We start from the raw sequence: 50,889 nt of genomic DNA on the forward strand, positions 1-50,889 counted from the left end.
TACTACTACTACTACTACCACTGCTAGTAGTAACATCACTACAAAAGTACTCTGAACAGATAGGCAGACGGTTAGACATATAGATAATCAGTCAAAAAAGATAGGGGCAACCCACTGCGGTAGCGACAACAACAGTGAAAATAAAAGCACTGCTAGCAAACCTTCCAACTGGCTACAAGTTTCGAGTCTACTAGCGAATGTCCCTCAGCGCACATACAAATGAAAACTGTCTCTCCAGAGCCGGATCGACAGCAGCCGGAACAGCAGCTGTTGACTTCGAAGGCTGAGCAGACCAGACAGGTACCATCTACATTGAGTCAGCCATAGTAAACGCGCGCGGAGCAACGTACCAAAACGTCTGTGAGCACCCACGGCTCACCTTGATGTTAGCTAACGAGTTGCAGATCAAAATGCAGCAATAAAATTGATAAATTAAAGAAGATTACAGCAAAAATGTCCCCTGTTGTTGTTAACGTAAGAATAACAACAAAAGTAGGCAAACGAAGAAGCTCTATTCTCCGCTGAAAGCAACACTTACTGCTAGGCACTACACATACAGTAGTGTGATGCGCTGTGTAACAGCGGCTCATCATTTTATATAAATTTCCGGAAGTTCTTCCAGAAGCTAGGTAAGCAGGAATACTTGCAAGAACAGCAATGCTATTCTTAATAACAACGATAGCAGCCATCGTAGTGACTTGTTGGTCAGTGGTTAGCGGGAAACGGGCGAGTATTGAGTGACCTCTGTCGTAAATCGATGGTAGCTGTTGTTGGCAGCTTGAATCAGGCGTCCGTTGCCGCTGTAACATTAATGTTTCTTAGGTACAATGCGCTAATAGAGGCGCCGCGAAGTTGTGTAGCTTAAAGCACAAAAATATTGTGCGTACTCTAGCATCCTGACGGTACGTTCTAGTTTTTGCGGCAGGTCTCGGGGCATTGAGCCTGTGTTGCCGAACGAACGCAAGAACGAGGCCGTGATGACGATCGACGCGGCTTATGAAATTATCCGCAATCACAAAAGACGATCAGGCAATATCAACCTAATAACAATGATAAAGGCATCTAACTGCTATGATGCCTTTTTCCTAATAAGACTGTGACCGCTTTAATTATATTGGGGGATTATTACACCGGATCTGTGGCACAAAATTGTGTACGCAAACAGAGCATTATATAGACGTCAGGCATAAAGTATTGGAGAACAGCGACAAGGCTAAAAAAATATTGCCGGCATGAGGCAAATGGCTGGAAGCGGCGAGATGGATTTTTAGCTATAATCTAAGGAGGCAAGTTCGATACAACAAAAGCCGCAAGAGACGACAAAAATTCAAGAGGAAAACTTGCTCAAAAAAAGTTATACGTAACATAAATTTAGGACAATATAAGTAAAAATCTAACAACGATACTATTTTATGTGCCCACGCACTGTGTTTACGGTAATTTACATTTAGGAAAGTGTAACTGCTTACGTAGTTTGTTCGTTCATTTTTACATTTTCGCTATTGGACATATTTTTTAATAGAATCCGGTTTGTTTACAGTGTAGAAATGTGCCACCAGTCAATCCTGTATCAGAGCTGTTGATTCGATAAATTGCCCAAAGATCGAAGAATCAATCGGTGCATGAAACGGATATGTTGCAAAATATTGTTTCCACTAATAGAAAGCCGTAACTTCAATCGATCGGCTTCTTAGTCTGACCTAGTGGCCTTTAGTTCTTCTTGGCACCGTCAAAAGCGGGAACTGGTCATGCATGGTATCGATAGAAAAAGAAGCGGGTGCACATGCTATAAGGCAGTTCGACCAAATTGATATTTCACATGCATCTTCGAATGTAAATACTGAAAATAGTTTCATTATCATGTCTAGTATTGACAGTAAGCTTATGCACAGCTTCAGCAGCGCCTATGTATGGCTTGGGAAACGAGATTGATTTATAGTAATTTTTAGAGCAAAATTTATAGTAAATGGGGAAGTTTAAGTGGTCCTAGGTACGGTAGACAAAACTGCTATAATCTCTATTTTATTTTCCGAGCCAACTATGTAGATCGTAATTGTAGAGGGCAGAACTGCGAGCGTGTTTGTAATTATTCCATGAAAAGAGAAGGCAATGTTTCAAAATTAGCTATCATGATAGGATATACACCAAAATAATATATGCAAACCCCAGGTATTTGCACCCACTAGCGTGCACATCAGACTACTTAACCTCTGCCTGATTGATTCCAGGGATAGTCGGTGTTGCTGCTTTAGCTGTCGCCAACAGCGCATGAGTACCGCACACTTCTTCCCTTCCGGAACTCGCTAGTGGGGAAAATGCTTTGTGCACATTCTATAATCCTTCTGCTGAATTCACGCATCATGTAGCATTTCTCCCCAGACCCCAGCAATTTTGGAACCTGTTTACCCACCTTGCTAGTACTGAAGGTTACCGTTTACAACTGGAAACCAGTGCTTCACCACATGCTTCACGTGTCGGCTGGCAGATATTGTTTATTAGCTGTCATTGCTTTCGTTAGCCAGTCATATCCGGAAGAGTCGAGGTTTAACGTAGCAGTTGACCATATAGATGTGTTCGCTGATTGGTACACAACTCTTTTCGAGCCTTCGTTATGTGCATATATCAAAGATTCGACAGCGAGCTTACGTATATGTTATTTCATCACTTTTATAGAAAGACAGAGTTTTAGATTCGACTTTTTTTCCACACAATTTTATTTATTACTGCTTTAATTATATACTGTTTTTTATACTTTATGCACACGTTTTCTGTTTTATTTCATATCAACGAGGGGTAACGTACAGTTCTGGCTTTACTTTCGTTTACTGATATACAACGCTAGGTAATGTCAAGCAATCTTCGATTTGGCGGCGGCGGCGGCAGGTAAAGTGATGCGTAAGTGGCGTGGCGTGGCGCGCGCCCGGTGCGTGATGCGCATTTTGCAATGGAATCACAAATGTGGCTTTCCAGGCCTATACGACAATAACAAAAAGAACCAGCACTATTGTCATCATTTTATTAGGATTAGGTTGCGAGGGAGCTGGATTTTAAAATCTTCGCTTTGGTCCCAAATTAATGAAAACACAGTGTAATGCTGGTGGCAAAGGCCCTGAATGGGTACTCTTGACGTGCGTTTTTCTGGCGGCAGTTTATTGCGACAACTATAACGGTCAGAGAAATTTGGAAAATGCTACAGAAAAGCGAGGGAATTTTCCAGAGAATCGATTTTTTTGGCTATTTAAGTGGCTATTTGAAAAAAATGCCTTCATATACTTCAGCTTTTAGCATAGTTGCTTACTCTGTTAATGTTAAAAACATGTGTAGGAATGAAATTTAATCTGCTTGTATGATTTGTGATGTTTTTCCCTTCCATAACTATTCCTTCAGAGTTGTATCCGAGGCAGCTTCAGAGCTCCATCCATGGTACTTTTGGAAAGCAACCTGAAAATGAACGACAGGTGTTAATTTGTTTAATTCATTTCACATGGTTGGTATAAATACATAATATGTGCAGGAAGTTGATGATCACGTTTAGTTGGCTAGGTGTCAAGGTTTGCATGTTGGTTACAGTTGGTAAATTGGCCGGAATAGGATCGGGAATGGATAAGTTACCAGATACAACCCTTATTGTGATTTACGTTTTGTAATTGCTAGTGCATTGTGCGTCGCGTTATAATATGACGGTCACTTCTCGTTTGTTTTCAGCTGCCATCAGGCTTACCTAGGACCGAGAAAAATGGAAAGTATGTTTCGACTAATTTGACTTTTTATTCTATTTGCTTCGGCTTGAAGAACACCAAACATCTTTGGCCTATATTCGATAAATGTCGAAGTGTTGATTAATAGGTATCCTAGGCGAAGGCCAGTTGTCACGTGCAAGCCTAGTACTAGTTTCAAGAGTGGCGGCTTTATTTTGTGCGCATATGGTAGACCTCCGGCGTTTGAATTTTCCCGGACACTTGGGATCCTGTATGTAGCAGTCGGTATAATCTTCAGCCCAATTAATTTTACTGCTATTTCGACAAGTACTTTTTGCAGCCGATGGATTGTGACAACTGCTATCAACCAGCTGCTCCCGAACCTTTTTCTTTATGTGATCAGAGAAAGATCTCCTCGTTGCCATTAACGTGGTACGTAAATGGCTTAACAGTATTCAAGGTCGTTCCGTTTTGACAAAACTAATCCCTGTTAGCAAAGTTTGCCGTTCTTCTAAACTTCATGGTGCCCTTGTCTTGCTTTTGTTAATTTTCAGACCAAGCTCGGCAGTGCAGTTGATGTCCTTTAATAGACCTTCACCTATGGAAAGCCCCCAGTTGTGCTCACATTTTGAGCGTCTCACGCGCGAACATTGCTATCAGAAAAGGATGTACCCGTCGTAGGAAGATACTTGTAGCCAGACGTTTACTTCGCGATTCCTCTTGAAGACTTCGGGTCCGTGCGGTCTGCTTTCCTTTTAGGAGAAACCACCATGGTACAATATATTTTATTGTAACATTATTGGATATTAATGAAGTACCTAAAGTAATTATTGACCCCGTCAGCTAATTAGCTGTTAGAGTTAAGCTCGGTAAGCCCTCCTATTAGCTAATTTTTGGACTGGTCGATTTCGCCTTAGAACAACGGCGGTTGTAATAGACAAAACAAAACAGTGTTTCATGTATTTAGAAGAACAATACTCTAGTGATGCGCTATACAGTAAAAGTAATACTACTGTGATAGGCGAAAACAATAAATTGAAAGATCAAAAGAGATGGCTGGAAAAAGAGATGACGCAAACCTAAAACATCTTCTTTTTCTAGCCTACAGTGGCGGCCCCCGTGTATATTTCCAATTTTCTAAAACAGCCCGAACCGTTCTCCATACAGAAGGTATATCGAAAACCTTGCTGCTACTGCTTTTGTTAGACGCTTTAATTCTCTCGGGAATGGTGCTTTTAAGTTCTACGTGTTCTTGCGCATTTTGTCCCAGCCTCATTTTCCTTCGGCCGGCCATAGGATAGGTATCGCCATCAACTAATCTGACCAAACTTACTTTGTGTGCGTTACAGAGGACCTCTGCCGAAGCCATTTCAACGGTAGTGTGTGTGTGGTAACGGCTAAATTGAGGATGAAGAGGGTGGCTTGTTTCCTGCCAACTGGCGCCGTACGATGAAATAACGCGGTAAATATGAGTTATATAATTATGTATGAGTTATATAATATTTCAATATGAATTAAGTCTATTGTATCACCTTAGGTGAACGCATCACGAGCCAGTTTTCCGAATTCAAGAAGCATTGGACGCTGCCTTTTCATCCACCATGGAGACGTTATACATCCGATCTGTTGCTAATGAGCTCATCGAATTTTGTATCTTCTAACCAGACACTCGATGGTAAGCTGCAAGTTGTTCGGGCTTCTAAGTTGTTCCACTGCGTAGCCTGACCCGCTGTACCGCCGAGCATGAAGCATGCCTAACGGTGAAAACTACCTTCAGCATTCAACGTTAGGGCTTTCAAAAGGAAATGTTGGGCTTTTCTGTATGTATATGTTGTAACAGGATTCTCCGCAATCTGAGCTCCTGTTGCCATTGTTGCTACTGTCTGACAAACCTGTAAATCCAACTCCGTACTATGCGTCTGCAGTAGTAAATTATAGCCTTTCTTATTGTTGAAAGAGCAGCCTTCGTGCTAGCTGTTTGTTGCTGACCGTACCTACAAATCGTCGTTTATGAAACAAATAAATAAAGCTGTGTTCAAGCGTAGAGTTATCAGGTATTTAATCAGGTACTGCTGACCAACACATTAAATTTTCGTATATAATCTTCATATAGGTAATTTCGTATATAATTTTCGCATAGGTAAAACAATTAAATTAGTGTTGATGTTGTTTTGTCGCTAATGTTAGGACAATCTGGGTCAATCGACGGTTATCCTAGTCTGCGGCAGGCATCTATAGAACCTTAGATAGCATCCCTAAATCTATTTTTCCCACTAATATTACTATTATTTAGTCAAACAAGTAAACGAATGTGCTTTAGATCATCATGGCACAATATTATGAATGATTCAATTCCGACAGACGTTTCAAATGATGTATTAAATGAAAGTAATAAGAGCCCTCGTTCTGGCGGTAGCTTCCATTTCTCATAAGGGCGTAATTTGCGAGCGCATGCGTGCAATAAGCGTAGCAATTATAAAAGCACAGATCAACATAAAAGCGCACAACATAAAAGACGAAAAAAAGGACAACAACGAGGAGCAGGTGGTTGCTGCCGAAGAGAAAATGAACCTTTTAGTCAAGTCGTCAGGAAGATGCCCGTCATGCGGCTTTGCCGATACTCTATGTAGGAATAACAATATAAAGGCACCAAAATAATGATTAATATGCGCTGCAACTAGGTGGCCACCCGTAGTCATTTCTAAGGTAGCTAGAAAAGTACCTGTTCACCGAATGTTGCACCTACCAGCATTTCAAGCGTCTTGTCTTACAATCATCAATATGCGCCTTTTGTATCACTTTTTATACGATATTGATGTTTTTCTTTACCTTACTGTTAAGATAAGCAGAGAGCTACGTTTTCATAGATTACAGAAACAACTGCTTGTCGTTGTAGAAAGACCGGGAAATGAATGTGGAAAATCTAGTATTAAGTGAAAGGCGATCTCATATTATAAGATCTGAAGAACTTGCTCCATAGCCTGAAGTATGTAGGCTTAGACTTAGATCTAGGCCTGCTCTTTTTTCTTTTTATTGAAAATCATAATACGTCGTAATAGGTGAAAATGAATTTCTACTGTTGAACTGTCTGTCTGGCACTACAAGGACGAAGCTTACGGCTCAAATGCTTTTTAGGCTATATATCGTTGCCTATATTGAGTAGCATAACTAAGTTAAATTTGACTTGCCAAGTAGAAAGTTCGCTTTTTCTTGGACTTGATTCGCTGTCCTATTTGAAAAAAACGCAATCGCACTTATATATATATATATATATATATATATGCACTTATATAATATCGTGCTATAAATGATGAGAAAGTTAATGTTGAAAAATGACGACAAATACTGTTGAGCACCGTTGTAATACTATGAAATTCCATTACGTCTAGTTGTCCTTGTTCTTACCATTGTTCTTAATAATACCATTCAGTCGAATTTAGGCCTAAATAAATAAGTAAACGCTTCGAATTTAAAGTGTGGTTCTTCAGACTTGGGTCTGATTTAATTCGCTATTGGATAATACTATAGAATTATAATAATATGTAGATTATAATGTACTAAAGTTTAGCGTTTTTTTTCTGTTTTACGTCTATGTTTAGGAATACGCTTAGGACAGTACCACGAGATTTGTCACTATTGCAAAAAAGTACGCATGATACAAGAAAATGATAGGCTTTTTGCAAAAGCCATTTAAATTTGGCTTAGTTGATACCCATCGACAGGTATGGCCACGAGTCGATGCTGATCTGATCTGACGTCCTTTAAATAGCGAGAATGATGTCAATCGGGTAAGGCCATTGAAACATTGCTAAATTGACTAGCGCTGAGTCAAATAGAGACCTACCGGACTAAATACATTAGCCATAATTAGGGGATCACATCCTGAGGCCTGTGCTACATGTTGCCCTGTAATGTTTACATTGTGAACGGTATAATAAGTTGTTTTCTGAGATTTTTTTTATGACGTTGATTTTGATACGTATTTTTTAATGTTGTTTAGAGAGTATCTAATGTTAACGTACTGTTGATTATCAATATAGGTAATTTTCATTGATTGATAGACAATCAATTTAATCCACAGTATGTATTTACGATAAATGTTCGTAAATATTCATCCTGTGTTATCACCTTATTAGTTCGGCACTTATTGGAAAATTGGCTCCTCCATAATAGTTTTACTAGCGATTTGTGATGCATTAAGAGCGAATAAGATTTTGAACAATGTTTTTTTCCCTAATGAATAGTTTTAGAACATAGCTAGAACGGACGCGGATGACGTTAGCATCTCAGATAAAACCAGATGACGTTTTTAGCATGACTACTCCGGTGGATTGCATCCGCCTTTATGCAAGATTCTGTTCCAGACGATACGTTACCACAGTTCTTAGCTTTAAGAGGTTTCATCTTGAACGTCATCAAGGATTATATGTGAGTTATAAGGGGGTAGCACGAAAAGATGTAATACCAATCTTACGTGGATATTTACCTTTCCACAATTGCATTGCATGCATATTAATATGTCAACGCGTGAGATCTAGAGTCCGGAAATATCAGCTCGAGTCGGAAAATTTGCTGAACCTATAATCGAACTCCCCGCGCTAATTTCAAAATAATGGCCAGAACACGTTGTGTTGTTATTGATTTATCCTTGGCAAATGCATGTTGATCAGTATCCGAAAGTTGTCTGGCTACTACTACTACTAAATAAACCACTATACGGACGTCTACGTTTTTCCTGAATTAAGCAAGTTATTTATGTACCATTGATGTATTGGACGATATATAATTACTTAGAATTTCAGGCCCTTCTTTTGGGCTAGTGTAACGGGCAAAACTTTAAAAGATCAGAAAGAGATTTATTCTCGTAGGATCGGGCCATTATTATGCGGAAAAGCTTAGTAGGAGAGTGTACTAAGGCTATTGTAAAGGACGAGGGATCTCTTTAGAAGCAGACCTATATTTGACAGGGAGCTCTTGAAATTTATTAATGATGAATGTGGTGGAAATGGTTAAAGACGCACATTCAGAGCCCTTCAGAATTGAAATACTCTCCCCCCATGATGCTCCACGTGAAACGAAAATGCGCCTGTCTCTAAGTGCATTTTTCCGTATTAAATTATTAAATCCGCATTTATTATTTATATATATATATATATATATATATATATATATAGGAATTATCATTCAAATTTAGAGATACTGTTACCTACTTAGCTATTATTTCCCGTTTTTTCGCTTCAGTTTTCAGAGCGAAGCAACGACTTCCTAACAGTTGAAAGTAAGTGGAGGATTTCATGCGATTTAGACCCGGTACGAGGTAATGGAGCCACAATCAAACATATTTTGAGAGTATTCATGTTCTGGCTTATGTGCGTCAAGTTCTATTTGTGCGAGCATACCTAAAAACTAAGGCTAGATACGGCAAATAATCAATTAGATGACTATACATATTATCAAAGGATTTAGCCCAAATAGCAAGAAGCAGTGTAGCAATCACACTTATAGAAATCTACGTATTGACTGGCAGTATCAAACTATTTTAGGCTGATAATTAGTTGGAACGAAATGGTGTTTTGAGGTAGGCGAATAGGTGTGTCGATCATAGGTGTAAATGAGAGTAGGGATCGACTTTGGTATAATATCAAGAACTGCTTTGTCCACCCTGCTGCTGGTGTTTTCAGACTCAACCGTGGCCGGCTGTGTTGTATCCTGAACAACTATGCAGAAGTTAATAAATATGGCTTTGTTAATCAATCGTTGCACCAGTAGTTAGATGATTCGGAAAACTTCTAGTTCTATCGGTGCGCAATAGATCAACACCCGCATTCGACACGTAAGCAGGATACAAAGTACACAACGCCATCACCATGGAAAACATCTATGGCAATAGCATCAATATTATATATGATCTACACTGTGCAGCGTGTTAAAGGCTTCGTAATACGTACGAGGAGTCCACCTTCTTTCAAGCCGCGATCTCATAGAAAGGTTCGGTATCGCTTATCAAGCAATGGTAATGTTTGAAACGGTATCGTCTAATCAGATTCTTATGCCTATAATAGTATCGAGACCGTAAAGAGGGTTGTAACTATGTAGGCTGTCACATGTTTGGAGTCTGGCAAATGACAACGCAATAAAACACATTTAACAATAATTTGTTATTCGACAAGTGCTCGGTGCTCCCCCAAAGGGCGTTTATGGGAGATCACAAACGGCCCTGACGATCTAAATGTCTACAACTGTAACTGATTATTAACTTTGTTTGTAAATACCAAGAGCAGTAATCGTCCACGAGTTGGATGAGCCTCTCTAATTTTGATGTCGTTAATGGTCTGCGCTGTGATTTTTTGATATGCGATGAGCAAGAAATCGGAGATCGCTCTTCTTCTGAAACCTCGTGCGAGAACAAGTGATGGAGTCTGCGAGAAATTGCCTTTGATATTGGATGCAAGACGTGTAGTTCCGTGTAGGTACAATCGGACCTTTCAAATTTATCGCGCTATTAATCTGCTATTCCGTAGTTGTTTAAGTGAATGGATCAGTCACCCACAGCAATGTTAAATCTGGAATCGTAACTGCAAAACTCGGTTACCATGTTGTCACGGTCTCGTACAAAGCTGCTTTGAAACACATTTTCGACGGTCGAAAGAGGGCAGACATTCAAGTGAGCCTCAGCACGCAGAGGGAAGATGTCTAGTCACTGAGATTGTTATCGAGAGATTTATTCTGATGAGAAAACATATTGAGTATAAGTCTTACGTGAAGTATAACTTTATGATCTATGTCCGTTGTCGACTGTACGTGACCATAGATTAGTTTTGTTACAATGAAAGCTTGCAAACCGCCTCTGATAAATACAACGGGATCTCTAAGGAGACTTGTTGCAGATACGAAGACATCCTATGAAACTTCAAGTCACCGCAAGTCATGTTTGCCTTATCGTGAGCTGCTTAAGACAGAGACATTACTTCCGACGCGGAGTGATTATCGGAGGCCATTCGATATGAAGTAGCTTCATTATCGAAATACTCGCCAATGTAGTTAAGGACTGGAGGTGGGGAAGGGCGCAGGCAAAAGTAAAACCGAGCAAATCGTAAAAACGAAGTCGGTCGAAGGGATCAGCTATGATCTAGGAGTCAGCCCGCATCTCAGTGGCAGGTTGACATTTCGGTGGCAGCTACTGACATTGTCACTGTGGAAAGTACCACTTTTAGGTCGAATGTTGCCTTGGCCTGGCCGGGCGTTTTTGACAAAGCTACCTTTCTAGCAGAAAGCTCGATTCTGCAATACAGTAAGGACAACTTGGTGCAACTGTTATCCATCGCGCTTTTATTATAGCAGAAGCCTGCAAGTGTCAGGCAGCAACGATCTTTTATGCAATGCTTTTTATTGATTGCATTCATTCATTGGCCAAATGAAATCTCACGATGCAATAGGAGAGACTGATACTCCATTGACCTATTGATATTATTACTGTAAAGACGTCGGACTCTCTGACAATAGGTCAGGCAACTGTGCGGCTACGAATAATCCGATTACTAAGATGATTTCCTGTAGCCGCTTTTATTAATTGTTTTGCTTGTTATATATGACATATCGAATTCAAACAGTATGCCATTGATATCCGGCAGGGTTGATTAAGTTTATCACTAAATTCCATGCTCGAAGACCAATGTTAGTTTTTGTTCTGCTCTATAAACCAATATTGATGATTGGATAACTGCTAAATGGAACCCTAACGGCTTTATTAAAATATAACAGTTTATATGCTCTCACGACGGTGCAGTGGCAGTGTACTTGCCGATTGACCGGAGGGGTATAGTCTTCGTATGAACGTAGACGAAAACGGAACCAGTCGCTTCAACAAACGCTTAACAGTAATACCGGATTTAAAACTGAAAATATTTTTTATAGTGCAGCTTGAATGCGCGTCGTTTTCCATCGTTTCGTCTTTCGTATGTCGATTTTCTGGCTTGAAGAAAAAAATCCTCAAAAAACTTTACTTTTCAAAGTACCGCGCAACGTTTTTCTACGTGAGGGCGTAGAAATGGATACTTCTTTTTTATAGCAAATCAACACAGCGGCGCCGAAGAATCGTGTCATATATATATGTTCACGGGTTTATTATTCGCTAGGATTTGTTGACGGTTTCGGACATTTGTTACTTTAGGCGATACATACAAGTCGCCGAGGAACAAAGAATGTGGTTATTTAGAGAGAAAAATGTTAGTTTTCTAGTTATTTTATAAATTATTTTTTTGAACAGCCTGGCCTTAATCACTCTTTCAGTAACGCGCGGCTTTGTGCTTAATGTGGCGGGGCAATTGTGAGCGGCCATGCTGAAAATCCGACGGCAGATTAGTTTGTTCGATATTTTTTTTATTGAACAGATTTTCTGTGGACACACAATTTTATGTTTCACCGTAAAACTCGAAACTTATTAGAAAATTCGCCAACCGGGGTAGGGCTTGCAGCTGGAATGAGCGCCTCATGGTATGAATTTCATACAAGAGAGTTGTCTGATCATGGTTGAATTTATGAGAGATAAAGAGAAAGTAGGAGCGTTGCTTACGTTATATGGGTATACCTTTGCAGCGCTCAAAAACGCGACAAAGGTCTCGGGGTTTCTTAATAGAGACACATAGAGTTATTATAGACAACAATTACTGAGCTGATCCGCTGAACGAACCCGTGACTGGCGTATCCAGTCTGATTCACATACCGAAATTATTAACAATTATAATTTGCAATCCAATAGAGGAATACGTGATGCTATTGTGACTATTGTGCCGGATGGTATTTTTTTTTAATAAAAATAAGACGAGTTTTTCGGCAGAGCAGCAAATGTTAACTACGTGTACGTGTATGACAAATCTTAATTTGAAAAACGGTAACTTTATTAGTTGCATAGAGGCCTTTTCAAGCCGAGCAATATATCTGTAACCGTTCATATAAATGGGGGCAATGCTATATATATGCACAATTTTAAGAAGTGATCTCAAGTCTTTGTTTGCTTTTGAAAGGCAAGAAAAATCGAGACTTATCCATTGGGTGTTGATTTTCCAAGTATTTTGGCCTCCAAACTCACTAGTCTCTGAGGGCATTCAATCAGGTTATAGCAGTAGATAGGCAATACTTAACGTTCTGCTAGTGACGCGTTGTTTCAAAATTATTTGAATTTTTCTTGCCTCAGGGCAAGCTCTCATTGATACAGTGAAGGGGAACGATGATGTATTGGTACTTGCGTGAGTGAGACAACGAAGTGGTCATTTTTAGCAGCAATATAGCGCACAATAAGTAAGCTCAACCTGTTTAGATCTGTGGAGTTCAACAGGCCACTCTTAGGTACATAGCAAGCGCCGATATTTGACAAATACCATAAAACTATGATATAAGTTGTGGTGTACGTACGTATGTTTGTTACAATGTTACCTAATTGAAAACTTTAATACCAGTAATATTACTTCTTTACCTTTTCATTTTAGATCCATGGAGCTGTACGTACATGAGACTACTATTTCACTCAATTTTCGCCTAAACCAAGACCTCTTGTCTGGAGAAATAAACGTTTTTAGTCGTATCAAAGAAAAAAAAGATAAAACAATTATGAGAATTTGGTAATTTCACTATAGTGGGTCCAAATTATTCTACTACAGAATGTACAGTTCAGTATGTCGCATCAACTGTGGGCTGTGAGAGGGGTGTTAGTGGCTAAAAAAGATATTTTCCAAGCGTTCTCTGAATGCTGACACGTTGAATTTACTATGTAACATTTTACATAGGTTCATACAGTCTTCGTTTCTTATAGGAATTGCTATGGTCCGCAGGCGCGGGTGATTTTCCAGGATCTTCCTTTTAACTTTTTTTAAGGCTCCTTTTAACCCGCGAATTTGAATAGCATTTACGTATTCGTGCTATGCCCCTACTAGCAGCTATTCACAGTCCTCAAGAGCTCTGTCCACAACAAACTTTACCACAAACACCCTGTATACTGAGCCGTTCTGATCTATTGTTAGATCTACAGAGCGGGGAATCTAAGTTGGAGCTTCTTCATATCATCCAAATGAGAAGTTACAATACAACGAATTTTTCTGCATATGGTAGAAATATAATTTCCGATAGATATATTTATTCAATAACCGCGACTACAGCGCTGATTCAGGATCTAACTATTTACGAGTCAGTTTTTAAGTATTCCTTCTATAGACCGCTACCAGTTTTCACTACGCTACTGGTGGGTAAAAACTCGTAATGTGCCGCTCAGGAATAAGCGATAGTTCAGCAGTTGAGTTGGATTTTGAACTTCATGTAGGATATTATTCCAAAAACGCAGGCACTCGAAACGGCCAGAACCTTTAAAACGTGTAGAAGTCTCAGGGGGTTTATCTGAATGACCCAATTGGCAATATATATTCTGCTTTCCAAAATATCGGTAAATTTCGGTCTCAAAAATGCTTTTTTGAGCCATCTTGATGAATTTTTAACACCTCAAAACCTAAATTCGATCTAGGCTCTTACGTTTGTCTTAAGGAAATTATGAGTAGATTTTTCAAAAGACGCATGGAAATTGTTAATAACGTAGATGGTCAATTTTGGGCAAAAAAGTAAGAATTTTAATTTTGATCGGGGCTTGTCCCAAGTGAAAATATTAGATGTTTAATTGAATTGCGAAAAGAACAAAACTTTTTTCCAATATGGCGAGTTTGTTGTTTTGTTTTGAAAAAAACTGGCTACCAAAAATAGAGGATGGACGTATGCCGGTTGCGACAAACAGAAAACTGAAATTCAATCGCATCTTCTCTCTTTCACCACGGTTCGCCATTACGACCGCTAGGTTATTGATGGTGACCAACAACAGTTCGTCCCGCTTATTTCCAGGATTCGTGTTATAATCTGGGAGCCCCGATGTGGGTTCGCCATCTGCACTTGCTGTTCATCTTTGCCATGAATGGTGCATCTAGAGGGCAACTGGCCGATGCTATGACTCGTTCGTTTAAACTGTCAGACAGTCACAGAGTCGCACGACAGCGATGACGTGCGTTTGCATACTAATGGATAAAGGTAGGTTGCCCAAAAAGAAGACTCGGGAAGGCACAGACACTTACATACAAGCATACGCTTTTGCGTATACATATAACAGCTTGATATATCATGGTGAAAAGTTTCTCTTGTGTTTTGCGTTACATGAACAAAAGTTTGCGCGTAACCGTCAATAGGCGTATTTCGCTTATGTAGCAGACGGACCGCGACGGTTGTTGTTGCGGCGACCCCCGCCACTGCCGACGCTATTGACACTATGCGAGTGACCAAGCTAGCTAGTAACAGCCAAATCAGGGCGAGGTTTATCTGGACACACGTTAACTAACTGGGTTGCTCGATCATCTTTTCGTTTCGGGACAGCCAGACGTCTTAAGGAAGAACCGAAAGCCACGAAATGTGAGTTTTCCTCTTGTAATACTGCGTCCGCGGACGGCGGTGGCGGAAGCAGCAGCAGCAGCTCTCGATCGTTGGTCGCGCTCCGTTACTGCTTGCTGGGTACTCTTTTCTGCTCGAGTCAAGGAGCTTGGAGAAGCGTTAGGATTGGATAACACACGCTATGTACCGTTAAGATTTGAAATAATAAATTAGCTCCATCTAATAAGGATGAGACACGCATTGCTAACGTAGTGAAGCTTTCAAAGGATTGTGATATATCAGGGACATCCATTTGTATAGCTAAATATCTGTCAGTAATGGTGAAACATTACTAATCGAGTAAACGCTCTAATGTACGTACATAAACAGGCGCTATATTTGTGCTTACTTCTTGCAGTGCTTGCCCCTTGGAAGTGGGCGCCTCAGCTGCTTGTTTTCAAGCATTGACCCGTCACATTTTTGCTCGTGTTTTCCTTCTAATCACATACAAGGTAACATTAGGACAACAAGAAACTAGTTAAAATAATGAAGCTTGCAGTGATCATCTTAGTATAGTAATCGTGACCTACAGGGGGCAGAATACACGATAGAGGCTAATTTTAAGCATACTAAATGAATAGACCCTGTAGTGGTATAGAAGCTTGGCGAGTTAAAAGTAAGAAGTTGAAGAAATAGCGAGATGAATTTGAGGCTCGAATCCGGAATCCGAATATGCTTTCGGCATCGCTTCTACTAAATTAACCATTGTGACAGAAGAATAACTTTTTCTGTCTAAAAAGGAACCCCTCGCGGAAACACATGAAAATGAAAGGAAAGGGGCACAACAAATTCGCGTTTGCCATAGCGTACAACATGACATTATAAAATCGCATATTAGTTATAACTTTACAGGAATTTATTTTTTCACAGTGTTAATCTGTCTATGGAAAACTGCTATGTTTATATTACAAATAACGACCGTTTATTTTTAATGGCTCCTTTCTTTCTTGCTTTCTTACTTCGTATATAATTTGTAAGTGCTGCCTCTATAAGTGCGTTGCGTTTTCACCACGTAGTGAATGGAAGTTCGCTATAAGTTCAGGTAAAAAGCAAGTGCTTCTCTAACACTTACGCTGTTTTTTTTCTGTACAGAGGTCAAACGCTCTCAAACTAATTTGGAAAATTTGTAGCACATACAACGAGATCCCACGACCGAAAGCGTTGCTTTAAGCTTTAAGATCAAATCACCGAACGGACCCCATCCCGGTCAGCCATCCCCGGTAGATAAGGATCTTTCAAACAACTCGTCAATTTGCTGAGAAGATAAGCTTTCAACATTAAACTCCTATGAGACCTCTTAAATATACTGAATTTTATTCAAAATTAGGAGCCCATGTACTGCGTAGAATACGCAAAGAGACACTTCTCATTGCTCTCACCCGGGGCCTAACAGCGCTTAGTTACGTTGACAGATTTCTACCCAGAATTCCCGCAGATGATCAACCGTGGGGCTTCCACACTGACAGGAAGCAGAGAAAAGAATCGTAGCTTCGGAGGATACGCCTGAGCCCCGAAAGAAACATGATTTATTTTTTATACAATTGGGAAACACTTGAAAGAAATCACTAATAGCGGTGTGTATATGGTTCAGTTGAATCGATTTAACAAGGCTATCTAATAGAAAAGATCCAATAGACGAGGCAAAGTCACCCTTTACAACAACAGTACGTTTTATAACGTTTATTTATCATTATTTAGTGAAGCCTTATCAGAATTGTTTTATGTCATCCAACACAGTTATACAAAGTATTAAGAGCTGCAAATGCATTTGATTAATGATGGCGATCAACTTTTTTTTTATCATCGGATCTAAAAAAAAGGTGTACATTTGTCTGACGAAAGTCCATTTTGCTTAATCGACTATTGGCCCCTTGAGCAAATGCTGTTGTCAACGTATAGGGCAGATTCTATATATAATACAACATATCAGACATCAAATCTTTGGATTACCTTGTAGTTTACCATACATGGTCTAGAAAATGACTTCTTTTAACACAACTGTTCCATCAAAGCTGTTTTTGAATTATAAAAGCGTAGGACATCTGCATCTGAGATGGCAAGGTTCCAGGTTCCAAGGTTGTGCTTGTATTTGTTTTGGGCAATCGTGACAAGGCTGAACAAAATCTCCAAGCTATAATAATGACTATTATCGATACATTCGTTGCTTGCCATTAGTCCAGTTACTTTGACCGTTATGCGTTCAAACACTTCCCAGGTTTTGCGGCACATAGTTTTGGATTCATCGTTTACCAACATACAGAACACTTTAATCATAAAAATGCCAAATCCTTAAAGGCCTAAACTCTGGGGCTTTTTCTAATTCGAGTTCATTTCCAGGAAGGAAGCGTGAATCATCGTTTAGGGAATCAGTTTTTCTAAAGGTAAGCTTTATACAAATTACACATATTTATGCAGTTACATAATTCCACTAAACATTATTACGAATGGCACAGTAAACTAAAAGAAATCGTTTGAACATTGTATTCTGAAATGATACGAAGATCAACGTTGAAGCCATTTAGGGTATCACATAGTGAGCGATGAGTAGAGGTTCAGAATAAGAGAAAAGTTCTAGTAATTGTCTCGTCTAAGAGCAGTCGTTCACTGCCCTGTTGTTTTCACTTCACAGGCTGAAAGACTAAGAAGCTTTACAGAGAACGTCTTTCGTCACTTCTAAAGGGAATGTGGTTCTTTTTTATTTTTATTTAGCTAACAGGTGCAGCTTACTCAATCAAGCAGGAATAATGCAGACGTTAGTATATTTTTGTAGGTAGGCAGTGTAGTAAATCCTCTAAGAGGGTTCCTGAAGTAAAGCAATTGTACGTAAAATTTCAGATATTCGTCGAGACAGCAGGAACCAAACTGAGATCTGCTGTCCGTAAAAGTCGCCATTTCTATAAATTAAACATTTATAATTGGACTGTCTAATCGTAAAGGGTATACATGAATAAGTGATGACTGGGTTTATGTTGTACGCATTTCCTAATCCACAATTGTGTTTCTTTCATGTCGTCCTCAGGCGAGAAGACGGCTTGTTTTTCTAGTAGAGTCTAACGTATAAATGCTATGCGGTTGGTGCCAATGGTCATTGGAAAACTTTTGCGGCCATCACCATGTGTTTAGCTCTCAATATTGGAAACCGGATCATGATTAGAAGGTTTACGCAGTTGAACTTCTCTCCTGAAATACAACACAGTGAGCACCTCTCGACGCATGCAGTAGCTCCATTCCTAGACGCTAATAAAGGTTAAGGGGGTTCGAAACACATATATACATTCGCTTTCCTCACCAATCCATAACATCGTTGGCGAGAACATATTCGACCCACATCAGTCAAGTCCAACAAAACAGGCACATAAAAAGAATTAAGCGATTTATCGATTGTCGATTATTAGTCGTACTAAGACCCGGCCATATAGAAGAATATTGACAATTTCAGTTGGGCGGGCGCCCAAAAGTAACCTGGCAAGATTGAATTACCTTTGAGCACGAGAAACCGAGAGACATATGGGGTAGTTTTTCAAGATACTTGCTGAACGCTGTACGTTACTTTCATAAAGAAATTAAATATTTATTGGTAACCATCCATATGGACGGGAGAATGAGCGAGCACAATACATACGGTAAATGGATTTTTTTTTACCCTTCTTTTGTATCCATTTTCGTTCTTACCAGTGGGCCTAAACTGACAAAACATCATTATTTCATTTCAAATGCTTCACTCCAAACGTACTCAAGGTGTACTGATCATTTTCACAGTATCATAGTACTATAATAGAAACACGGGTATTCACCAGATGCGATTAATCTGTTGTATTGTAATTATATTTACAGCTTCTATCACACTTGCCCTTCAAGAAAGTAAAGACGACGCCACCGTTATTCATTGTAACAGCTCTATTTCCATAATATTTTTGAAAAAGACAGCCACAGCTATTGTTCTAGTCTGATACCGGCCCCTGCAGGTATTATATTGTATAATAAAATAGATGCTATTCGTGATGATAGTCGATGTCCGCTGCTCATTCTTGACGGAACACATTTGGTCAAGAAGGCAGGGGGCACTCTTAGCGCCATCTGACGGCGGGAAAGCGCTGTCCACTCCTTTGACTGAAGACTTCCTGGTAGCAAACAGTAGAGAGAAAAGAGGATGTACGCTGATCATCATCTCACGGATGGAAGACAGACGGAATGAACATTTAGACTCGAAGGTATCGTTGCGTTGGCGTTCTTTGATTCGTTCTTTCATTTGTCGTTCTCCTGATAATAACGATGGCTAGCTGTTGGGAGATGGGCGATGTTTAATCGGCCAGAGCTGCCACTCACTGGCGGTGACTGACGGCTGGCTAGGCAAGGGCCGTTAAAGGACTGGGTAATATAATCTGCGATGGGCTGCCGACACCGTTGTCAGCCCGCTGGCAGAAATAAGCTGACCACATGAACCATGCAAATAGATCACCTTAATGCCTGGCTGGGCGGCCAAAAGGCGACACGCTAACATGACTGTTCTACAGGCACGGCCGTAACCGTCAAAAGGTCGACACACAGATAGATGAACGCCGTACCCACGCTCTGCTCGCGAAAGTTAAGCGGCGTATGACATAAAGATATGATTTTTAAGCTCGCACTGTTGATTCTAACGTTGCTCCTATAAAGCTTGTTTTTCTTGCCGTTAGATGGCAACGCGCCGACGACAGTGCTGTCGACAGACAAGCAAACAACGTTTACCCGGTGGTCATTGCTCAATCCGACCGACCTGCCGACCGACCATGCTCAATTTGGCTTGCAATCACTATTGCCATGCCAAGTCGCTCGTGATTTCTCCCGAAGCCGCGTTGCCAAACGAGCCAAGGGCCGACGAGTGCGCGTCCGCACCCGTGTCCCCTCCCTCATGGCCTGATTCCCGTCGACTACTCTGCTATATGCTGGCACACCTCTCGACTTCGTATCGAAAACCTGTTCATCTGTAGAAAGTGGGAGAAGCTGGCACGCTCTTGTCATGCCCACCCCCGCCCCCTTTCCCTCTCGCCGCATGCCGTAACGACGACGACGGCTGCCGTGTTCACACCAGCCTGAAATCAACTCAAGCCTTCGTCCCACAGAAAGTAGACTGACATGACATCTCTTTCTGGAACTGGCTCCAGTCAGCCTAGTGATGCCGGCGCGGTGCCACGTGTCACTTACAAATTGATTGTCTTTTCTGAATGACGTCTTCTAACGGGAGATACGGACTATGAATTATCTTTCAAGCGATATGCGCTCTTTGAGGAAAGGACTCGCCTTCCGTTTCCATTCCACCTTTGTACTACACTTTACGTTTCACAAATACCAAAAATTGAGAGTTCTAGCGCCATTATTGCAGCAGCAGTGGCAGTAGTAGCAACAGTAAACACATTCCGATTGTCTCCTGCCGGATGTAATCACGTTCATTCAAACGGATATCAAACCCAGACAAGATCTCCTTGATATAGAGAGTACCCATTCAAATCTTGAGAATATCGAACCGTTTACATTTTTTTGACTATAAAAATATAACTAGAAAAAATAAGAGGAAATATCAATGCGAAAATGCGTCCGTTTTCTTTTCTCTCTGGCGTTATAGGAAACGGATCATGGAGTCTGCGGGGCTTAAAAAATACATCTTGAAACTGTTTTATCTGTCAGCGAACCTAACCGTAAAGCTAGGCATACGTGCCTCTATGTTTCAGTTTGACGGTTCTACTAAAAATATCTGACTTTAATCAAAAAATAACTTTTCAATTTCCAAAGACGGTAGACACGGGTTAGCTTGTTCATAATGGCGCTGTTATGTTAGTGCAGTGACGTCAGCTGGACCATAAAGCTCCCACAAATTCCCCTATGGCCAATTCAATAAATTTTCGAAATTATTCTACTGTCCTCTCGTTGTTCGCTGTGACCAAGGGGACGAGTAACGGAAAGTCTAGTGCAGGACACATGCAGCATTGGCTACCGGTCCGCTGGTGATTTCATTTACCGATGCCTTTGACACTGCAGTGTGGTATAGAAGTCGGACGACTAATCTTACAACGCCTGCTGCTGCTGCTGCTGCTTATAATGACTTGGGAATTATTACGATTTTGTCCATAGGAAAATAGGCATATTCTTACCTTTCTGCAAGACATTACACATGACCACCAGCAACCGGTTCTCAATCAATATCAATAATAAGTACCTTTACGATACGGAACACGCTGGTCGTAATAGTAGTAGTTATAAAAAGCAGTTGCATGTTATCTGTCACGGCAATTTATCTGCCTACATATATATATATATTTCAAGTGACTGGGTCCAGCGACGATACGCGACTTGGATTCGTTACTCTATCGTGTGGTGTCAGACAGTACGAAAATGTTCTTTTTCTGTGGTAACTTCGCTCCAAGAAGCGTTTCTATTGATGAGATAATTGGAGTATATTTGCAGTGACTGAATATCGACAACACATTTACAACACGGCAATAGATTTGCTCTATATTAGAAAAAAATCAATATCCCATCATTCGAAATTAAAAAAAAAAATAGAAAAATATATCTCGACGATTGCCTTGCTGAATTCCCTGTGTTATATAAAATGCTTCAAATATTATAATGTAAGATCTATGTTTCATCATGTCAAAAGGGTACATTGCAGGCTATGGAAAGGTTACCCCCGACATTCTGTAGACGACTTTTGATCCTAACTGAAATGAGCGAAAACTCTGCTTCCATTGACTCTAAGGTGAGCAGCTAATTTAAGAATAGAATACAAATGCTGCTTGTCGATGTGTATGTATGAATATGTATTATAAACTTAGGATGGATTCGCGGGCAGCACAAAATCGTTTCGGTAAGTTAGACCATTTTCTAGTGCGTGCAACATGTATAAGCGACTTTGATCGCGCGCTTTGAAGCGACCGAGACCGCCCAGGGCCATGTACGTTATGCACGATCGTGCACAGAGTGAACTTCTACGTTTCACCTACAATACAAAAACGATACAAGACATATATCTGTTTAAGTTAAACAAGGACTGATTTGTAGCACAAAAAACTGACCGATGCTTTGATGATGCCTGCTTTAGTCCGTAAAACCGTACCTATTTTATAGATATATGTTTATATAATAGGAACATACATAGATGGAGGTGTTTGTTATACGTTTCTTCAATCATTTAGGTACTTAGATCTGTCTCGTACGAGACCTTCAGGGTTTCGCGAGCGCGATTGAATGTTAACGTGTTTATCAGCAGAGTGTTCGCCGCACAATGTGGCTATTAAGCTTATTGGTAGTAATGCCTTTATAACGGCGCCTTGTAGGATATAAGACAATACTTGTGGTGCATTGCGTAAAAGAAGAAGAAGGAAGAGATTGACACAGAATAGAAACCATCGGCGCCACCAGGTGGACAAATAGACAGATAAGGCAAAAAAGTATTTGGTAAGGATGAACAGGGAGCACCGCCAATGAAAGATCGAGCGACAATGCTGATAAAGGAAACTGCCTTGCGGTTCGCAAATTATACTGTCCAATGCTCCTTTGATGGTTTGATTAAAGCTTCGGAACTTCGACAACTACAAACAACAGCAACCCACTAGCTCAGAGTCCAGTTAATATGGTATTGGGTACTCATCCTTGATGTGGAAGGATAATATCTCTCTATTTTTTAACACGGGATATTGAAAATATGTGCTTTGTCCAGAAGGAAGGGTATATGTGTCTGGAAGCTAATAGGTTGGACTCGTAAATTATACATCTGCTGAAAGCATTATTAGTTCGAACGAAGTCTTTCTCTTCCAGACAGATAATAAACCGAAGGAAAACGAAGTTGCTTACCTTTTGTTTACTGTGTAACGAATAATAGGCGTCCATAGGCAATGAGACAAACCGGATATGCCAAGACGACGTTCAGATGTAGAAATATAGAGAATAATATCCTGTTTACTGTCATTATCAAGAGTGAACTGCTGGGTCAGCAGGCACCAACTTCAATCAGCCCACGACTATTTTCTTCCCCTGTTTGTCGATTTTACCCGATATCGCTGCCTGGTCTATTGCCTGATCTGGTGATGAAATTAGCGAATGCAGATCCGAAAAATAATGATCTTGTGCTTCGTTATTAATTACTTATTGACGCAAATGTGGATAAACATTTATATCCACAACAAAACTATCTGAATAAACATATGTTGTCATTGAAGATGAATTACGTAGTGCTTCTTTATGATAGCTGAAGATCATCTTCCATATCCGTTCATAGAAATCATCACGTAAGCTGTGAAGAACCGCATTTTATAGAAGAACCCTTCTATCGAAAATTGGTGGCTATCTGCTATCTGTTCAGAAAATTGTACCCACTTTTGTGTGTACACTGTGCTAACAGCTAAGTTAAGTAGGAGACCTATGGTAGGGTTGGTATGAACTATAGGCACCAGTCAAAAATACACTTTGTACAAACGATATGAGTAGAAACAAATGAGTAAGGACAAACGAAGATAAGGAACAGGTGGTGCTCATTAAGGATCTACGAGCTGCAGAGATGAGCTTATCTGTTGGGACTACAGTGTTCCTAGATGAGACACTAACCATATTGCAGAGCCTGGAATACTACGAACTAATTGATGAGTTACTTTAAACAATTAAGTTGTTTGTTTCGACATACTGTAAAAGTCCCTTAAAGATTTATTTAGCATCAAAAGGATGGAAAGAGAGGAGAGATTAAGTGCTTCGTTGCAATATATATATATATATATATCTAGTCTAATAATAAGAGGCAAGTCATAAAGTGATAACAGAGAATATATCAACAATTATATGTTAACTGAGTTACATGATTTAATTACTAGCAAAGTAGATAAATACGAATTATCATAGAGCAGTAATGGACGAATTTAGGCCGCTTACTCTGCCACAAAACCAATAGCAAGAACAAGAGTTCGCTGGCTAGGTATATGGTATAATTATTAAGAAGATGGCTTATCTATCTGTCTAGCTGTCCATTGATATATGTATGTGTGTGTGATAATATATAACACTATCTTGCTACCGTGACGGTGCAGTGCTAACGCGTCTTGTCCACTAAATGTAGAAGCAGACGAGGTAGTCTGAGATCTGAACTATTAAATACAGTGAGACGATGCCAAACGTAACAGCACTCGACCACTGCGATTATTACCGTCTTTTAGAACAGGACTGGGGGGACAATGGAGACGTCACAATCGTCGTCGTCATCCTCTAGGGAACACGTATTGGCCAACAATCGTGGCTTATGGCGTGTCGCAGCAGGACTCTAAATAGTTTTCATGAAATAGTGTCGGACAAAGTAGTCCTCAGTATTCAAACGGCCTATTGGCCGATGAGAAATAGGGAAACATTATATAATAACTTGTGTTGGCCAGCATACTTTTAATGTGGGGACTACTGTTTGTATTATGTCTTTTACACCGCCAACGACAGCTACATCAACCTTCCTATATACATTATAGAATGCGGTTTTTCTTCTTGTCTACGTTTAAGAAGTGACATAAGCTTGCCTTGCAGCTGGTCCTAAACACTCAACTTACGCTGTTTCTTTCATCTGTTCCTATATAGCAGCCGACGTGTTTCTTTGGCTATATTAAGATACGAGAAGGATATGGGATCTGGCATGACCTTTTTTCTGGATACAATCGTCGAATGTGGAGTATTTCAAATTTACCGTATAAATATATGAGCAGATTTGTCACGCGAACCAAGTTCAATCGCAACATGTACAAACGGTTGCTAGTACAAGATCAGTTTCTTTATAAAGTGACGAGCACAATACCACAATACGTTGCGGTAAGCAATCATGTCGATTTAAGAAGAGGGCATATTCTGTGAGATGGTCGCTTTTTCCCAGAACAGACTATTCATCGAGATCTGCTTCCTTGGCTTATTGATATACACATGTGATAAGATATGCTCAAGTATTTACAAAGTTCAGAACAGACTGTTTGATCCTCTCTCTAATAGAGGCTTGCGTCAATATTCATTTCACTTAATCACATATTTCAAGCTATCACTTATTTAGTTCGACGATCAGAAGTGTGGGAACAGGTATATTCATCACTCTCGGAGAGTTGATTAATTATATCGAAGTCTTCAGGCGAAACTAGGCGTAATCCTAAAGAGCTTCACCCTTCAGCTCGCTGAGACACCTCAGAGTAAGCTACTTTGGCCGATTACTTGCTTTTTGTGCCGATGAATTGCAATCGTATTAGTCCAGTCGGATAAATATAAAATCTATTTACCTTTATTATTAACAGTCTAGGTTTACAAATTTGTTTGACCCATCTGCATTGAAGCCCAACGGATTGAACTAACTTCTTGTGGGCTGCTAGAGCCTCCTCCTGGGACAAATGCGGGTAAACCAAAGCCGATTAAGCGCATATCTTCGCTTATAAAGACAGTTCTTTTTTCATCCATAGAAACTGATCTTGATCGTTTTGTTGGTCATACGCGAAGGCCAGTGACTTCTTCGTCATCCTCGGCGCTTAAAGACAATGCGCGATTTGCGTCAACGAATCCTCCCAACTTGTACTGCTAGGACAATTACATTTAGGCCTTCTTACGGAAAAAGTTATTAAGTTCGACGACAGTAAATTCTTGTTGGTTTTGTCTATTCGACCACAACGCCGCACCACTGTTTCAAGGGTCCATCAGAATTGTCCGCTGCTCTGATATATACGTGCAGACAAATGTGCGTGGAAACTTGACTTTGAAGTTAGCTATTAACTTTTGCCTCTGTCAATACAGCAGTCTAGCTGTCATTGGACGTTATATAGCTGTTATGTAGATGTCTTTAGTTTAATTTTCTACTTTGTAAATAGCAGAACACATTAACAACATTAATAATTGTTGTATAGTTACGAGATCACAAAGATGCTGGCTCCACCAAAGCCAACCAGATCTAGACTCCACCTGTTGCTAATCGCCATAAATGAATGAATGAATGAATGATTGTCGCAGCAAACGACAAAATTCAACGCAACAAACTCTCAGGAAAACTAGAGCTGGATGTCTGCAGGGGTAAGGGAATCAGTCCTGTAGAACCTCAGGAGAACTGCGACGGACATTGCAGATCTGTCATTGAGAGCGAAAAATTGAAGCAGAATACGATAGCCCATACATGAGATGTCGATTGGGAGAACGGAACCAAATATTGCAATGGGGTTTTCGTATAATTGTATTAAAATAAGGGGAGGTCACTGACATAGGCTATGAAATTGACTAGATAGAAAAGATCTGACTGTAGGAAGCGTGTAATTGCAACGATATAGGATAGGTCATACAACAGGGTATAATACGAATCATCTGAACAAGCTGACGCGGTAACTCACTACCGCTGGACTTTCAATAGAAGAACAGGATAAATGTTCTTTATTGATTGACTGAACACTTTAAAAAGGTGCTTCTCACGGGATAACGACATCGGCGTTGCAGAATCTCAGGAAAAAACATAGCGAGATAGCGGCTATTATATATTAAAACAATATATTAAACAGCGACAATATATTAAAACAGGCTGGTAAAACTGTTAGAAGATAAGGAGTTAAATGGAGAGGGGAATTGTTCGTGTTGCTACATACTACGACTGGTGCTAGCCATGTTTGTGAACCCGTCATATGCATGCTATAGGATAGCATATAAAATGAATATGCTAAGCTGTTATAAATGTAATTATTTTATAGGTTGTAGAATGCTAGTGGAGCATAATGCTACTAAGACCGTAGCTATTTGTCTTCCCGAACCCCCGTAAAGTGACCGGGTTCGGTTGATTTTTTTTTGGATCGCTAGAGCTTCAACCTCTAGAGGAGCTGCGCGTACGTATTTTTCACGGGAAGAGTTAGGCATGGAGCGTAATGTTAATTTAAACAAGCTGGACGTTTCTGAGATTTTTTTAACAAGCGTTAAGAATTTCTAAATTCATTATATTGCAGATCTATACGTTCATTTCCAAAATGGTTGAGGAAGTGTAAACAATTTTTGACCACAAGGTGTTAATTCGGTTTATTTACCAAACGACTGATGAAATGTCAGTTATATATACACATATGACTCACATTGCTCGATTAAAAGAATACTTTGTTTCGAATTAAGTAAAGGGGTACTTGATGTAGACTAGGTAATCTAAAGATCCCACCTGTAGTTATTTAGTAAAATTACTTTGGGTCTACATTGGCGATTTTGAAGTTGATATGTGATGCTTTTCCGGCCGGTAAGATTAATTAAATATAATAATAAAAAATAAATAAATAAATAACTGTGGAAAAGCACGGACTTAGGACGAGGTGGTGCCGCATATATGGTCGTGCTGCATGTAATATCAATGAATCAAGTTGGGTTCGTTCAGGAGACAAAACGGCCGCGGACAAAGACTCGGGGCCTGATATTGTACTTCGCAAAGCTCCTATTAAATTGAATACACTTATTAGATCTTAACGAAATATCATTTTCCAACTATAGTGAAATTTGCCCGTATGCTTGCAAACACAGATAGTTTAGCTCACCGTATTCACCGACTTCAAGCTCGTGGGCCTCATGCCGCAGGCAAAAGATAGCCAGCCAAAGTAGGACTCTCTTTTTATGGAGGTTGTCATGCACCCAGTCGCGCGTAGTTAGCGTGTGACCTCGCGTGGCTGTACATTACCTTCGTATGATAAGCTGGATGTCCAATCCTTACCAATGGTAAGCTGGTTACCAGTCTTGTGCTCGAGCCCTCTGGAGCAGTCGACCACCTGCTACGTGGCATTTTTGCCTCAACCTATTTATCTATTCGCAATTTGAATATCGTTGTGTATTTTGTCAGTCACTTGAATAGACTAACTAGAAGATTACTATTTATCTTATTAGGAAAACCAAGCAACCAGTGTACGCTTCATTGTTGAAACTTACTACGGATATTCTTAAGCCATATGTCTCATATATATATATTTTATATATTTTGAGACATTTGACGAGCTTTAGATGATCATTTATTCATTTGTGACGCTTCTGTATATTATGGAGTTGACTTTTATTTATTAAAAGACACATTGATATACAGTGCTTTTTTAAAATGACATTGTAACGTAATGTTTATTTGTATTTATAGTTAATGTGCTTGAACTATCCAACTATATTGTATGTCTCTGCATGGTACAGGACGCACACTACCCCATATCTTGTCCAGGTACGCGTACCTTCGGCAGGTAAAAATCTACTCTTCCACATATGCTATGATCAAACCCAGGTACTGCAAAAAGTGTCACTATGCATCGATGCCTGACCCTTGCCAAGCTTTACTAGCCGTATCAGCCATATTACAAGGGTCAGGAATAATTTCCGGCATCTTTTTCTCTTACGGGCTGGTGAAACTCAAATAAACAGAGGTTTTTTACAGATAGCGGTATGCCGCCGAGATGGTACACGTAGTTGTCCGTATAAACGATGCAGAGTTACTGCAAATTTCAGAAATGAAAGCTTTACTCGGTTAAGTCTTTCGAGCTGTTTCGACAAGAGGTATGTCTAATCATTTCGTACGAAATGACAGAAATTACGTTTTGAATAAAATTAGCCTTGTACGTAAAGACTAGATGATGTAAGTATTCCCACACCCGCAACTATTGTTTGCCGTATATTTTCCGCGATGTGCTCTTCTAGCATTCAGCTATCATCCATGAAAAAGGTAACCTTCAGGTATTCAAAGAGACTCACACGCTTCAAGATAACCCTGTCAGAATTTCCTAACAAAGCTAACAGGATCATCGGCGCACAGCAGTGTTTCTATCTGTCCCATTGAACAATGAGCGGCGCATCATTGGGCAGTAGGGAGAACAGCAAAGAACCCAAGTTACCACTCGTACAATGCCAGTTGATCAGACGGGAGGCTTCAATTGTGCCACTCGGAGGTATGACACTCAGGGAAGCATCACTGCAGCTTGTTGGTAGGCGTCCATGCCGTAAGCAAGCACTGAATAGGATTTGTCTAGCAACGACACATGCCACACGCTCCTTTCGGCTGCTGATTGCGGGTCAGGTATGGTGCAGCCGTTTTGCGCGATTAAAATCGTACAACTTAACCTCCTGCTGCTCCTTGCGTATCATTTGTTTATCCCGTACATCAGTGTACAATAGCACGATTCATGGGATTGTGTTCAAATTTCCATGTATACTTTTGAAGTGTTTGTATAGCTTTGCGGAGTCAAGAGGGCATGACGTTTACCTCTTTCCTTAGCTAATTGTGTGGCTCCCTTCTCACTTGTATCACTAACCTAAGCCTCGGTAGTGCGGGGTACTGCTAACGAGTCGACTTGACTACTCACGAATATCAGCTTCGTACAAAGCTAGACGTCGCGGCCGAATCTCAACTAGCCAACACCCGGTTTTGATACAGTGTAGCAAAAGCCAATTTACAACTAGTGTTTAAGCGCGTTTTCCGATGAAATTGGATCTAGCGTGATAGCCTAGCTTTCCTTTACAAAGTGATTCCTCGTTGTTGGGGGGCACCTCAACTTTAACTAACACATGTTATTTAAGAGCGTTCTTCTTGTTTGTTTCTTACAATATACTGAGTTTCTCGGCCACTCAAACCAGATGTGCCTATTACGAATATTCGCATTCAGCCTTCAAACGTTGACGTGTTACTGTTAGAAAGTAGGTGGCATCTGAACTCATTGAGCAGATCCAGCAGTGTGCCTGTCTGGAAGTGCCTCGTTTTATCGCTCTCCTTATGCCTACGTCAGCAGCCAATATAAATAGAGCAGCCATGAAGAAGGCGCGTACGTTGCATTAATGGTGCTTTTCGGCCGGAATCATCCGTTCTTTCACCGCTGACAAAACAAGCGTACACTATCATGGTACTACGTCTAGTGCCTCAGTTTAAGTATTTTTGGGACCATGTTAAAATACTGCACCAAACGACCTCTATCTGCTTAATGAATGTACCCATGCATTTCACTTTCTCTCTGACTCCCGTATTTAATCTGTATTGTGTGCTTGGCATACGTCACTATTCCCTTCCATGATTGTTTGCCTTTAACATTGCACTCGGTATTGTGACTCAACTTATATCCTGAGTGAGATCAGGTGTTTGCTGTAAACGGGTCCTGCGTCAAACTTCAGGCAAAATATAAATGTAAGTTGAGTTCTATTTACGTTTCCCGTATCGTAGTTTACGTAAGCAGAAGATACGCTTTTATCAATTGAATAACAAATACCCCTCGAGGGTCCCATGGTCACTCACCCAAATTAGGGATTAGGCGTTTCGTCCAAAATTTGAGTTGTGCTGGTGGAATTGTTGGTCCATCGTTGCGATCGTTTAACAACTGTACCATGGTCGAGTTCGCTTTTCTTTCCGATAGCTTGGAAGCCGTGAGCTATTACGGGATTTATCATGGAAGAGTCTGCATGAAAGCCATGGCTGCGATACAGTTTTTTCTTGAAATATTGAGAGCTATTGGGCGCTACGTCTTATTCAGAAGCTTACGCGTCGAGTTTTTCATAGTTCTATTTTCCCAAGCCGGGGCACCATATAGCACGATGCCACCCATGTCTTCCCCTTGTTTGAGGCTCTCAGTCCGTGCAAACAGGCATCGAAGGTCGGTTGCCACGGGGCGGCCCGCTTTGCCAAATAGTGGACATGCGGTGTGAGAGTCGGTATTTGATTGGCTCTAATCCCTAGGTATTTAACCCGTTTAAATAGTCCGACTCCGTTTAACCTCGTCCGATGCCCCGCATTTGCGATTTGTTTCAATTGCTGAAGATTTTGGTCGGTCAGGACCAGCGCAGGATTGTCTGTGTACGCCACTGAGTATATACCTAGAAGGTGCATAGCATTCCGACATACGCAGTTCTCCATAAGGTGGACCTGAGGACCGAACCGTGTGGAATCCTTGCCTTGATGCACTAGAGCGCCTGTTCTCGCTTAGGTGCGATCTTATTATCCTTCGTAGACATCATCTATCGCGTCGTAGGTCACCGAGTTGAACGTATCCTTTATGTCCAGAAAGACTGTCAGGTAATGTCTTTTATATTGAGAGGACGTTGCCCTTAGCACTTCTGTGATATCCAGAACCCTTTTGATGTGCGTGGAGTAGTTTCTCCTGAAGCCATACTGGTTACCTAAAGGTGCTTCCTTAGGGTCCAGCTCCTTGATTAGCTTAAGGTTGACTATATGCTCTGCTATGTTCTAGTCTGCTGGGAATATGCCCATCCAGAGGTTACAATCCGCTGGAAAGCTTCTGGGTGATTTGAGTGTCTTCGTGGAACTCGCCGGGACCTGGGACTTTCCGTAATTATATTCTCGCAGCGATGTTTTATATTTCACCGATGGCAATCAAGAAAGACTTGAAACTTGCATCACCAGAGGAAGCAGGTGGACAGAGGACAGATTTGTTGTGAAACAGCGCAACTATTGGTTTCCAGATCTATTGTATTATCCTCTCTAAGCATTACCCTGATTACTTTAAGTCTACGGTTTTACAGTATTGATCCTAAAGTCAACTAGCTGATTAGTTAGCAATTGTCTATGATGAGACGTTATAGGCAGATTTCTGGTATCTTTAAACGCTGTTCTTGTTTATGGTCACCTTGATTCAATAAAAATAGAATAATTGGTTTAACCCAAGACCTCGACCGTGAGCATTAACAACGCGCTTTCCTTCTTTTATAATAATTATTACTGCTCAAACTACTACCAATCATAATAATAATAATAATGTCGACTAACACGTACTAGTAGAAACTTTTTAAAAATATTAGGCTAGTATAAGCATATCCGGCGGACCCTTAATTAACCCGGACCCCCTTTTAATTAACCGCTGCTAGTTTATGAAATTTGATTGGTAAATAGTCCAATATTTCAGTGAAAACGGGTTAAGTTTAGTACAGAAAAAAGAAGTTCTAAAAGCAGGACATTTTTTATTTCAATAATCAACAGTCAGTGGTTAAGTTTTTGTTCCTCGAAAGCGAGAGCAATTCACCGAACATCGGTAGAAACACCAAACAAGGAGGCCTTTAGTGAAAACGCAGTACATCAGTGGTGCAAACGTTTCAAAAACAGAAGCTAGATGCTTGAAGCGCAGTGAGGAAATGATCAGATATTGGGACTTGCAAGACAGCCAAAATCGATGAGGGTTTTCACGAAAGCAGAGCTTAGAATTTAAGGACCGTGTTTACCGAAACTAACCCGAATTCGATAACTGAGTAAAAAATGAGTCCCTTGTAAATAAACTTGTGTAGCGTATTTCATGGGCAATTTGCGGAACTTTAGTCAACAAAAAACCCGCCTGGAGCGTACGGTCGCCGTGTACAAAGCATGATTCAATGATCACCGCCAGCCCGAGAGGTACCAGGCAAGAGAATGGTGCCGCCCTAGAATGTGATCAAATTCAGTGACATTATTGAGTAGGTTCGGGTGTAACGTGATAGTAGTATCTGCAATGGGCATCAGGGCGTGTTCTACTATGAGGTACTCGCCCAAAAATGAAACAATAAATGTAGCCCGTCAACTCGAAGTTACCAGAACGTTCAGCTATTATTGGTACGCAAATCAAAAGCACACAATCGGTTCATTTGATTAGGATGTCAGACCTCATCACTATGACTCAGTCACTCGCTGGATTGAGCAAAGGAATTCCAACATTAGCTTCAACGCGTTTACGCTTTCGATATAAGTCCGTGTGACTACAAGGTTTTTCATGTCCTAAAAAAACAAACTGGTGGGCAAGCATATCCTACTATCGATCTACTTTGAGAAGCCACAGATAGAGAAATTACAGATGGGAACGCGAATGATGCGTATGTGATTGTCCAGAGCGCTGGACAAATGTTTAAAAAATTAAGGCGTGAACCTTAACACATATTAAAGAACCATCATCTAGCCCAAGTCGTCCAAAGTTTAGTTTATTTCAAGTCTGCTTGTAAAAGCCTAATAACCTGAACACGAACATTAATGACTGGCGTTCTAACCACCCTACAGTCACACACACATGTACCATACATCTCTAGTAATATAAACGAAAAAAAAAAAGATAATATTTCTTATTTAGATTACAAGATACTTATCTAGAACCAAGAAGTAAGGCAAAAGACTAACGAATGAATTACTGGAAAGCTCCAAGGTGTAAACCTTAAAAATTCATAAGGTTAAGCCAGATATGGGATGGGCTTTTATAGGAAATGACAGATGAACAGGCATATTGTAGGCGATGAACAAAGGTAAGTAAAATAGCAGAAGCAGCGCTCTGGGCTCAAGATACAGGGGCGTGCACAATATAGATCTTTTCTAGTTGGGGAGAGGGCTCCAAACTGAGAAGTGTAGCCAGCGGCAGCAGCCACTTCTCTCGCGCCCCAGGACACCTTGGAGCACTCAGAGACAAAGGGATCGTTTCGCCTATCCCTGCCAATGGGAGAACAAGTCAAGGAGACATTTAGGACATCGTTATACAGAGCCCACAACTGAGCCAAGTCGAGGTGTCCCTAATACAGTAAAACAGAATACCTATCTATTTAGCGTATGTCAGCAGCGGCGCCAACCAGTCTTTATGAATACAGTTTTCGAGGTTCAAATATATAGAGGTCATGAAAAAAATTGCTTTAGAAAAAATAACAGACAACGAGGATAAGGGCTCAGTTAGTGAAAAAAGAGTTGAGTAAAAAAAAACGGGTTACCCATTTTGTAGATGCGCCACTCAGACTTGTACTTCGGTGAGTCGTTCACTTATTTTATGCGACTACAACTAGTCCTAGACATGTCGATGTTATGTGAGCGCTAAGGCTGACTTTAAACTTTAAGGAGCGCAAGGCGATCTATGTTGAAGCTTCAACCCGAGTATTCTTATCGGAATTTCAAACAGCTAGTGCCTACGCGATAGTGCGCCTTTTAATAGCGCTCATCTTTAAAATTTGGGCGATGGTTGCTGCTCATGCTGCTTCATTACTAAGCTGTACCTTGGTGAAGCTGTGGAAGGTCTGAGTGCGAACATGAATGCGAAGGTACGGTTTTCTGTCAGCTTTCGATGGACCCGTATTCTTGAGAAATTCGTCCCGCTGCGTTTATCTGGTTTGTGCCCCGTGCCGAAACGTGTGCTGCCCAGCACACGACCCGCTAGTGACTCCCTACTAGCCCGTCCGACTAAGAAAGGCCGACCAGCCTCCTATCCTGCCACGTCATGATTGCTTGTGGTCGTTATCGGCTAAACCAGATTCAAATTCGCGCGCGAGCAGTTACGCACCTTCACCCTCTGTATCTATTTTTTGCCCCATCTCCTGGCGGTGGCGGCAGCCTTAGCACGGCGCGGCTATACCCCTCTCCCCTTATTCCCCCGTCTGTCTGTCTGTCTGTCTCTCCTTCGGTACGTCCCGCCGCTCTCCCTGACAGCGCATTCGAGTTTGGCATTTACCTCGAGTCCGCCCTCCCGCCTCCGATGCTAAGTGCAATATAGCCTTCTGCTGCTGATGCTGCTGCTATTGAATGACCGTGACGTTGCAGCCTTCTGCTGCAGTGGCATCGCTCCTGCGCCTCCCAACGACGCTGCCCGCTGTAGCGAGCGCGTCGCCGCCCGCAGTGCAAACCACACCGGCTATATCCTGACACGTTAGCAGCGATCGTCAGTGTCGCCGTACGTCGGGCTCGGGCCCGGACTAGCCGAGCGCTGAACCGGGCTCCTTAGACGGCGCCCGGAGAGAGCCACTGCATCATCAGATCGTCTTCAGACAGCCAACCAACAAAGACCATCGACAATCGGATGGACCAAGAAAAGCCGAACATCGAAACACTCGAGTTATTTCAGTGCCCTAGTCCATCAACTATCTATTAATCAACTAGCATTTATCTAATCATCTATGGTCTAGTGTTAGTTCTTCTACTCTAAGACGGGAGCCGCACGCCATTCTCTTGTGAAGTGCCATATCACGATTCCTTGGATCCGTACCTAGGTATATACCTAACCAGACAGCTGCAGTGCTAATAACAACAAACGAGCTCCTAAGTTATGCATACTGTTGTAGTAAGTTTTTACTAAAATTACGTATAATGCAAATGTAGTCCGAGAAGATTTGAGCAGCAGCACTGAGCAGGAAGAACGGTTACCAATGCAGAGCTAAAAATAACAGCCGTCAAATTACGTACGGGATGTCTCAGATGTGTGGTCGTATCCGACACTTCATGGTCGTCCGATGAGGACGGTCCAAGTGAATATCTCTGCGCGCGTTGTGACGCGACGGAAAGTCTGGGTGCGCTTGAAGTAAGCGATGACCAGTGATGAGAGAAGACACAGCATCAGTGCGCGGTGGCATTGGTCGCGCTTTATGTATTCATGCTAATTTTGCCGGTGAAACGTGTGGCGTGCAAGAACGCTCTGCGGAATGCCGTAGCTCTGGTGCTAATGGCAAACGATTCCAGCCGTCTCAATAGGGTGAAAGCGACATTATCAAGCGGCAATAGCAGCAGCGGGGGGAAGTGTCAGTATCAAGCCAGGTTGTGATTTTACCTAGTGCAGTTCGCTTGTGTCCCAAGTTAAGCAGAGGGGTGCGAGTGCGCGTGAGAATAATCAAAGTCAAATAGACAAATAAATCCAACGTAAACAACAAGTAGTTCGTTCGAGCAGCAGAAACAAGACAAGACGACGCAGACGACGACGACGACGACGACGACACCGACGACGACGACAACAACGACGACGACAACGACGACAACAACGATAACAACGACGACGACCACGACGACGACGACCACGACGACGACGACGACGACGACCACGACGACGACGACGACCACGACGACGACGACGACGACGAAGACGACGACGATGATGATGATGAGGATAAAACCGCAAAGAGCCATTGGACGAGAAGCGAAGCATGACGAAGCAGGATCAGACGCGCGTATTAAATACAGCGGGCAGGGAAAGCGGAACGAGCCCTACCCAGCACCAGGAATAGCATCGCAGGAAGTAGCTTTTTAAAGAGATATATAGCGTGCTTTCTAGACGGGGTAAAAGAGCCCAAATTAACTTTGCGGTAATCGCGCCAGGTGAAGGTGATGGCGACTAAGTACTACTGCTAAGCTCAAGTACTCGTACGTAAACTATTGACGACCAAGAAAACGTGACTCTGACGTGACAATAACAACACGCAATCGAGAGCAGCAGCAGCAGTAAAAAATCAGCCAATGCAGCAACAAACCTGGAGGAGGAAGAAGAAGAAGAAGAAATGATGTAATAAGTATTCCGCCAAGCTCTGCATCTAATGCAGTCACCGTTTGACCGGTGTCGTATAAATCGACTCCGTCAATCATAAGTAGCTGTAGTAGTCAACATGCCGGCAAAGGCTGTGTCGTCTACGCTTATGAAGCCGTTGGTGGTGTTAGCGCTACCGGGGATGTATCTCGTCTATAAAATTAACGAATTTAAACGGCATCAGCAGGAAGTTAACCGGAGGAAAGTCACCGAGCGCGAACTCGCCAACCTCAACAGCAAGATTGTATGTACCGCTTGTTATAATAATTATCCTCTATTATCTAAAAATCAGTATGTCCAAACAATAGAACGTGTATAGATATATAACATATCCGCTAGACTGCCTCTAGCTAAAGGTCAACCAAAAATTACTTTTCAGAGCAATGATCTGTATGTGTTCGTATCAATTAAAGGACCGGCTCTCGTACGAGCTGGACTCTCGTACTAGCGTTTACGAATAGAAGCTCAACGGTACAAAATCGTTTGCTACTTATCTGTATTTTTGATACCACGCATCCGTAGCAGTCGCAACAACCTTTTAATCATTCCGTTTGTGACGCCATGATGCTGATCTGTGTTATAGAAGTGCCAATTCCGACTGTTTAAAAAACATATTGGGAAACTCTTTTCACAAAGTGTCAATGTCAAGGACAACTATTGAAGACTGATAACATTGAGTCATTGGGAAGTAGCTAGCTCAAATAAATCATGTTAATGTAAAACAGATATGTGCAATCGTCGTATATGTGCGACTTGCCTTAATCGCTTGAGCTAGCCGTCAATAGCTTATTACTCGAATGGGTCATGCTCTAGCGTTGTTTGCTTATGCCCATTTATACATGTGGAAACTATCACACAGTAGTGATGCAGCTATCTTACTGTTATTGCTATTATAAATCGCCGTTGCCGTCATATATTACCCAATAACTATTAAAATTGCCAAACTGGCTTTTTTCATACCTTTGCCTAAAGTGCGTTGCGTGACCTGTTTTGAAAGCTAGAATAGTTGAGTTTATGGAGATGGAATTAGATTCATAAACCCTATTCTCATTTCCACTTACTAGATGACCCGCGTGTCAAAAGTGTCTTCGTATGAATGTGACATTTCAAAATCAGACTAGTCCCTAGTCTTAGGGTATCCCTAGAGTACGTCCATTTGATGTCGGAAAGGACTATCCGATCACAAAGTGTCATCCCGACAAGAGGGTCATGACGTGCGTGATCTTACGCGTCCACGCCCTGATATATGACAGTAGACGTCAACTGACGTCGCAGTAGCACGTCAGGCGTAATTTCCAACTCGTCGCTACTACTGCTAGCATGAGCCAAAAACCGTTGTTAACAGAATTAGCAGACCCCGTTGAGTTGTCGTTACCGCTATGGGCTGGTATGCTGCCAACGGTACACAACACCGTTGCATAGTTGCCCTATAACTAAACAATGACGGATTTAAACCTCTCCCAAACGATTTCTACGTAGACTGCGGCTGACGATAATCCATATTTTGAATGATGAATGTCAAGGGCATTCATGGACACCTTAAGGCTTATACACAAGCAGCATTTGATCTCCTAATTGGCGAGTCTAAAACGGCCAAAGCTGTGCTGAAATTGCTTAGCTGATGTCGAGCAAACGTATTCTTTAACTCAGTTACGCTGGTAGGTTTGCTATAACAATGATGTGAGCACATCCATTTCGAATAAATAATTTAGACAGGACTCAGCCATAGGACCTGCGGTATATAATACTCAAACGATCTAATACCAAAGCCATCATCGGCATCTGATGGAGGTGTCCCTAAACAACATCCATGTCGCATGTGTAATGCAACATTAAAAGAGCATTTGATATTTTTCTTTCATTGAAAAACGTCTCATACCATTTCATGGAGAGCACGCAGACAGAGCTCCCCTCTGTGCAACATGTTAAGATACTGCACTTTGGTATAAGCCTACTCATACCATAAAAAATACATGATATTTTTCCATAGAGATTTAATTACAGTTGAACTGGTGATAAGGCGATAATACAAAACACATTAACCACGATAGCGTTCCTTATTAGTTTAGTCAGATATTATTTATACTACGGATATTGAGACAAAATTAACGTTTTCGAAATTAAGCCTATTTCTACCGAACATAAATAAATAGGGACACACAAAATACATCGGCGTTTATAACGACAAGACGCCGAAATCTTAAGCCTGACTAGGGATCTGCACCTGTGATCTATCTCATTTAACGGAGAGTGGCGTTCAACACGTCCACGTGTCATTTAACGATTTAGATATCGAAGGAGGCGAAAAAGATGCTTACTAGCTACTACTGTCGTCGTGCAGCCTTAGCAGTTATTTACTGCTACCTGGACCTGATTACCTGGACCTGACTACCTGGAGTTATTGTGCTCGTGGTTGTTCGAAATGAAAGCACTCGGATGATTTCTCGGAGGTAGACAAAGCCGTTCCTTACTGATTGCGCTACGCACGATGAATTTTCCGAAGGAAATTTGTAACTTCAACTGTGGTTCGCCCAGCGGTAGCCAATGGATGCCATCTACTAGCTTGTGGTTTGTTGCGTTGCTAGGGAAACTTGAACTTGACTGAGGTCTGCTAGCGGATCTAGCAGGTAGAGCGTGTGAGAAGCCGAGGCCGCCGTGGTTTGTACTCCAACGTGAGACTGCCTGCCAAGCAATGTCGACTCGAGCTGAAATCTCGTCATGGATATAAACGTGCGACCAGCAACGGCAGCCGACTGGAGCGAGAGGACGCTTTCTAGCCGCTGATGTACGCCAGTACGGAGGTGCTATCCGAAAGATAGTTGAGTCAGCAGACGTGCGGTTTAGGAATTTGTACGTAGATGCCCCTAACTATCCCGACACAGAAAACTTGATTCTGCCCAAACACAGCCCACGGAACAAAAGGTGTCATGCCATCTCTTAACTCTACACTGATATCATCCTGTTGCCACCGAGTGCAGCAAGAATATGTTCCACTCGGTGGCATATCCCCTAAGATGACTAGATCTCAAGATTCACTAGCAAAAGCACAGAAAGAATACAAAGATAGATCTAAGGTACTGAAATGGAACTTCGTTCGGCGATGGCGTTCTCAGGGCAAAAATAAGGAGGAGAGATCTACCCCTGGAGATCGTGATCTCGACAAGAACATCAAGCTCATCCTCGACAAGGCGGTACGCTATCTAAACCTCTAAAGCAGAACTGAAACCTTTTGAAATTTAGCGAAGGTGTGATGGCGATCCACAGCTCCTAACTGCACCATTAAATACAGCTTTTATTCCTATGTTAATGAATGGCTTTTATCTATTCTTTATTGCTTCCTTTCGTTATAACCTACTTATTCTGAACTGAAGGAGGAGACGAATGAGAAGAACAGTGACGGTGCACAGCAACCCCCCAACGTGTTAACCCGCTCTGCGTGACTGCCCCGTGTTCTTGTTCGCTTTTATTTCAGTAACAAACAGGCAACGCACTTTTCGGCGTCTAAACTCACCTGCTTCTCACCAAAGCAGAAAAGGCTTTAAGACCTCTTATCACACGCGCTATAAGTTTGACTGAAGGTCACCTGACGAGGCAACGTTCTCGCCACTAACGGCAATGGGCAATATTGGAAAAGTTCACCTTGTTCTTTTTCTTAGTGCTAATTTCTAACTGTAGAACATTGATCGTCCCGATGATTTACAGGACAAGCTGCTAAATAAACTGGATGAGCATGAACCAGAGCTCGCTGGCTCACAGGATGAAGAGGTAAAGTGTTGCTTAATTAAACTTACGACTTCTAAAATTTCTATAACTTCTGTACACAGAACATGATAGGATATAACTAACGGTATGAGCGCTAAACTTAGGAAATGGTTAGTAGACATTATGCTAATACCTTGACAGTGTCCTAAGAGCGGCATTTTGACAGAACAGCACGCGTAACGAAGTTTTTATCTGATCAAACCCAAAAGACGATATATGTATGGGATGAATCTTCTTCCGCCTCCTTCTGCGACGCTGTGTATCGTCCACCCTCCTTATTTATCCTTCCGTAGGTTAAGATATATCATTTCCTATGTGACCTTCAGTTGTACAGTGAACGGAGCATATGCGGTGGTGTTATCACTCTCGCCTGTGCTATTATTGCTGCTATTGTATGAGCTAGAAAAATCGAATACGAACAGATGTTAGCGATTTTTGACGTTTCGGGCAGAGATGAGGGCCGCAGCTTTTGCGGGGGGGTGAGAAGGGGGTACAAGCGAAGCATACCCAACTGTTCTTACTGATTCAGTCGATACAGGTGGCCGCTTGTATTAAACGAACGTCGAACAAGCCAATATTTCGCCACAAGTGAAAATCTTTTTGATAAAAAAGATTCAATCTCGTAAAAATTGCTAGTTAGAGTTATGCTCATGGCGGAGCACTTAAACGACATTGACATTGCAGAACGGGTAGGATCGTATGCGTAGTCATGATGTGATTTACGTATCATTAAGTTAAGTTTACTTTTGTTGCGCTAAAGGAAGCAGATTGTTAAGACCTTTACGATAGTTAAGCAGTAAAACGAACGGTAGACTAGTAGTATGTTACAATTGGAAAAAAGGCGCACCCTACGAAACTGTTTAGTTCCTTCGCTCGGGCCACCTCTGTCGTCTTTCCTTTCCGGCAAACACTACCTCGAATGCTGGCGAATTCTACTAAAGGTGTCGAGGTGCAGTTCAGGTATAGGACTATTTCCGTCAACGCCATATCAGACTCGGCGCTCGTAGACGACTCTACGAGCAAATCGGTGTACTTTTTCATGTATCAGGCTATCTTCAAAATAACATAACAATTTGGGAAAGACGCTACAAATGGTTGTGGAATGATGAACGGTAACTGACGATAATTGATCTATTTGTCGTTGAAGTAACAAGCAATCAGCATCTCTACTAGGGGAACAGTTTAGGTATAAGTCATGTGCATAGAAATGTACTAATTACAGTCCCGTAAAGATATGTTAAAAATATTCCGATGGAACAAATTATCCAGCCAACAGTTATGTTAATAGTAAGTATCTTTCAAGTAGAGCACAATGAAAGCTTGTGAGTGCACTCTAAAATCAACCTTACGGCGTATGTGTTTTGAATTTTCGATAAAACTAGCGGCGACTTTTGAAAGAAAGGCAGACTAGTCGCTCCATGCTGTTGCTCGTGCGCCCAACCATTTTATTATGGAGCAAAGCACATGTGTTTAGAACACTGCATATCATTCACCACTATGATTGTTATTACTGTTTCTCCTCCACAACACTATATGAGCTTAAGAATGAGAAAAACAAACCTTGATTTCCATTATTTCGCTAAGCCTATCCCACCCATTCTGCCAGCGCCTACTTCTGTCATTCTACATTCTGTCAACAAACACGAAACTCAGTTTTAGCACTTCGAATGTCTTCAGAGGTCTGTCTTTGTACGTTCGAATAATTTCAACAGTAAAAAGGATACTAAAAGCAAAAATAACGTTTCGCAGTAATGGCCATTGGGAAGCTATGAATCCTGAAAAATGAGCGGTATATGTTTCTATGTACATATTCGAATAATAACTATATCAGACCATTTATTTTTTGAAGACGCTTTGTCCGGTGATCAATTATGGCATATTATTTACATGCGGTTGTTTATTTATAGTGTGTCATTTGTGTGGGGGCCAAGGCGACGATGCAGACGTTTCCTTGTGGACACCGCGTCGTGTGTCGCAAATGCTTTGTAAAGACGATACAGATGGCTGTATCGCAGCGAATGCTGCCCCTCCGCTGTGTCATCTGTAGGACGAAGATCATCCGACTCAAGCAGACGACTGGTGGGTTTGCTACACCTGCCAGCCACACCCCGCATCTGGCAAATACCCGTGCTTGCCTCTTGCGTCAGCCGGGCGCTATCGACCCGGAAGGTTTCGGGCGCTCTCCTTTTCTCACTCCGGAGGATTACGAAAAGCCGCAACCGGCCAAGCAGTACGTATACCAAACTGGCAACATATTATTTATTTGTAATTTATCTCTGGAAATTGAGAACACTAATCGGTTTTTCTCTATGTTGTGTATTTAATGAGAAAAGATCTCAGCAACACAATGCTTCAGTCCTATTTGGATTGATGTCTTGGTTCATGTCAAAGTGTTCTAGCTACGCGTCCTATTAGATACTGGTTTATTAGGCATTGGCCACATAAAATATAGTTCTCTTTGATTTACTATAATAAGAGCGACAATTAAAACCGTTTGAAGATAGCCTTAACAGACGTGTTCCGTTATAGGCGGTCTTGCCGTGTCATATCGTCTAAAACAGGCACTTCCAATTTGTAAGTCTAACCACATGGCCTGGGGCTGCACTGATATTTCAGGTATACAAGACAGGAGTGCCGTTTTCATCGACACTGGAAAAATAAGGTGGCGGCCGCGCCATTGTCACAGGACGTTACTGACATGCTCATCGTGTCCGAGGCCGGAAAGGCCTCTAGGACCTCTCCGCTCAAAGAGGACCGACGCAAAAAACTCAGCCTGAAAGGTATTTATAGCATCAACAGAACTGTTGTGCGTTTACAGTGTGAGCTGTTCTCACCGGAGGCTTGCACATAGATCAACTACATACTAAAGCATTACCTATTCCCAATAGCTATAGTTATTATGGTACCATATGAACAGTTCTCCTGATACAATACCGACAATATCATTTTCCAGCAGACTTACCTCTTCTTGCGACACCGCCCCGCAAGAAGGAACTTAAACGGTCTCAGCCTTTATCGCCGACGATTATTGTGGACAACTCTCGAATAGTGCATGACCATAACAATATGTCGCAGTCGGTGCTCAAGGAGTGTAAGGATACCTCAAACAAAGACAAGAGATTGGTCAGACTCGAAGGCGTTGCCAAAGACCGACGGAAAATTCACGCTGTTGTGGAGAAAGAGCTCGAAATGATTCCACTTGTTCGTCTTGATAAACCACCCTCGCCGGTAAATTAAAGCTGGAATGTCTTTCTACTCATGCAGGTTTACCCCCTTTGTTAGCACCTGATAATTTCGCATATGACTATAAATTGGGATAAAATGGAGAGTAAAATTGTTTTTAATTATACTATTATTAGTTTTCTATTATCTATTTTACTCGCTCAGCGCAAACGGCGCGGCTCCAGATCGAGTATGGGTAGTACAGGAAGCACTATCAGCAGCAGCAGTAGCAACAACTCTAATTCGGTGTCCACTCCTGAGATTTGTGTGACACCCCCGGGGGAGGAGGAGGAAGAAGGGGAGGCCCATCTCATTATAACAACGCAACCAATCAAAAAGCTTGAGTACCGCACGGAGAGGTATTCGTTGCCCAGCATTCCACCTCCCAAGTTGACCCTTGTGGATCCACAGAAAGGCGACCGTCAACTCAGCATCTTGGATAACGCAATTGACGAGGAAGACGAACTCCTGTTGGCCTTGGACGACGAGGGATTGACAGAAAAACGCAATCTGGTCGAAAACACCCACCACGAAACTGTACAAAAAGGTAATTAGGTTCGAAATTCTTAAAACTGACTGGTTGATATTGTAACGCTTTTCCCGTAACGAGTGAAAAAGCGCATAAATCCTTGGTCTGCAAACACATTATAGGCGCTAACCTTTAACAATGACGACCGCTAAAAGTACCATATCACATAGCGTGTCTATAATGTTCCGGAAAAGTCTATAGGCTTTAGTCAGATATGAATGTGGGCTCTCTGAAGATGGGGTAATGAAGCATATTAACGTAATTACGGGACTGGATGGCCAGCCGTGATCTGAGGAAATGAGAGGGCTACTTCACGCAAGTATATGAGGTATGGTGGGATGTACCGCAATGGGAATAAATAAACGAAAACAAAATTAGGCCTATTAGAATAATGGTGATAATAAATCTGACTGTTATTATCACGGTAGCGAAGATCACATCGACTGGTTTGTTGGTTTGATCGTTTATAGTGGAGGTCACCTCTCCGACAGAAATACGCATCGCGCCGCCGCCTGACTTCCGACGAAGATCTCATAGAGTGGCGCCCGAAGCTCGTCTTCAAAAACAATATCCGCCAACAACGCGTTTCGAAAAATTTAAGTAAGTCCCTCACTTTCGTTAAAAAGGCAAAGAAAAAGACAGAGATATGTAATCCAACGAGAAAATTTGTTGTTTACCAAGCATATTTCACGCCACATACGTTGCAGGGAAACATTTTTTTCGAATAAACTTCAATTTAATTTAATAATTAATGATGCAATATACCAACTAAGCAACAGTTAACGAAGAGGATTCTTCTGTACATATTGTTATTAGAAACTTTCACGTCCGGCAGCCCTTGCCATTGTTTCCAATTCCGGAACGTGAAGAGATCCAGGAAGGCATCGAGCTGCGTGGTCGTTCAGCCGAAACTCAAGTGATTACACAGGCGTTCTACAAGGTCGACGACAAAATGGCCGTCTCCCAAAGCATTCCCTTGATTTCTGCTGACAATATGGTGACCGTTGGTGGGTCTTTCCTCAACTCAGCCGCACGTACAAAAATGGCACTTCTAAGCAGTTTTAAACAGTTGAGATCGAAGTCTCCTCTTAAAGCGTTTGGGGTCCGTTCAGGGAAGACCGTGGTGGTGCCATTGCTCGACGTGGCGGGGTCTGCCCACAACATGTAAACAAATCACCATACAATTAAGGCAAGTTCCAATTACCAACATTAGTTTTCACCTGGAATATAATAGTGGTTGAAAATTTCTACAGGAGCTTGGGCAGTTGTATCATTTTTCGAGCAATACCTGAGTCAGTATCTCAGAAGAATTAAACGTTTACATTCAATTGTGCTACGCGGCTGTCAGCAAATCGAATTTAGAGTGGGTCGGTTTCGTTCATTGGTAAATACTTGACCTTTCGTACCTAATCTATTTCTCAACTGTTAATTTCTAAACATTTTTTTTTTATCTCACTGCTTATACAATGTGTCTTTAGGAATTTAATTAGGTATGTGGCAGATACTGTTTTATTTCTTTACCTCATCACCTATTGTGGTCAAAAATTGATCTTAGAACAGATAACGATATGGGTTGTAGAATTGAGTTTGTGTAACTGATTGGTCTGGATTATATTTAGGCAAGGACAAGCCGCAATATAGTTGCTCTGTCACAGCGCGATATGAGCAGAAGGTACGGAGCTCCTCGAAGTTGCGTGCGCGGCAAAGGCCCGCGTTGTGCAAGAAGTGGCAGTCAGGACTTTGTTGCGAAAATAGGACAAAGCTATTTCTACGCCGTTTCTGATGATTTTCGCTAGGCGTCGCGTATTCCGAACAATACTGCGGCATCCATTATGGCACTACGGCACCCACGTAAACGAAATCCTAACGTCTCCCAGTGATTGCATAGTGGTAGATGGGCGTGCACGAAGTCCAGCTGGAGTGATTCGACGGGAGGACGTTTTGATGGTTTTTCTCACAGCAGCGATCGTGGAAGTTTTTCATCCAAAATAAGCCAGACGAGCACTCCGTATCAACATCAAGAGAGTATATATATATATATATATATATATATATATATATATATATATGCAAATTAAACGCCTGATGTAATATAAGTTGCCGAAAAATCATTGACTGTTTTTTGGGTTTGGCTTTGAAGTGCCATGCCTCAGATATTATAGACTGCGTCGAATTAACGTTGACGTCATGTATAAGCTGAGATTTGCTGGAAATTAATGTGCTACGCTAGAATTCCTTTATTAGTACATTGAAGGTGGGCGAAACTGCTGCAAAAATCCGCTATATTATTTTGTATTGTTTCGATAAAGGCACAAACGCTACTTAGGCCTACAAAACATCTGCACTTTTCAAGGTTCAGATACGTTCTAGGGTGCGCTTTCGTTCAGAGAATGTCAGAATGTCAGAGTTAATGTCAGAGACGCTTCTGGCAGTGATCGGGCAATTATAGAAATAGTTAATAAAATCATCGCGAAAGTCAAGCGAGATCTATGTGTGATTACCCGTAATATCACCTAAAAACCCAAACATTTACCACCAAACAGCTTCAAATGGTATGAGAAACGTTGGCTGGGATAAAAGAAACTCGTTTTTTTTTCGCTGGTGCAAAAAGGGGTTATTTGTACTCTCATCTTGAACATCGTATAGGAACGCACCGAAATCGAACCACTTCCAAAGCGGTTGATGGCGGGTGATAAAAAGTGGACTACATACAACGATAATGAGCAAAAACGATTGATCAAACTTCTATTGTTGCAATGGAAAGCAATCGACCAGAACACAGTTGGTTAGCAGAAAAGGCGTCATCTTTTAGCACGACAATTCCAGACGATGTGTATCTTTAGATAGCCGGCAGAAATTGAGAGAACTTGTATAAGAAATTTTAATGCATCCATTATAGGGGTTGGGCCTTGCATCATCAGACTATCGACTGCTTCAATCTCTGCAAAATTTCCATAATAGGATTAACTTAGTTTCCATGGAAGAATACAAAAGTCAAATTCTCTCTCTCTCTCTCTCTCTCTATATATATATATATATATATATACATACACATAAAAGTGTTCTGCTAATGAAATGATGATGTTGCTAGACAAATTGCAGAAGACGATCGATCAAAATCGCGCATGTTTATTAATTAAAAATATAAATATTTTCGCTTCAAATGAAAAAACGGTCAAGACTTTTTTGATGACCCAATCTATCCACAAAAACAGCTCGCTTCTCGCTCTGTTATTTTGTACCACTTAGAACTATTCTATCGGTCCTTGTTGTTTGTCGAGGTGAAAACATCTATCTATTATAATATACCACGATGACCCCCACCGAGAATACCATTTCCGTAATAACAACCGGATTGGACGCCATTTGCGGATGGGCCGTCGAGTGCTAACCTGTTGATGCTTTGAGAGTTTACGCAAGCGTTAATAATAGAGATAAAAAAACAATTAACTCCAGATTAACGTTAGGGAGATACGGGAAACCGTTGAATGTTTATGTAAACATAACGTGCGAATAAGCAAATCATACAGTGACTAAGCCACCGAAACGGAAAGTTCATAACGTTAACAATATGTAGTAAGCGTGGCGGCCTGCGAGTACATCGAGACGTGATTCGAGTGATCTCGACACAAACAGCGCATAGTGGCATCGAAGTTACAAGAACTTACTTCTTTTAGAAGTGCCTAACGCATTTAGCAAAGCGCGATTGTGATGCTGAATCGAGTAGAAATCAACTTCTGTCCCTTCGGGATAAACCGCCTAAGCGGCTTCGGCGGCTGTCGCCGCATTTCGCTGAACGGAATGCTCTCCGCCGTCTTCTTCACAAATGGTTCTCTGACTCAACCTATCGATCTACTGGTCCGTATTCTAGTTGTCTGCGCATAAACAACCGGACATGTTCCCTGCCGGGTAGAAACGAATCTGTGTGTTGAAACTGATAGCTGGAAATACGGCATTCGTGTGGACTGATTTTGAAAAATTGTCCTTTCAACACAGCTTTTCTTCCTAATATCTCAACAATTGTAGTAGTCGGTAAGCAATACGAGTCATTAGTACACGAACATGCTGCAGAACACCAAATTGAATTTGGTTCCATTAGCAAATTGCTTCTTATGTGAGTTATCTGGGGAATGCAAGTAAATGCTACTTCAGATTATCTTCACGTACAACAACGTTGTTCCATCAATAGTAGAGGTATCAAAGGAACATCACACAAAAGGGTCGACAAGGACCGGCAGGTAACAGACATAGAAACGGATAACGACGATTTAACGGTACGCGGCGTTGAATGCATTTGTATTTGACCTGAAAAACAGACAGCCGAACGGAGACTGAACTCAGAGCTTGAAACAGCAGGAATCCACGATCAGCCACGAACCAAAGAATAGGAACATCACACAGACAGATAATAGTTAGCGATCATTAGTTAGTCAGGTTTTAAAGCAAGATAATTAACGAGTACTCTCTAAAGTATAACAGGAAGAACTATAGCAACCCTAGCACCCTATCGTAAGTCTATGTTAGTGACAATAACAGCGAGTAACGTTAAAAACCCTTTTTTTCAAAATAGCTCTTCCATTGCCTTTAAAACAAAATGAATAATAAAGAACGATTTAGTAAAGTTCTTCGGTAAAGACTCCATAAGTATAAAAGCATAATATATATATATATATATATATATATATATATACATACATATATATACATATATACGAATAAAGGAAGCAGAAAAGGGGTTGGTTGACAAGGTTTGAGTGTTATAGTATTGATCATTATATCAAAAGTTAATGCTCAGAGCCACGACATCTGATAATGACGCCAAGATTACAAATACAACTTCAACAAGTTATTTTTTTTCTACTAACGCAAATTACGGACGGATAATTGTGCCAGATCAACATATTTCTGGATCGAGCTGGATCTAATGCGTATTTTAGCATGGCTTCTATGAGCCTACATTTATGTTCATAACGTTATCGGAACGATCAGCTGGGCACGCCCCATTTTAGTGGCGGAAAAACCTAGGGCATGAAAATATAGATGAGAGAAAAATAGGTAATCACACAGTTCCTGTCTAACATGACAAATATTGGAGTAGGAGTTTGTAAAACCTAGTTTGCCTGATTCATAAAAATCGCTAAAGCTGAACACGTGTTTGAACAACAATACGATCTCCTCTGCTGAGTGACGAACGTTGCAGGTAGGATATTGGGAAATCCTGCTGTTTGCGCCAACAATGTTGTGACTTCAAAGCAAAGTGTTTGTTTCCCCAACTCCTTTCCATGCCTTGCCGCTGATGATGAGGTTTTTGTCGGGAGTGGTTCGCCTCCAAGGGCACGACTTTCCCAGCCGTCCTCGCCCAAAAAATTGACCACAAAGAGATGAATAAATCGAAAACAAACAACATATATATATATATATATATATATATAAATGTATAGAGGAGAATGCGTTATTCTCTTGGCAGACGATAATCTTGTGTTACACAGTAGCAGAATGTTATGGGAGCAAAAAAGACATCGTTAAAGGGGGGGGGGGGGGGTACAGTAAAGAGCATAATGACTTCTTCCCATTGTCAGTGCCAGCTCTTCTGCTGCTTAATAATTATGACTATTGTTATGATGATGCTAATAATTCTTATATATCACCATTTCATAACAACTTCTCTTGAATCAGTAAATCCGGAGGCAACACAATGATCACGCTGTAGATTGATAATAACCCCACACGTCGAAATCACCTACGTTATTGTAAACAGAGATAGAGCCTTTGATTGAGATTTACGTTCACAAAAGTGACCTATTTTTTTCGATGAACTCCTATTTTCTGTTTTCGACTATTGTACATTGAACTCACATGTCCCATATAAACCTAGACAAATTCACGTACTGACACGTTATCGTGTTGATATATGCGAATAGGGAAATGTAAATATACAGACATCTATCTAAGTTAATTAAAAATAGTTATTAATAACTTCATCACCAACTTGCGAACAGATTGGAAATGACTAACTTTACATAACAAATGCCTATCCGCGCTACGAAATCGATAAATCCTCGATCGAAAAAACCGACAAAAATAAAAAACATAACGAGCACTTGGCAACAGCTGATTACGTCGCCAACGGCTACACAGTTGGCCGCACTTATTTTTCTTGCACCTATATTATTAGAGATACTGTTAAAAAGCGGTATTTTTATCGTTTTGCATTTAATTTGTAATGTAATCAGTGAAAAATCGACTCCGCAATCCATACGGCAATTTATATAATTCTACTGAACTCTGAGTATAGCCAAAGCAGGTCTACATTCGTATGGGACACACCACTTGTTGTTGGTTACAGGCCCAAACACTAGTACCAATTGGTCCGAAAAATAAAAATCGATACCAATATCACGACCTCGCTGGTATCTGGCATTACAGACCAAGGGAAACAGCGGAATAACAAACATGGCTTGTATTGATTCATGTATTAACTGACGACTGCATAATCGAGGAACACTTCGTCTATCCTAAGAGTTCAGCAGGTGACAAGAAATGAACTTAGACGCTGTCGATCATTGGAGTTTTCGTTCGACACGGAGATCCGTTGAGAAGGCCACAAATCGTTCATTCAACGGCCAAACTTGTGTGAAGCCTCATTGTGGCAGTGTTCTCAGTGAGTCTGCTTAGGGTACAAGTGTTCTACAGAGAGCCAAAGAAAGCGGCATCCTGGTTTACTTTTATAGTGGAGCAATCGGCGGTAGCAAACAGAATTACATTCTTAAAGGAGTCTACGACAGTTATCGGCTGTGTGTCCATTCAGCTACCAGGGTGTGCTGGACGGCCTCATGTGACTTGCATTGGGTGCTCTGAGTAGAAGTGCCGATGGTTGGCTTTAGGGTAGGGTCACACGCCGCACCGGCATACGGCAGCGTTTCTCTGCACGTCCTGCACTGTCGGCCGCTTGTCTGCAACAAACAGACAAGCACGCTACGTAGCCGCTGCT

The 50,889-nt window shown here is 41.3% G+C and overlaps 1 protein-coding gene and 3 long non-coding RNA genes across 22 annotated transcripts in view; 3 read left to right on the top strand and 1 right to left on the bottom strand.

Annotated features, from left to right (window-relative positions):
* LOC111260148 (uncharacterized) overlaps nucleotides 1–5,742 on the top strand; it is a 13,963-nt gene extending 8,221 nt beyond the window's left edge. Inside the window, exons 1-7 of one of the 17 annotated variants that reach the window (XR_002680122.1) lie at nucleotides 7–629; nucleotides 3,388–3,487; nucleotides 3,706–3,743; nucleotides 4,039–4,130; nucleotides 4,253–4,471; nucleotides 5,048–5,160; nucleotides 5,236–5,742. This is a non-coding gene — a long non-coding RNA (uncharacterized LOC111260148). The other 16 variants (XR_015310911.1, XR_002680123.1, XR_002680129.1 and 13 more) reach the window with 16 other exon arrangements.
* A 4,051-nt stretch (nucleotides 5,743–9,793) lies between these two features.
* Nucleotides 9,794–17,781, top strand: LOC111260151 (uncharacterized). Its single transcript, XR_002680132.2, has 3 exons — nucleotides 9,794–10,164; nucleotides 14,577–14,759; nucleotides 15,099–17,781. It is a non-coding gene; the product is annotated as an uncharacterized LOC111260151 (long non-coding RNA).
* Nucleotides 17,782–17,913: 132 nt separating this feature from the next.
* Nucleotides 17,914–18,702, bottom strand: LOC147753537 (uncharacterized). Its single transcript, XR_015310914.1, has 2 exons — nucleotides 18,633–18,702; nucleotides 17,914–18,332 (listed from the first exon to the last, which is right to left on the bottom strand). It is a non-coding gene; the product is annotated as an uncharacterized LOC147753537 (long non-coding RNA).
* Nucleotides 18,703–34,604: 15,902 nt separating this feature from the next.
* LOC111260130 (uncharacterized) lies at nucleotides 34,605–46,384 on the top strand. 3 transcript variants are annotated; one of them, XM_022832645.2, is made up of 9 exons: nucleotides 34,605–36,629; nucleotides 40,088–40,150; nucleotides 42,055–42,377; nucleotides 42,764–42,927; nucleotides 43,101–43,375; nucleotides 43,535–43,916; nucleotides 44,369–44,498; nucleotides 44,715–45,087; nucleotides 45,518–46,384. In XM_022832645.2, exons 1-8 carry the CDS (start codon nucleotides 36,465–36,467, stop codon nucleotides 45,064–45,066), a joined length of 1,854 nt encoding a protein of 617 aa, XP_022688380.1. In that variant the 5' UTR covers nucleotides 34,605–36,464; the 3' UTR covers nucleotides 45,067–45,087; nucleotides 45,518–46,384. The 3 variants fall into 3 exon arrangements, with proteins under 3 accessions (XP_022688380.1, XP_022688377.1, XP_022688378.1); XM_022832642.2 differs by lacking the exon at nucleotides 34,605–36,629 and adding an exon at nucleotides 39,089–39,576; XM_022832643.2 differs by lacking the exon at nucleotides 34,605–36,629 and adding an exon at nucleotides 39,089–39,576 and having other exon boundaries at nucleotides 43,104–43,375.
* The last annotated feature ends 4,505 nt before the right edge of the window (nucleotides 46,385–50,889 follow it).

This window comes from Varroa jacobsoni, unplaced genomic scaffold (assembly GCF_002532875.2).
Source record: "Varroa jacobsoni isolate VJ856 unplaced genomic scaffold, vjacob_1.0 scaffold_404, whole genome shotgun sequence".
Lineage (NCBI taxonomy): Eukaryota > Metazoa > Arthropoda > Arachnida > Mesostigmata > Varroidae > Varroa > Varroa jacobsoni.

Bases quoted from the DNA above. Each gene is read 5' to 3' on its own strand.
- LOC111260130 (XM_022832642.2), top strand. From the start codon at position 39,313: ATGCCATCTCTTAACTCTACACTGATATCATCCTGTTGCCACCGAGTG. The intron at 42,928-43,100 runs GTATTTATAGCA...ATCATTTTCCAG, and splicing joins CAAAAAACTCAGCCTGAAAG to CAGACTTACCTCTTCTTGCG. The intron at 44,499-44,714 runs GTAAGTCCCTCA...TATTGTTATTAG, and splicing joins ACGCGTTTCGAAAAATTTAA to AAACTTTCACGTCCGGCAGC.